General features: G+C 46.8%; 3 protein-coding genes across 4 annotated transcripts; 2 read left to right on the forward strand and 1 right to left on the reverse strand.

Moving 5' to 3' along the window:
* Window positions 1–1,935: 1,935 nt before the first annotated feature.
* SEC11C (SEC11 homolog C, signal peptidase complex subunit) lies at window positions 1,936–24,954 on the forward strand. The gene is made up of 7 exons (XM_053299916.1): window positions 1,936–2,321; window positions 3,803–3,874; window positions 9,934–10,043; window positions 12,601–12,750; window positions 17,669–17,788; window positions 19,845–19,902; window positions 22,560–24,954. Exons 2-7 carry the CDS (start codon window positions 3,833–3,835, stop codon window positions 22,611–22,613), a joined length of 534 nt encoding a protein of 177 aa, XP_053155891.1. The 5' UTR covers window positions 1,936–2,321; window positions 3,803–3,832; the 3' UTR covers window positions 22,614–24,954.
* A 3,960-nt stretch (window positions 24,955–28,914) lies between these two features.
* On the reverse strand, window positions 28,915–35,490 carry LOC128347184 (uncharacterized PE-PGRS family protein PE_PGRS46-like). Of its 2 annotated transcripts, XM_053301437.1 has the most exons (3): window positions 35,087–35,490; window positions 29,424–29,482; window positions 28,968–29,021 (listed from the first exon to the last, which is right to left on the reverse strand). In XM_053301437.1, the coding sequence occupies exons 1-2, from the start codon at window positions 35,472–35,474 to the stop codon at window positions 29,460–29,462; spliced, it is 411 nt and encodes a 136-aa protein (XP_053157412.1). In that variant the 5' UTR covers window positions 35,475–35,490; the 3' UTR covers window positions 28,968–29,021; window positions 29,424–29,459. The 2 variants fall into 2 exon arrangements, with proteins under 2 accessions (XP_053157411.1, XP_053157412.1); XM_053301436.1 differs by having other exon boundaries at window positions 28,915–29,482.
* Window positions 35,491–52,837: 17,347 nt separating this feature from the next.
* On the forward strand, window positions 52,838–68,004 carry GRP (gastrin releasing peptide). The gene is made up of 3 exons (XM_053299614.1): window positions 52,838–53,281; window positions 62,091–62,341; window positions 67,595–68,004. Exons 1-3 carry the CDS (start codon window positions 53,101–53,103, stop codon window positions 67,646–67,648), a joined length of 486 nt encoding a protein of 161 aa, XP_053155589.1. The 5' UTR covers window positions 52,838–53,100; the 3' UTR covers window positions 67,649–68,004.
* Window positions 68,005–70,853: the final 2,849 nt, after the last annotated feature.

Here is a 70,853-nt window from a genome sequence, read left to right on the forward strand (position 1 = left end):
TCCCTGATTTGAATCCTATCGAACATCTATGGAAAGAACTGAAACATGCAGTCTGGAGAAGGTACCCTTCAACCCTGACACAGTTGGAGCAGTATGCTCAGGAAGTGAGGGCCAAACTACCTGTTGACAGGTGCAGAAGTCTCATGGAGAGCTACAGGAATCGCTTGTTTGCAGTGATTGCCTCTAAAGGTTGTGCAACAAAATATTAGGTTAAGGGTCCCATCATTTTTGTCCATGCCATTTTCATTTGTTATTATTTGAAATATTCTGTTGCATCCAAACTCTAAAGCAAAGTCTGATTTTTGTTAAATGTGGAATAAACAATGATGGGTGCCAATTACGTTTGTCAGTTTCAAGTTATTTCAGAGACAATTGTGGGTTCTTTTTTTGTGGAGGGGTACCAACGTGTCCACGTGTGTACCTACCTTGAATTTTGTCATTTTAGTGACTCCTAGATTCCCAGTTTATCTGGCCTGTTCTGCTAAGGCTGGGAACATAGGTGCTGCCATCATGAAATCTGCAAATATATGGTTGCTGAAAATGTCTGGCTTGCAGTACATTATTTTAGAATAATACAGTTGGAAAGGAGTAAATGTTGCAATGAAGGTCTTGGAAATGATATTAAGATGCCGTGACGTGTCTACTCCTACAAAGATTATAATAGTTCAGACAATGGTTTTCCCCGTGACACTCTATGGATGCGAAAGCTGGACTTGGAAGAAGCAAGACAGAAAAAGCATTGACGTTTTTGAACTTTGGTGCTGGAGGATCCCATGGACAGCCAGGAAAACAAACAAATGGATCCTAGAACAAATCAATCCAGAATTTTCACTCGAGGCACACATGACCAGGCTCAAACTATCATACTTCGGACACATTATGCCAAGACCCAGCTCCCTTGAGAAGTCTATAATGCTGGGGAAAATTGAAGAGAAGAGGATGACCAGCAGCAAGGTGGATGTACTCGATTACGACAGCAACAAATGCACCACTGCAAGACCTGAAAGGCCAAGTTGAAGACAGATCATCCTGGAGAGAATCTATGTGGTCGCTAAGAGTCGACATCAACTTGACGGCACTTAATCAATCAAATGTCTATTTAAATCAGGCCTGCTCAACTTTGGCCCCCCTGCAGATGTTGGCCTACAACTTCCCATAATCCCTGGCTATTGGCCACTGTGGCAGGGGTTGATGGGAATTGTAGTCCAAAAACACCGGGGGGTAGAGACAGGCCTGATTTAAATCCATCCAGGTTATCCACCCATCATGTTCTCTACATATTTATGCCATCCACATCCTAGTGTGCTGCAGGCAGAAAGGACACCTGTGCTTCAGAAAGCTGCTTTAAAAATGACACAAAACGACTCATGCAAGCAAGCCAAGCTGCATATGGTTTTTTTAAAGTGTTTCAGGTCGTAGCTTCCAGATGTACTTGAGGACTAGCACCTCACTTTTTACAATAATTATCTATCTCCTGAAACCTTCTCAGTATGCCCCACCCCCACCTTTAATAATAATAATTCTCCATTTCGGTGACTTTTGTCTGCTCTAACCAACCGCACCCTCTTCCTCTTCGCCCCATCTCAAAGGCACGCATCTGCTCCCATTGCCCCGCCCCCTCACCGCTTCCTTACCCCTCTAAGCCCCGCCCCCTTTCCCCTCTCGCCAATGAATTATGTACACGGTTTACGAAAACCTATCCAATACTTAGTGGACTCCCACATTGCCTGATCCAAACACCCGCGATTTTCCCCCTTTAACGGTTGTAGAACTGACACAGCACCGTGTTTTCATTAGAAGCTGCCTGAACCGCTGTTTTTAAGAACCACACCCCGCCTCGTATCGCTGAAGCCATTTCCCTCCTTGAAAAACAGTTAATAGTTCAGGGCAGGCAACCGTCACGCCACCGCCGTCGGATCACGACAGGGCCCCCTTTCCGCCCAGCTGCATCTCGGGAGATGTAGTTTGCGAGGGACGGCTCTCGGGGCTCAGATTAGCGCGAGGAGGGGCGAGCGGGACTAAAATTCCCAGATGCCTTTGCCCATAGGTGTGTGCCTGTGCCTGTCCCACCTGGGCAGCCAGCCCCGAGGAGTGCTGTGAATGGTCTTCTGGTGGCAGCAGGGAAGGCAAAGAAGGGGAGCTCCTGCTGACGGTGGCTCCAGCTCTGGCAGCTCCTTAGCTGGCACCCCCTTGTGCTAGGGGGCTCTAGCCGCCCCTGGGCCACCCCTGCCTCCGTTTGTGGTGTGAGGGGTCTCCTGGTCTTGGGCTGGAGCTCTGCCCCTTCCCTTGTCTGCTGGTAGGAGGCGGCAAAATAAAGATTGGTGGGTAATGCGTGCATTCCTTATTGAACTCTGCTTCTTTTGTGTTTATGTTGCTTTGTTTTGTACTTTTTAAAAACCCAAAACCTCTATATTTTGTGTTGTACGCCGCCTTGAGGTCTATGGTGAAAGGTGATCTATAAATTTAAGCAAAAGCTCCTCTGCTGGGTTGGGAGTCTGCAGTCCAGGGAAGCTGGCTGGCTCACTGGAGAGGGAGGGAAGGTGATCTTCTTCTCTGTGTGCCGGGAGGGCATGGGGACGGAGATCGCTTTCTCTGCCTACTTGGAGAGAAATAAAGATGTTTCTCCGTAGTCTTCCCGCTTAGGGGCCGTCGGTTTAGTGAGTGTTTAGTGCTGACGTGCCTCAATGGAAGGGGAAGAAACCTTGCCAGCATGGTGGACGAGTGGGTTCTGTTTGACACGTGTGACGTGTCACATATTTCCTGTGATGGTTTGTTGGGATGTGCAGGCTCAGGGATGCCTAGCATGGTTTGGCAACCTTAAGTGGAAAGATTAGACAGGCATCAGCTGGGCATCCTTTAGATCAGGAGTTCCCAACCTAGAGTGCCCAGATGTCGCTGGACTGCACCTCCCATCCTCCCCAGACACAGTGGCCGTCTGTTGCAGGGAATAATGGGAGTTGTCGTCTAGCAATGTCTGGGGACCCTGCTTAGATAAGGTTAACTTGCTTTAGGGCTTGAATTGGGGGTTAAATCGGAGGTCTTACTATCTCCTTGCGGACTATGATTTAATGCCTGATAAGAAGCAGCTTTGGCAGCTGCCCTCTGTCCTTAGGTTATGTGTCAGAAAGTGGTTGCTATTATATAAGAGTTTAGGGCTAGGAAATAACATAGTTTAATGGAGAAGTGTGTGCTTTGCACACAGGAGGGTCTCAAGTTCAATCCCTGGAGTCTGTAGGAAAAGGGTTTCATGTAGCTGGTCTAGATGATCTCTGCCTGAGACCTTGGAAAACTGTTTTCAGAAGAACAAATAATACTGGGCTAGCTGGACCTATGATCTGACTCAATACAAGGCAACTTCATATGTTTATAGCAGATAAACAGTCTCGGGGCTGAATGCTGGACTTAATCTGTTAGGCCTAGTATGAGCTATACAGAATGATAGTATCATTTCTGAGGGATCTTTTAAAAAAGGCGATAATAGAGTGATTTATATTTTCTTGTGCATAAATGTGGTCTGTGGTAATTTGTCTTGTTCATCTCTGTTGGAACACTCTCTAAAAGGTAGACTGCAGACTTTACAGATGAGTCGCTGAAGCTGAGAGTGTGAATGTCCATCCATCCATTTTAAAGTTGAGCTCAGATATGCACTGAGATCTTAATTTTGTTCTCTTTTCACGCCCCACCATAGCTTTTGCCCATATCCTTTGGCTGATGGATAACCCTGGTAGAATTGGTGCTCTCTCCACCTTACCCTAGTCTAGGAATAACATTTTCTCTCTCTTTGTGTCTCCTTTATTTCCAGTTGTGACGGACTCCTCAGAAAACTCTGGCCATGGATATATTTGGGGACTTGCGGCGAATGAACAAGCGCCAGGTAAAGCAGCAGCATGACCTGGGTGTGCCTAGCTATATATTCGCAAGCATATTTTAATGAGTGGCTTAGTTTGTTCTTCAGCTGGCACAGAATTCTGCAGCCAGCTACAGAATTATCAGAGCTGGTGCATGAAGACCACAGAAGTCCCATGCTAGCAATTAATTTTAACATAGCCCAGTCTGGGGTCTAGCATGCCTAGATGGGGCGGGGGGAGGGTGTGACAGCTTAAAAGCTATGCAACCCCCCCCCCTAAAAGCTATGTGAGCAGTGGAAATTATGCAAATTAGCAAATAGATTTGCTTACTGTATGCCTAGTGTGTGTAATTCTGCTAGTAATGAGATGTAGGGATGTGCATGAAATGGATTTTGTGTTTTGTTTTTGAGCTGAAATAACATGGTGTTTCGCCAGCTGTCTGAACGAAACAAAATTCAAAACATTTTGAGTGTTCTGGCCATAAGGAACAATGGGAAAACCCGAAAGACCCCATTGGTAGCTCCTAGGGACACCAGTGGGTTGGGTGCTAGGGCATGATGTGTGCTACCTACCACCTAACCCACACAAGAAATGGGCAAGTGGGTGACTTTCTCTCTCTTCAAATTTTTAACCTTTCCCCAGAACCCCTATAGGATCCTATGGGGGTTCTGGGGAAAGGTTAAAAATTGCCTGCTTGCCCATTTATTTTGTGGGTTGGGTGGTATGTAACACCCAATCATGCCTTGCCACAAAGCCCATTGGTGTCTCTAGGAGCTACTCATGGGGAACAATAGGGTGTTCTGAGTTTCCACATTGTTCCCTGTGGCTGGAACAAGCTGCACTCACAGAGTGCACTGTATTCAAGTTTTTGCATTGTAATTTGCAGTGCATTTTGCAACCTTGCCTTGAAAAACACTGCAGAAGCACAGAGTACAAGGGAATCTGTCCCTCCCAACATAGAACATACATTTCAAACAAAGTCCCAAAATGGCCAAAAACAAATCACTGACCCAGAATTCACTGCCAGCCAGAGTGCCTATACTGCAGTGCAATGTTCCCTCTAAGAGAGATTCCCAGATGTTGTTGACTACAACTCCCATAATCCCCAAGCAAAAGCTGCTGTAGCTGGGGATTCTGGGAGTTGTAGTCAACAACATCTGAGAATCCCTCTTAGAAGGAACAGTGCTGCAGTAACATTATTGCCACAAGTTCTCTCATGCACAATTATGATTCTTTAGTTCCTAGCATTGCAACAGCTGCCACATCAGCACCCTTAGCAGCAAGCATAGCCATAAGTTCAACTAGAGCAACTTCAGCCACATTTTAACTGAGTACACCTTGCAGTGCAGATTGCAGAGCAGACCACAGCAGTGAGTGAGGCTATTCTCATCCGCAGACTAACCCGGGCTAGGGATGCCCTGCCTAGGTTAGGCTGTGCATGGGCCCGATCCTGGCAGGCCAGTACCACCTAGCCCGGCTTTTTAGCCCTGTTGTTAGCCAAGGACTCCCTTAAACCAGGCTACTTGCTTGTGTGCAAGTCGGGCTGCTTCCAGCATCACATGGTGCATTGTGGGATCTCTGGAGGCTGGGATGACGAGTCCCAGCCTATGTTTATCTGCACTGCTCCCAGCAGCGCTGGTCGTATGGGTGCGCCTTTGGAGATGTGAGTGGACATCTGGGGGATGGTAAGTTGAAGCCTGCCTTCCCTGCCTGCACATGATTGTGTGAACAGCCCCAGGGAAGCACAAGTTCAGACATGGAGCTCATTACAGCATATTTTTAATATAATATTATTAATATTAATAAAAAATATAACACACACACATATACATATACACACACATGCACACAGCTGCCATTTCCACTTCTCGCCATTACGTTATCTTACAAACAAGCCAAATTACTACAAACATCAATCTGAGATCCAGCAAAACCAGATAGTTATAGCAGCCATAGCACAGCATATTATACTCGATGCTGAGAAAACGAACCTTCCTTCCTTCTCCTGGTCGAAATCGACTTGACGACACACTTTACCTTTACCTTTTTCAAGAGAGGCACAGTATAAGCGGTCTGTCTGCCTCCCAGTCCCTTTTGAATGTATTTTGAAACTCCCGCATTTTCTTTTCCCTCCTCCATCACCCCAGCCAATGGTGGTACAGTTGCCCATGACAACACTTGATTTGTATGATAAGCCAAGCAAGGAGATTACAAGTCAATTGGAGCCCAGTGCCAGAAAAGAAAAATCAAGGGGAAAGCTGGCCTCCAAAATAGCGCTTGAAATGTTTTGAATCAAAAGAGATTGCTTTATTCCGAGTGTGAAATAGTCCCTTTATTTAAAGGGTGTCTTGTTTCGAACTCAAAACAATTGAAATGGCCCATTTTGAAATGAAACATTTCGATGTTGAAACATTTTGCACCTCCCTAATGAGATGGGACAAGGAACTATGTGTGGTAACGTGACTGTATGGCTTAATTTCTGCAAATCCTGTTCAGCTTTCATTCTGGCACTTCACTGAGCATTGTTCTTTGCCTTTTAAGCCCATCTTTTGTCTGGAGATCTAGAAACTTTGCTTTTTAAAGCAAATAAAATTAAAGCTCTGATTCTCAATGCTGTATTTGGGGCCCTGTATACCATTTCTTGTATTGGCCTGGTGTAGATGCAACAGACGCATGGCCCTGGTGCCCTGGCTAATTCACGCAGCCTTAAAAACAGATGCATGAATTAGCCTGGTAGTGCCAATTATGTGCTAGATGTTATCTATTCGGGAAGGAAACCAGTTAATTGAGCAATTGCTCTTGGCCATGTTCTGCTTGCAAGCAGCAAGAGGACTTTCCACATTGTGTCATGAATTTTTTAAATATGGTTTTTGCAGACACTGTGGATGCTGAACTCAGGCAGCTTTGTTTTTTGGGCCATTTTCATTCCCATAAGTAGGGTGGCAGAGGGTGAGAAGCAGTGCCCTTAAAACATCTTGATGTCTGGATAGGAATGCTAAGAAAAGGCTTATTTTCATTGGTTCTACTCCCCCCCCCGGTTTTTTCTATCCCCTCCCCCCCCCCCACCGGGTGCTAGAGAGTTTTTACAGTGATTCCTACCCCTTGCACCCAGGGCTGCCCAAAATTGCCTTGGGGCAATTTTGTAGAGGTTACATAATGTAACCTCTACATCTAGAGCATCAAAAGATTAAAAAGGGAAGCTTGAAATTGCTTAAGGCGGAAACTACTCTTGACAAGAGGGAGGCAGGTTATGGAGCATATCTTATTTTAAGTTCTCAGTCTCCCTTCTCTTGTTGGATGGTACCTACTACTACCCATGTCTTTTCAGTGCCAGGCAAAAACCATTTTATTTCCCCCCATCTTTTACAAACTTCAGCTGATCTGTCTTCAATGAGCCCCTGTTAATGTTGTGTTTTGTTCTGCTGCTCTTTTATTGTTTGATGACTTTACTGTGTTTTGTTGACTCATTTTTATATGCTCTAATGCTGACCTGCGATTCTTTTTACTGAAGGTGTGGGGCATATATTAAATGAATGATGGCAAGATTCAAGAAGGGCCGAGGGGTAGAGGAAAGATGTGGATGATTCACATAGCTGAACTGGTGTCTTAAGAACTGAAGTCAAGGGTATCCGTGCAGAGGTTTGCTTCTGGTGAAGCAGGCACAGAATTTGCCCAGCTCACAATTCAAATGTCTATGTGAATCGAAAAAGGAGATAGAGCATATCTTATCTTTATATCCATGTGTGAATTGACCCAAAGAAAGCAAAAATGGACAGGAGCTGCTATGGAATAGTCTGGTCTTTCAATATTATTATTTCCCTGTGGACCCCTGCCTCCCTCTGGCTTGGATGCCCACTGGCTTGGATGGCTTTAAAAGGGCCTTAGACAAATTCATGGAGGACGGGGTCTATCAACAGCTCCCAGTCTGATGGCTGTAGGCCACATCCAGCCTCAAGAGGCATGATGCCTCTAAATACCAGTTGCAGGGGAGCAACAGCAGGTGAGAGGCATGCGCTCAGCTCTTGTCTTTGGGCTTCTCAGAGACATCTGGTGGGTCATTGTGGGAACGGGATGTTGGACTAGATAGCCCTTGGGCCTGATCCAGCAGGGCTGTTTTCATGTTCTGTTGTGTGACTGTGCCAGATTTTGGGGTAGAAGCTCCTCAGAATGGGGGATTTTCTTCTTTTATAGCATCTTGATGATTCTATAAAAGTAATTAAAGTAGTACTTGGATACATTAACTTAATTACATATTCTATCCATCCATTCATTCCCACCGCTACCACATGCCCCTTGCTGGCCTGCTACCCATTTCATGGTTTCAGTCTTATAGTGGGCCAAAGCACGGAGAGGGTTTAAGAAACCAAGCCAGGGGTGGGATCTGTGTGTGTTTCCCTTCTGAAATATTTACCTGGCCTAAAAGAAGCCTGTAAAGTAGGCCATTCTTAGGTTTGGGCTTGGTACACTCACTCTTTGCAGGCAGAGAAACAGAATGTCCTACTTTCCCCACATGCTGATCTACTTTGTGCCTCTCTGATGGCGGCTCGGCCAGTGTGCCCACCCCCTACCCCGGTGATCTGTTTTTGACAGCCCTACATTGTGAGTTCCCCGCTATGCTGCTGCCCTCATTATAAAAATATGGCACCCTGGGAAGGTGCAAGTGCTGGATAAGCGATCATGCATCTATTGAATAGAAAGACTAAAATATCTGCATCCTCAAAATTTGGGCAGCTGTTTATGTTTCTTTTCTGCCTGTAACTAATAACCAACACCTAGTAGGATTCTCTGTGGCTGCATTGCTTGGTTCTGTCAAGACAGTCCGGAGTATCCATGTAAAAAATCTTCTGATCCAACATTTTCCTTTGGTCAGTTGTGATTACTCTAAATGCAAATGCAGACGGTAGAAACTTGCGGAGCTGTAAAAGGGCAAGTTAAGCTGTACAACAGGGTGCCACAGAATGTGTCTGTGGGGGGGGAGATCACTGGGGTGAATCCTTGACTGTAAGGGATCTGCAGTAGGCTGCCACCATCCACTTTATTTTGATGTGGGGGAAACCCACTCTCTTCACATGAGATTCCTTATGTGGCAAAACCCTCCCTAGAAGGGGCTGAGCATTCCTAGGCCTCCAGAGGCATGTGACTAAGGCAGGCCCCAAAGGAAGAGTAGCACACTTCACTCACAAAGGTTTATTGGTGGCGATGGTTGTTATAGAATAGTTTTAGTTAACCTGGTTTAAATGTTTGATTTTAATTGTGTGACTTTAATGTAAACTGCCCTTCCTAAAGTGACTCAGGGCCGTATATAAATTGAATGACTGAATAAGTTATTAGATTAAAAGAAAAACCAGAGTATGTGATAAGAACAATGGTCTCTTCATAAAGCAGATTGTAAGAGAGAGTTTTCATTAACCAGGAAACTCGGATTCAAGCAGTACAATAAAGGAAAATAACTTGCCTCGCATGTCTACCTGAACTAGTCCCAATCTTATTACTCACAGGCAGGGATCTTCCTGCTGTCTCCAGCCTCTGGGCTGTGGCCTTCCCATTTCCGCAGCAGGTTCTTATCCAGCTGCTTCCTCTGGGCACTTTTGGGACACAACAAAGCTTTCTCTTCTCCTGCTGGTGGCTGTGGGTGTCGTTCCCACCCAGTCCTCTAGATTGATCCTTCTATTTGGATTTTCCTGGGTTTTCCCCCTTCGTAGGAAAGGTCCACCCTCCCCTGCTGTAGAGCATTCTGGGAGCTCAGCTGTCCAAGGAGGTTCCCATGCCCTCTCACAAGCCTGTACCCACTCAAAAAAAGAGAAAGAAATTGAGATCTACAGTTCACATACAGAAATCAGGAAAAAGAAATCGGTATCTGCATCTCAACGGGCATTGAGATGTCTGTGTTTTCATTATTTGAGCTGGAGCAGTCGCATTTATGCAGGTGCAATATCTTGTGCACCAGATATTGGTTGGGGAAGGTGTGGAATATTTGTAGATATTCATGATTTAAAGATACATCAGAAAATGAGTACAGTGGATTTTTTAAAAAACTATTTTAACCAGCTGTTTTTTTCTGTTTCATCTCTTTGCTTCCTTGCAGCTATATTACCAAGTCTTAAATTTTGCCATGATTGTATCTTCAGCCCTCATGATATGGAAAGGCCTCATCGTTATCACTGGAAGCGAAAGTCCTATTGTGGTCGTACTCAGGTACGCCTTTCTATATGGCTAACTCTGTGATTGGGACAGCCTGTGTGTCATGAACCTGTAGCCCCATTCAGCCAGGCACCCAGCTTGTGCCCAATGTTCCCTCTAACAGAGATTCCCAGATGTTGGTGAATACAACTCCCAGCATCCCTAGCTACAATGGCCTTTGGCTGGGGATTATGGGAGTTGTTCTGGGAATCCCTGTTACAGAGGACACTGCTTGTCCCCACTCTTGCCCTCTCAGTGTCACATTCTGGAGCCTCTCGTGCCCCAGACAGGGGTCTGCTAACCTTGTCCTTCTCCTCCACATGCTCAGGCCATTTAGCCTGCTTCCTTCCTGGGCAGCCCAGGTTGTCTCCTTTAAAGCACGTCTGTCACCTTCTCAACACAGCCCTGAAACATAGGAACTGAAGAAGCTGCCTTAGACCATTGGTCCATCTAGCTCAGTATTGTCTACGCAGACTGATAGCGGCTTCTCCAAGGTTACAGGCAGGAGTCTCTCTCAGTCCTGTCTTGGAGATGCCAGGGAGGGAACTAGGAACCTTCTGAACGCAAACATGTACATGCTTTTTAGGGATGTGCAAAGAGGTTCGACGTCAAACTTGTTCGACATTGAACCGCTTCGGTTTGACAGTTCGGGGTCAAACTGAACCACTCCATTTTTGGACTGGTCCTGGACTGACATCCCCCCCCCCCCCCCGCCGCAGGCTGTTTGGGGGGTTTGCTGGTCAATTTAAAAAATAATCTTTTTTTTTAGTACTTGCCCCCTCCAAGACAATCGGGTGTGTGTGTGTGTGTGTGTGTGTGTGTGTGTGTGTGTGTGTGTGTGTGTGTCCCGTGGAAAAAATTGCCTTCCTCGTGGCAAAAATTGCCTGGTTCAGGCATTTTTTGGCATTTTCTGGGCCTTCCCCCCTTGCGGCGGCCATTTTGGAGGCTGCCGCGCATGTGCAATGGGCCTCTGCGTGTCCTGGGTCACCTGGCCACGCAGGGGCCCATTATACATGTGCGGTGGCCTCCAAAATGGCCAATGCGACGAGGGAAGGGCCAAAGAATGCCTGACCTGTCGAGGGACACTCAAACACAAACATTGACTCAGAATAATTAACCAGATTGTATCAGCTTGCCACATACTTCGATGGCAGAAGCTAAAAGGCTGGCCACGTTTCTTGTAACATAGGCCCTGGTATTGGTACAGTTGACTATAAAATCAGAACTCTGAATTTAATAAAACACCATCTTTTGCTATGTTTAAGTACTAGATACATCTGATAGTCAGTACAAGTCAGTAAATTCTAGTGTGGGGAACAGGTATTGGTTATATTACATTTTAATCCTACCCTCCCTCCAAGGAACTCTAATGAGCAGTGTACATGGGGCAGTGTGTTATCCCATTTAATCCTCGCAACAATCCTGCAAGTAGATTATAAACTGAGAGAGTATCATTAGCCCAAGGTCACCCAGTGAGCCTCATGACTGAGCAGGGACTTAAACCAGAGAGACCCAGGTGTAAGTACACCACCCTGTCAACACACCACATTACCAGCTTAAAATATTTGCTTAAGAATGTGCTTACACACTTTGCTAGTAGGCTTGGGTTTTGACAGGCCCCATTGGAAACATATTCCATTAGGTTGTGGGGCCACAGTTAAGAAGGCCCTGCACCCATGGCCTGATGGATCTTGTTTCCTATAGTAAAGGCGATTTAGTGCGTCTCTGCCAGCAGACCTTAACATGTGACAGGGCTTCTGTAGTCAAAGACTACTGGTTTTTATACATGGCCAAGTGGAACGGGGTGTGTGCATCCACCTTCTGCAGAATTATTTGCTGCATCAACCTTTTTCTTAAAACCACCATTCAGTCTTCATGTATAAAATGCTATTTTAGTGTTCTCCATTGCAGGGCCTTGGAGCCCATGGTGGTGGCCATCAACCCCTGTGTGGATCCCTGAGCAATTGTTCACTAGTCTGTGCAAAGCTTCATCTGAAGCCGAATATGTCACACACAGGTGACAGTTCCCACTATGTATGCTGCACCTGGCTCACCACTGTGGGTTCTTCTAAGGGAAACTGCTCCCGTGCATCCGCTTCCCCCATATGGGGCAAGTGCTGGGAAGGACTACATTTCCCAGGGTTCCATGGGCACCTTCCAAGATGGCGCTGGGGCTAAAGAGGGCTCCGTTTATCTTAAAGGGTGGGGAACCATGCTGAGGAAAGCCAGGCACAGCGCAGAGATCAACACAATAGGAAATGACTCTCACACTGAACTTATTTTGCCAAAGTGGTTCCTGTTTGTAAAATAATGATGTTCACTCTGCGATTGGCTTCATTGCTGCAACATAGCATTGATTTAAATTGATTTTGTGAGATCTGGTTGATTGCATCATGGATTGTGAAATGCAGTTCTTGTGCTATCTCTGTTATCCTGTAACTTTTTTTAAATTCTGTAACTATAGTTGGTGAAGTAATTTAAAGTTTTTACAATTTAAAAAAGTATGAGCAAACAAAAACATAATGTCAGTGGTGTAATCCAGATTTCTCCCCCTCCCTCCTTTCATTTGTAGTGGCAGCATGGAACCAGCCTTTCACAGAGGAGACCTGTTATTCTTAACGAATTTCCGAGATGATCCCATCAGAGCTGGGGAAATAGTGGTTTTTAAAGTCGAAGGCAGAGATATTCCCATTGTGCACAGAGTAATCAAGGTTCACGAAAAGTAATGGCAAAAAATTTAATTGTTTTCACTGCTTGGCTATTTTGCTATAGCCTTTTGGAAGCAAAATGAGGAGAGTGGACACAGCAAACCATTGGTATTCTCAGTAGCTCATTGGGCATTAAAACTCAATTTATGCTCTTTAACCATGAGAGAGCTTTTGGCTGCAGTTCAGGAAGCTCATTTATGTGTGTGCAACAGGTGTCCTCAGTGCATCATGTTGACCGAACAGTGCATTAAGCCCCACTTCATTATGTTGACCCACTTGTACATTTTCCTAGGGGGCATCTATTTTGTATGTCTCTCAGTTTAGTCCATGAGTCTAGCCCACAAACATTGGCTATTGGTAACATCTCGGGGGCGAATGCTCTTAGTGATTTTTTTGTTAACGTCTACCTCCATAGAGATGGAAAATAGGTGATAGCATTGTTGCACTTCCAGCTTTCTCTGTATTATTTCCTCCTCTTTATCCCTACCCCAACTGATTAGGGTAAACTTATGGTCCCTTTTGCACGGAGGAAAGGGTTAGGGTTGGGCAACAATGAACAAATTGTTGTCCTTTCTCCATGAAGTAATCTTTGGAGAACATGCCTGCCAATTTTCATATCCGTTGCTCTGACGTAACGTAAAATGTTATGGTTGTTTGTTTGTTTTGTTTGTTTTATCCTGCCTGACTCCACAGGCTCTAGATAGTTTACAAAAAACCCACTATTAAAAAAAAATTTATTAAAAACATAATAAAACCAATTATTAAATAGTTACAATTGTAAACAGTCAAAGATTACCACAATTTTAAAAAAATTAAACAGCAATTAAAAACTTAAAACATTCAGAGTTTATTAAAAGCCTGGTTGAAAACCATTTTAAATGATTTTAATTGTAAACCGCCCAGAGATGGAAGTTTTGGGCGGTATAGAAATGTTTTAAAAATAAATAGATAGATAGAAAAAGTGTGTCTTAAGGGCTCTGTTAAAGGCTGGTAAAGATGTTAAGCCACGAATATCTATAGGGAGTGCCTTCCACAGCCCAGGAGCGGCTACAGAGAAAGCCCGTTCCCCAGTCACCACCAGACGAGCTGGCTGTGTATGGAAATGGACCTCTCTAGATTATCTTAATGTGTGGTAGGGATCATGCAGAAGAAGGTGCTCTCCCAGTTCTTGTGTGTTTAAAATGTTTAAAAGTTTTTAAAAAGCCATTGTGGATTGAGCTGCTACCAGCTCAATAACCGCATGATAACACACTGAACGCATGGCAATGCTGTCGCCCATTTTCCATCTCTAGGGGTCAAAAGGCACCTTGTCAGAAATCACAATGAGCATTCATCTCCCCCCACCCACCACCAAATGACACCCACCACCCCAGCTGGCTTGTAGTCAATGATGTTGTGCTCTTGTGAAGGAGACTTGTGTGGTAAAGTATCCAGTTAACAATGCTAGAAAACATGTCTGTATACTCATTTTCAGTGGCTGACATCCTGGCTAACCAAGTTGTGCAAGTGTGAGAAGATTGCATAGTTGTGCTAAGAGAGTGTGATTCTCAGAATTGCGTTATAGGGCTGCTGTGCGAAGGTTCCTTTTAAAACAGATGTGGTGTGATGCATGTTACACAACTGTTGCACAAGCATGCATGCAGTTGCAGCAGCACAACACTAGCCTGGAGAGCAAGTTCCAATCTTCACACAGTAGCGTTGCCATAGTACATTACCCTTCTGCAAGGACTTTGCTAGTCAGGATGTCAGCCAGTACTCTTTCCCTGCTCTTTTGGTCCCCAAGGACCCCCATGGTGATTGACATGATAGAAAACGATAATGCAGTAATAGGAACATAGAAGGCTGCTTTATACTGAGTCAGACCATTGGTCCCTCTAGCTCAGTATTGTCTACACTGACTGGCAGCGGCTCTCCAAGGTTTCCCCTGCTCACTGAGCAAAGAGGCACCTTTAAAAGTGGTGATTCTCTTTATTTAGCTGGGGGAGAGCAACTGGCCCCCTCCATCCCCTGCACAGCATCCCTCTGGTGGCTGTCTTAGGTTTCTTTCTAGATTTTGAGCCCTTTGGGGATGGGGATCCATCTTTATTTTTATTTCTTTATGTAAACCGCTTTAGGGACTTGTATTGAAAGGCAGTATATAAATATTTGTTGCCGCCACTGCCAAGCAGGAGTCTCTCCCAGCCCTACCTGGAGATGCCAGGGATTGAACTTGGGACCTTCTGCATGGAGGCATGCAGATGCCCTTCCAATGAGCTATGGCCCATCCCCTAAGGGGAATATCTAACAAGCAGAAGGTTGCCGGTTCGAATCCCCGCTAGTACTATATCAGGCAGCAGCGATATAGGAAGATGCTGAAAGGCATCATCTCATACTGCGTGGTAGGAGGCAATGGCAAACCCCTCCTTTATTCTACTAAAGAAAACTACAGGGCTCTGTGGGTGCCAGGCGTCGAAATCGACTTGACGGTGTGCTTTACCCTTACCACAAGACCAGCTCTCCTCCACTAATTACAGCAATAAAACAACTTGTAACCATATCCCACAGCAGCTAATACCTTGGCTCAAAGGTTTGCCTAGGGAGTCATGTCTACCATACATTGGAAGGTGGGCAGAGATGAGGCCATCCTCCAAAAGACATCCCAAAGGTGCCTGAAATTCATGAAAGCATTAATTTTCTAGGGTACGATTTGTCACAGTCATCCCATGCAAATGCAATGTCATAAACCCTCCTTTTGATATGCGAGTATTGAAACATCAGTTTTATCGCTTGACTTGACCACCTCAACAATGGTGGTGTGAATTTGGCACAAAAATGCATGGATGCACATTCTGCCCCCTAAAGTTACCTTTAGCAGTGTGTAAACCGTTGCAGTCCGACTCATCCTCGTGCTGTTTAATAACATTGGGTGCCTGAGGTCGTGTGAGTGAAGTTCGTGCCAGCATCGCCCCACCGGGATTCAGGCATCTCATTGGATCAGTGCTAGTGGGAGAAGGAGCTGTAGTGTGGATTTCTTCCATGCTATAGATGAGAGAGAGGGGGGGGAGAGATTGAGAGAGAGAGAGCGCATCTCCTCTGCATGCAGGAAGTCCCAGGTTCACGCTCTGGCATCTCCAGGGAGGGCTGGGAGAGACTCCTGCCTGAAAGAGACCTCCAGAGGACTCCTGCTTGGGAGCAACCTCCAGCCTCAGAGGCAAGATGCCTCCGAATACCAGTTGCAAGGGAGCAATCGCAAGAAAGAGGGCATGCCCCGCCCCCTGCCTGTGGGCTCCCCAAAGGCATCTAGTGGGCCACTGTGTGTAGCAGGGTGCTGGGCTAGATAAGCCTTGGGCCTGATCCAGCAGGGCTCTTATGAAACCTTGGAGAGCTGCTGCCAGTCCGTGTAGGCAATACCGAGCTCGGTGGATCAGTGGACTGACTCTGTAATGAGGCGCCTTCCTATGTGACTTGGCCACACAAGATGATGCAGCTGTTATGTGATGTGGGCCTGCATGCTTGATTTTTCCAATGTAAAGAGTAGCCGTGCGTGGGGGGCTTTAACGTCCCCCTCTCCTGGCCAGTTACCCAAATTGTCTCCACTCCACTCACAGCTTTTGCCCCAAGAGGAAAATCTCCAGTGACACCAATGGAAGCTTCCCTTGTCAGATTGCCACAGGGAAGCGGGGGCAGGAGGCCGGGGTGAGGAATGGCACCATGCAAAGCCTCCTTGTGCTGCTGGCCTGGTCTGGGTTGGCTGCTACTTCGGTGTGGCTACTACTTGCCCTTGAAAAATCAAGCCTGCAAGCCCCCGTTGTGTGATCGGTGGATCGCCTCGTTGGCCCTTGATGGCCCCGCGGCATGTGAAGGAGTCCCTCCACAGCAGCTCTCATGCCACTAAAGGCAACCTGGGAAGGGGCCCTGCCATTGCAACCATCTGTGTCTGCCTGAGGGACCCAAGTAGAGATGCATTCCTGGCATCCATACTGTTGCAAAAGTGGAGCCACTCTGCTTCTGGCATCTCTCCACGCCTGAGTCCTACCTCTGGTCCACAGAACTGGATAAATTCACGGGTTCTGAAACAGGATGTGTTCAGTACTTGCTGTCGGAATGGGATAAAGCTGGCACTTCCTTATGTTAGTTATCAAGCGGCCATTTCTGTTGGCTTTATTCTCTTTTAAAATTAGGAAGAGAACTGTGTCTGCTAGCCCGGCTACATACCTGGCTACACTGTAGTCCCAGGACTAGTGCTCTTATCCGAGTTGTACCCATCAGAGTTGTAACTGCAGTTAGGTATTTAGGATTTTCTCTCTTTTTTTCATTTTTATGCATGTTGCTGAGCTAGCTGTAATGTTTTTTTTACTGGCTTATTATGTTGTCTGTTTTTCTTTAAGCATGATGCATTAGCTATTATGTTTTTATGTTTTATTATGCCTTAATGTGTGCATTGACCTGTGGTTACAACAATAAACTTACAGAGAATTGTTGTTAGATTTTCAACACCTCCATCTGCTTTCCATCCCACCAAAATGTTGTTAAACTTAAATGGCCACTTTTTTCTTTCTTTTTTTGCTAGCAGAACTCCTGTTAAGTAATTTGGTCTTTTTCATATCTGTAGATGCCAGTTTTCCAGGTTAAGAAGCACACTCTTTCCTCTTAATAACAAGAGGGCAGGTATCTGCTTAATAAGTCTAGTGCTAAGCAGGCATTCTTTATTGTGACTGCTTGGCTGAGGTAGATTTATTAACACACTGGGTGGTGGGGAGGAAATGGTAGTTTAGATCTGTCAGTAAGAGTCACAGCACGGATACCCTGATATTTATTAAAAACAGAGGAAGGGCAGGTTGGACGCATTGCTATCTAATCTTGAAATCCTCCCTGTTCGTGTTTTGCAAACATGTTCTAATTCATGGTTTTCAAATGAGGTGCTAATGAATTTGCCATCTTGTTGGCTTGCAGAGAAAATGGCAACATCAAATTTCTGACTAAGGGCGATAATAATGAAGTTGACGACAGAGGCTTGTACAAAGAAGGCCAGAATTGGCTAGAAAAGAAGGATGTCGTCGGTCGAGCGCGAGGGTAAGTCCTGCAGCAGGATGTGCTTTTTGGTGACTTTTGGTAGTCTTGTTGTGAGCCACTCTGAGCAGTAGTGTACTGGAGGGGTGGGGGATAAATATCTTTATTATTAATAATAGGATTGTGAGAAACTTTGGAAGGAGCTCTGCCTTCCCTGTGCATAATTGTAGATTTCTCTCAGTAATCTGTCTTCTCATGCTTTGATCCTGCTAGTGCTGCTCTACTTGTGTATTTGTGGCTGCTCTCTTCAGATTATTGTATCACTTATGTTTATATTCCGCTCTTCCTCCAAGGAGACCAGAGCCATGTACATGGTTACGTTTATCCTCACAACAACCCTGTGAGGTAGATTAGGTTGAAAGATAAGTGACTGGCCCAAGCCCGATTCAGACAGCATGCTGCATGAGTGTACAAATGTCTGTACACTTGTACATGAGTTTGTGTGAATGACTGTACCTGTGTTCATTTTAAAAGTGAACCTGGAGAAGGGCCATTCAAATGCTTGGTACAGATAAGAAGTGCCCTTCTGTACCTTTTTTTCAGCAAAACATGTGAATGACTGTATCTGTGTATAGATCTGTACCTGTGCACACGGTACACCCGTTCTATGAATGTTGAACCTAACATGTAAATAGGCCTTCGGAGTCATCCAGTACATTTCATGGCTGAATGGGGATTTGAACTCGGGCCTCCCCTGCTCTACTCCAACACTCTCACCACTACAGCACTGGGTGTGTGTGTATGCATGCTCTCAGTTGGATTGCATCATGGATTATGTAGCTGCTGTTGAAATGTCACTGTTGTGTGTATTTGTTTCACTCAGATTCACATTCTGTTTCTCAGTAGGGAGCATAGGGCAGGATTGTCACTCTGATCAATTGACTGTGGTCAGTTTTTTTTGTAAATGTAAGCTCCCTCTGATGTTCCAGGATAAAAGCCAAAGAGAAGAACTGTTCAATGAATTGTTCACATTTATGGAGACCTTACTTAAGTTATAATAATTCATTTCAATTACTTTTAAAAAATTAATCTTGACTAAGCAATGTTGAGGAATTTGATTCTGTAATTAACGTGTGTTGAATCTGATGATGACTAATGGAATCAATCATTTAAAAATACTTTACCATTATGTTGGTCAATTGACCAAATCTTTTTTTGATCAGTCAAATGCCCAGCATTACATGGAGTCCCACAGTGAGCCTCTCTGCCTGACCTGCCTAGCCTAGACATCCAAAGCGGACTCTTTAATGTTGGCTTTTATTTCTTCTTCTTGAGTGTTTTTTTTTTTTTTTAACCATCTGGTTCTCAAACTTAGCCATGAGGGCTAGAAACCCTTTTTAATGAAAGCTGTCAGGGACACTGCAACAGAGTCCTGAACTGAGCAGAGATCGAGAACAGCAGACCTCCGAGGTCCCTTCCTACTCTAGCATTCTGTGACAATCATCTTCACTGTAAGGCCCAGGGGGCAGTGGTGGCCTCCATCAACCTTAAGTGTGGTCCTAATTGATTATTGAGCCTGTACAATGCTTCAGTTGAAGCTGAATACTCTGCACAATCCCCCTGGCACCGTACAGAGATGACTGTTCTCACCGTGAAGTGCTATGCTTTGCCCAGTGCCAGAGGTCGGGGCTCCTTTACGGGAAACTGAGCCCTCTTGAATCCCTGTGCCATCTTGGAAGGCCTACACAGAGTGCTGGGAAGGGTAGCCCCCCCCAGTGTTTTTCTCCTAGAGCTCTTAAAAGAGGGCTCCATCTCTCTTATAGCCCCTCGCCCCAGCACTGCGAAAAGCGCAGTATCCTGCAGAGGTCAGCATAGTGGGACATGGCTCTTGCGTTGAAGGTCTTTTGCCATGTAGACCCCGCCCGAAAAATAGTGAAGATCACTGTTCTATGATACTTTAAACAAAATCTACTCAGGCTGCATTAAGATGCCTCAAGAACTTTGTATTAGCTTTATATTACCCACACCTGACCTGGCTAAATGTTGTATAAACACAAACACTACTTTAAACTGGGCTTAAACTTACTTAATGCTGTTCTGTTCAACTTCTGTCAATCAGGTTTTTGCCGTACGTTGGGATGGTCACCATAATCATGAATGACTATCCAAAATTTAAGGTAAGTTGAGGTTGAACACTGGGACTAAGAACTCTCTAAATTAAGAATCCATTCTTGAACTGCAGAGTGGTCTCTAGTTTGTATTAACAAATTTCCTTATACAAGGTGGAGAGAGATCCATTCCTAGCAAACTTGTCCTATTGGGTACCCTTTGCTATTTCCCGTGTGGGATTGCTTGTGTTTTGGATATTAAATTGTGTTGACATGCATATGATGGGTTCAGTCCCTTGGCTGCTTCTCTTGTATTTAGTGTAATTGAAATGAATGAGACTTGTGCGAGAACCTGCATATGTCATACTTTTGCATAGCTTCTTTTAATTTCAGTGGAGCTTGTGCAAGACAAGTTGAATGGATTGCGCTCCATGTGCAAACTTAACAATGTATTGGTCCAAAATATATTCAAGGGCATTGAGGTTTTCACGCAACTGTTGTACCATGTTGATATTTCTGCACTAAGGTGGATAACCTTGTTCAGCATTGAAAATCATATTGGGGCCTTTTTCCCCATCATACATCCAAACTGGTTGGAAAGTTACTTTGGTTTAAAATAAATTGAAGGATTGGATTTGTCAGAATTCCACCAACCAGCAGGCTGCACAAGAGATCTCCAGAAGCCATTAGTGGTCTTGGGCAAAACAGCAACTCAGACTAATAAATGATTGTGAAGACAGGGCAGAACTGTGAACTGAGCATGGATTGTCCTTTGTTAAGCATGGTCCACCCTGGTTTGCTTTTGGATGGGTGACCACATGAGCACTGCTTACTGTAAGATATTCCCCTTAGGGGTGTGTGGCTGTAGCTCATTGGAAGAGCATCTGCTTTGCATGCAGAACGTCCCAGATTCAAACCCTGATATCTCCCTGGGAGAGACCTTGGCCTGAAACTTTGGAGAGCTGCTGCCAGTCATTGTAGACAAGACTGAGCCAGATGGAGCAGTGGCCCTATGCTTGTATGCATTTTGAGTAGGAACATAGGAAACTGCCATATACTGAGTCAGACCATTGGTCTATCTCACTCAGTATTGTCTTCACAGACTGGCAGCAGCTTCTCCAAGGTTGCAGGCAGGACTCTCTCTCAGCCCTATCTTGGAGAAGCCAGGGAGGGAACTTGAAACCTTCTGCTCTTCCCAGAGTGGCTTCATCCCCTGAGGGGAATATCTTGCAGTGCTCACACATCAAGTCTCCCATTCAGATGCAACCAGCACAGACCCTGCTTAGCTATGGGGACAAGTCATGCTTGCTACCACAAGACCAGCTCTCCTCTCCTGTACAACTTGCTTACCACTGAACAGTGGTACAACTTGCTTACCACTGAAGTTGTTGTCAAAATGCCTACTAGTGCTGAATAATATTGCTCCCTGTGTTTTCAAATATTTGCTTATAGATTTCAGTGAGAACTAGACACTTAAAAGCAAAGAACAGCAATTCCTTGAATTATTACAACATGCCACGGGTCTTCAGCTGTATTCCTAGGAACCTTGGCTCCTTAGAGCAGGATTTGACCACTTCCAAATGCCAACTTGCCATGATGTCTGCAAATTTAAACCTGGTGCCTAAACCAAGCTATGAACAGACATGACCCCAGGATTGGAGTGCGCTTCCCCCAAATTTTGGGGCTGGCTCTTAGAGCCAAAAAAGATTATCACAGCCTGCCTTAGAGGCTCAGGGAGGCGATAAATAATGGAGGGTGTTCTCTGTGTTGCCCTGAGAAAGGTTTTGCATCATTATCAGCCTTCTCCTCACCAAGTGCAACAGCAAGGAAGTGTTGGCCACATTCCTAGGTTATGATCTCTGTTTACAAGAGGCCAAACAGGCCTGATGGGCACTCTGTGTGAACCAAAGTGCACTGCAACACTTGCCCAGAATCCTTTGCAAAGTGCAGAAGTTCCTTGGCAGACAAAGCAAAGGTGAGAGAGGTTCTTTGAGAGTAGGGAGTTTGAAATCCACTCTAGGATTCCGTGGGCTACAAGTTCCCCATCCCTGACTTCAGTGGTGCTGGATGGGCTTTATCCTATTAAAGTCAAATGATTAAGTAAGTGCTTCCGAAAAACCAATATGCAGTTAAATGTTACCGGGAAAGCTAGCCAGTTATATTTTCAAACAGGCTCCCACGCTCCCCCCGGCGCCTTGGTTTTGTTCCATAGAATTCTAAATTCTGATTAAGGTTGCTGTTGGCAGCACCACAAGGCCTCCTGCAGGGCATAGTTTCCACATGTAACTAATCATGCATTACAACCCATGTTCTGTGGTACTCTTGAGATTTCGATTTAAAAGCTATTGGAAACAAAGCAAGAATCAAATACTGGATCTCCAAGTGAAAACATATTTAGAAAGATTAGTAAACACACTCCAGACCAGGGCCTAATAGGTCCTCCAGCACACACCCAGAATGGCACTTGGTTTTGTCCCCATCAAATCAAGGGTGCAGTTCTATGTGTACAAAGGGGCACACAAAGTTAATTTCTCCATGGGAAGAAATGTACCCACGTTTGTGTAATTCACATGTTACTTTTTGTAAATTAATACTTTAATGTCTAGTTAAACAAAGATGTATTTGAAGTGGTATCCATTTTCTGAAGTCTGATACTGTGTGTGTGTGTGTGTGTGTGTGTGTGTATAGACACACAGAAGTAATCGAAAATTATTTTGTTTTCACAGTATGCTCTCCTGGCTGTAATGGGCGCATATGTACTTCTGAAACGAGAATCATAAAAGAACATGGAATTGCCTTGCACGACTCTAGAGCATAGATATACAAAGAGATACTAATATATTTGAAATGTACCCTTTGTCTGTAAATAATACTATGTGGTGTGCAAAACAACATTGTATTGTCCAAATGAATTGTCCTGTTCATGATGCAGTTCTAAAAACCTTCTTGTGAGCAAATCCTACGGGTTACATTAGGACTGGGCTGCAAAACTTCGGACCTCCAGCTGTTGGACTACAACTCCCATCATCCCTGATCATTGACCACTGGGGATGATGGGAGTTGTAGTTGGAAAACACCTGGAGGGTCAAAGATGAGCAACCCTGTTTTGGGACAAGCTCATAAAGTGTTCTTAGGACTGCAGCTGTATATGGATAAAAGCGACATTTCATATTTTCTTTAACAATATTGTTGTGAGTTCCTCCATGTTGTGAGTTTCTCTCCCCCTCCCCCACCCCATGGAGAGGGTCAGTTAAAATATCCCAGAAGTGGAATATCCATTCAGTGAAATGAATCCACAGTGTATTGGCACAATCGTTTTGAAAGTAATGGCTTAACAGCTTTGAATCTTGCTAGAAATCAAAAGGTTCCTTTTGCTGGAGAGAACCAAAGGAACCTGCTCACATAATTCCTGGCCCCCACCATGTGGCTCAAGTAGACAGAGGCTTGGTTCACACAGTCATTTGAATCTCGATTTAATGTAGGTTACCAACACTAAGGCGGTTGTGTGAACCTGCGCCAAGGTGGTTTGTGACTGGATATGAATCTGAGATTTCTGTCCTGGCTGGGTTCACACAATTGCACCAATGTGGGTAACCCTACATTAAACCAAAATTAGAATGGTTGTGTGAACCAGGTACAATATTTTGTCAGACTACATGCAGTCTATTCTTGTGACCGAATTCACCATGTATCTCTGCTTCTATCCTACTTTCCTCCTACCATTCTTAATGGTCGAAAGAAGACAGTGAGGACTGTTAGGTGAAGGTTGCAAGGTGAACACTTCTTTTTTTGCAAGTCTGGTATTACCAATTTAGGCTTTTTTGAGCAAAGCACTTTGTTGATCTTGGCCTGTAGCAACATTATCTGAGACAGGTTGTTTGTGTTTTGCCTTGGCACAGGGCTGCACAGCTTCAGCCTTCCTGCAGATGTTGGACTACAAATCCCATCTTCCCTGACCATTGGCCACTGTGGCTGGGGATGATGGGAGTTGTAGTCCAAAAATAGCTAGCAGCCTGAAGTTGTGCAGCCTTGCGTTAGCAAATGTGGAAGAGCCCATGTAGGTGATCAGACTAGGTTGGGCGAGCCTGTTCACCCCCAGGTAACTTGGTGTTGGCTGTTGCTGGACCGAGGCTCCTGTCATCCCCGCTTGGTATCACTTGCCAAGTGCTCAGGAGAATTTTACCCAACTGAAGTAAAATTGGTCATATACCCCCAGTTGCAAGTAATCCCATATCTAAACGCACAGGGAAATGTTTTGCGATGGCTGACACGTGAGGTTCTGAACTTTTGGAGATGGTTGAGTTGCAACCAAGCACGTTTGGGCATCTTCCCAGATTACAGTTTGTGTCCTTGGGTGTTTCTCCAAGGAATGCAAAATGTGGATTACGGTTAAAACACCTGCTTGTTGAGAAAGCAAGAAATGAATATTCAGAGCAGTTTGTGGATTCTTGGTACAGATGCTTGACATTACAAATCGGCAGATCTTCCCATCTTACAATTTCACACCTGAGAGTGATATTGGGGAGGCGGGATATGAGAACCATCTCATTAAGTAAAAACAATAGTGTAGGAAGTGGCCCTGAGGCATGAATATTACTGGTTGTCCCAGGATACAGTTGCAAAAGCTGTTGAATCTGTAAACATGTGGCGCTGTCTGGGTAGCAGTGGGAGGGCAAAAGGTTCGGATCCTGAAACCTTGGGCACATCTAAGCTGCAAACATACCTGTCTAATTGCTGTAGTTTGTCCCAAATATCCTTGGGAAAGGTATTTCTGTAATGGTGCTGAAAATTCTCTGCCAAATTGCTTTCCATCTGAAGCAGGGACCTGCCCTTAGAGCCTCTTTCTTGGCTTTTCACACTTCCTTTGTGGCCTTAGACAAGTCACTTGAACAATGTGGGAAAAGAAACCCTTTGCTTTCTTCTTCAGCAATACTTTTGCCTTTTCGCATAATAAAATGTGTGTATAAGTGTGTCAATTTCATTCATCCCTCTGCCTTTACAAAAAATTAAAAATAAACTGCTATACAAGAAGTGCTAGATCTGAGAGGACCTATGAAATGTGTTAATGGGAAAAGTTCTCTTGAATATTTTCTAATAAATGTGATACCCCTCCCCCCCCAATATCTCTTTGCTTTCCTGATCATTCAATCCCGTAATATCATTAAAAGATTTGTCCTGTAGTCAGTCAGTCAGTCAGTCAGTCAATCAATCTCTATTATGATCTTAGACCAGCATTAGGTAAAAGGAGCATGTAATATTAAAACCAGATAAAAAATGATAGTCTGTGCCTGTTAGCCTAGAGACTGTAAGGTCACTATAGGATTACTGAAACGCTAAGAACTGCGAGTATCTGTAAAATGGCGAAAACAGTAGCCTGTGTGTATGAAGTCACAGTAGGGCTAAAATCTATGATATGCTCTTAAAGGTTACATGCTATAAAACTGCAAAGCTAAAATCAGTAAGACAGTGTCCATAAAATATTGAAGATGAACAGATGCATTAAAAGCAGTAGGGCTGAATAGTTGCGGGGGGATTAGTTCTTTCTGGTGGCCAGAACCTGCCCTGGCAAATTCTGCATGCTGCCGCTCAGAACTTGGCCCCATTATATGTTATAGATGGATTACAGTCAGAGTAATAGGAAGATGTCATATTGGCCTGAGTGTCAAGTAGCAGAAGTATATGGGCATTTTGTACATCTCTGTAGAACAGGCTGTGGAGGAGGGCATGCTCAAGAGTTTCAACTTGCCCGAGGCACAGATGTTCCAGGAAAGAAATATTCCTGTATCTTCCTTCGAGGACAGCCAAGGGACGGGTGTTGCAGCAAGTCCAGGTAAAAGCACTTCTGTGATTTGGTACTTCTAGCTGTGTGAGGTATATCCAGCAGTTGTAGTTATGTACCTTAGACTCAGAGAGAAGAAAGTTTGGGGACTTATGTCGGTTGGTTTGGCAGTCTCTGTCATTTATGTGCTGTTTGATAAGTGCTCTGGCCCACTCGTAACCCATGGGAAGAAGGTGCTGGAGAGGGGAGAGTACCAAGTAAGGATAGTTCCTCAGATGGAGATCGCTTCCATGTGGATTGGAAACCATCCGTCAGTGTTGAGGGGGCTAGGCCCATTGGGAGGAGGGATAATTTTGGCCAGTTTTTATTTTTTATTTATTTGACGCATTTTTATACTGCCCCAACCCAAGGTCTCAGGGTGGTTCGCAACAAATTAAAAAACAAACATTAAATATTAATGTAATTGAATAAGGACAGCCAGACTCTGGCCTCCAGCTTCACCAGGCCTGCTTCCAATTGTAGAGTGGCATTAGAGACACTAGCAGGGACTTGCAATACTGCTCTTAGGAATTAGGGGTGTGCACGGAACCGCCGAACTGCGGTCCGGCACTGGGGTGGGGAGTTGCTTTAAGAGCGGGGGGAGGGTTTACTCACCCCTCCTGCCGCTTTCCCCCTCCAGCGCCCGTAATTCCTTTAGTAATTGGGGCGGCAGGATACCTTCCTGCCGCCCCTTCGCCCGTTTCATTTCTAAAGGCTCCCAGGACCCAGAAGTCTTCTGCATGTGCATGCATGTCATGGAGACGTGAAGCACACGCACAATGTGCGCGTGCACAGAAGACTTCTGGGTCCTGGGAGCCTTTAGAAGTGAAACGGGCAAAGGGGTGGCAGGGAGGTATCCTGCCGCCCCAATTACTGCAGCTGCCACCACAATACCACCTTAGGTATTAGGTATTATGCCACAAACCACCACCACCACCCGCCTTAGGGGATATTTTTAAAGAAGTGAAGCGCGCGTGCGATGTGCACGTGTGCAGAAGACTTCTGGGTCCTGGGCTGGGAGCCTTGAGCAGTGAAACGGGGGAAGAGGCAGCAGGGAGGTATCCTGCCGCCCCAATTACTAAAGGAACTATGAGCACCGGAGGGGGAAAGCGGTGGGAGGGGTAAGTAAACCCTCCCCCAGCTCTTAAAGCAACCCCCTAACCCTAACCGCCCAGGTCCGGACCAGTCTGGAGGCCTTTAGAATGGCCTCCGGACCGGTCTGGGCACATCACTATTAGGAATTTGGATGCTCTAGTGGGGCATAGTTGGAGCTGGACACCATATAGAAGTTATGCCATTGACTTGGCTTCAAATAGCTTAAGGGCTGTGGGTATTGGCCCCCTTTTGGTTGGAAGAATTTCAGAATGGCAGCAGTGCTTCTCTGGGTGTTTTGGGCAACAACTAGGGCCTTCCTAGTCCCAGAAGCATAGAAAACCACCTCCAGGTATTTGAATCAAGAGACCTGGTCAATGTCATTCCCTTTTATATGTCAGGAGTGTGTCCTGGGTCTCTTAGTGAAGACCATGATTTTGGTTTTATGGTAATTGGTTTCCAGTAGGTCTTCCCTGCAATAATGGGCGAGGGCCCTCCATGCTCTTTTAAGTCCTATGCGGGGGGGGGGGGCTTGAGAGGATTGTCGCGTCGCCAGTATAAAGCAGGGTGGAGAGATGTTTCTCTGCCAGCTTCTGAGGGTAGAAGTCTGGGTTGTTGAGGTGGCCCACCATGTCATTAATAGAGAAGTTGAGCAGGAAAGGAGCAAGTATGCAACCTTGCTCGACACTCTTGTGTGTCAGGAAGGTCCTGTTTTATATGACTTACATTTCCCCCTCTTTGGCTCCCACCCCTTCCACCCTCTCACCTATGTGCACCTTTAGGCACTTGCAGGTGTAGTTCTCCAGGAACAGCAGGGCTGCTGACAGGGATGGAGAAGTCGCAGGGGATGATGTGCCAGCCTCGATCATCCTCCTGGACAGGAGTGGCCAATCTGAGACCTTCCAGCTGGTGATGGGCTACAGTCCCCATATCCTCAGCTACAATAAATTGCAGTTCAGGGTTATGGGAGTTGTCATCCAAGAGCTGGAGAGCCCCTGGCTGGCCCTCCCTGCTCCTGGATTTTCCTTGGCTTTTTAGTGTGTGTGTTTTGGTTTGATGCCTTGATGGCAGGGGCATAGCGAGGGGAGAGGGGGCCTGTGTCCACCCCTCTCGCCAGCAGCCCCTAGGAGTGAGGGAGATAATGAAGAAAATATGGAGGAGTGGAGCTGTATCTGGGGGCCCCCTCAGGAGCTAGGGGCCCACATTCTTTGAACCCATCTGCTCAATTATAGCTACATCCCTGCTTCTTAGCTGTTTCTTAATTGGGACATTTTCTTTCTAAAATGTAGTGAACACACACTCTTTACGTCTTGACAGTCACAAGCACTTTCATGTTAATCAGCGAACCCTTCAAGCAACTGGCTGGGGGGGGGGGATTTATTTATTTATTTATTTATAATTTATTTTTTACATTTTATATCCCGCTCTTCCTCCAAGGAGCCCAGTACTACATACTTAAGTTTCTCCTCACAACAACCCTATGAAGTAGGTTAGGCTGAGAGAGATGTGACTGGCCCCGAGTCACCCAGCAAGTATCATGGCTGAATGGGGATTTGAATTCGGGTCTCCCCGGTTCTAGTCCAGCACTCTAACCACTATACCATGCTGAAATTGCACCCACACTACCCATTTACCCCTTTTCTCTTTGTCGTAAGCAAAAGAAAAAACACGGTTTTCAAATTATGAGCACTGTGGGTATTCTGCATATGAACGTTGCATCTCTTTGTCTATAGGAAGGAGCTGTAGCTCAGTGGAAAAGCATCTGCGTGCTTGCATGCAGAAGGTCCCAGTTTCAATCCCTGGCAGCATCTCCAGGTAGGGCTGGGAGAGACCCCTGCATGACCTTGGAGAGCCACTGCCAGGCAGTGTAGACAACACTGAACTAGATGGACCAATGGTTTGACTTGGTATAAGCAGCATCCTGTGTCATCTCACGCAGTGATGTGTAATGCTGTGCTAGAAATCCTTACTGATTGATGGCACCGTCTTTCTTAATGAGCCTGGCCAGACGAGGCCTGTTGATGTGGCAAAATACACGTCTGGCCCCAGCCCTGCTCCCTGGAGAATATAGTGGCACCTGAGAATAAGGAAGGCCCTGATCAATTTTTTTTTAAAAAAATTACATTTAATACTTACAAATACATGGAGCGAAAAATCTACCCATGGCTACCAGTTAGAAAACTTTCATGTCCAGAAGCAATACCACAAGATACCAGTTGCTGGGGTGCAATGGTTGGAGAGGGTGCTTGTCGGCTTCCTGGAAGTGTCTGGTTGGTGACTGTAGGGTGTAGAAGCAGATAGATCATTGGCCTGACCCAGCAGGGGCTTTCTGATTAATACAGAACACAGGGGCCCTCTTGAAATGATGCCTGGGGACCAAGCAATGTGGTAACACAATTCCAGTGAATCTCTAGAACTTATGTTGGCACTGGAGAAAAACCATGTTCTGTTTCTTCCGATTGCATTGTTGAATAAATTATCCTTTATGTCCTTCTCTTCCTGATATTGGGGGCGAAATAGCAGCTGGTGTTGGGCAGGATGCTTTTAATGGAGTGGGTAGATTGCCTTCCCAAAGGCTGCTTCCATGTGATGCAGCTTCTCCAAAGAGTATGGAAAGAGCCCTTTGCTCAAACCAACAGCCTTGAGAATCCCCGCAGAATAAGAAGCGAGCCAGCAATACCTGGGTTGTGGGAGAACTCCAGGGAAAATGCCTCCTTCAGCAGCATGACCCAGCCGAAACTGCCCAAAGGGGAAAAAAGACAGCAAGGTTATAACCTGACTGACATTTACTGCTGCAAGCAGAGTTATCGGTTCTGTACCCTCCACTGACAAAACTCTGGCATCAAAACAAGTTTGATGAAGGCATCGGTGGTGGTTTTAACTCAATGTTTCATTTTGTTCCAGTAGAGCTTGGGATTGGCCAGGCCAATGAATTTCAAACGAGTGGCAGAGGCCCAGTGCTGGTCCAGGATTTGGGGGCAAGGGGCTGAGCCCCTTAACCTGGAAGAAGTAGAGCATTCAGAGTGAGCATGTTTTGCCTCTGGATTCCATGGGTGCCCCGTGTAGAGTGAGAATGGCAGCACTTTGACAGGCAGAGTCCTTTGCAGGAACATAGGAATCTGCATTCTACCGAGTCAGACCCTTGGTCCATCTAGCTCAGTATTGTCTTCACAGACGGGCAGTGGCTTCTCCAAGGTTGCAGGCAGGAATCTCTCTCAGCCCTATCTTGGAGATGCCAGGAAGGGAACGTGAAACCTTCTGCTCTTCCCAGAGTGGCTCCATCCCCTGAGGGGAATAGTTTATGGTGCTCACACTTCTAGCTCTCATTCATATGCAACCGGGGTGGACCATGCTTAGCTAAGGGTATAAGTCATGCTTGCTACCACAAGACCAGCTCTCCTGAGGAACACAAGTTTGTGGTGGGTCGGAGGTGTATGCAGTGGCAATCAAGAGCCTGAGTATTAATGATGTATATGTTATTGAATTATATGCTATTGAATAATGCCAGCATTATTATTTAGAACAGGGTTTCTTAACATTGGGCCCCCAGATGTTGTTGGACTACAACTCGCATCATCCTCAGCCATAAAGGCCAAGTCTGGGGATGATGGGAGTTGTAGTCCAAAAGCATCTGGGGGCCCAAGGTTAAGAAACCCTGATTTAGAACATATTCAAGTTATACCACTTTTCAACCAAAACTTCTCAAAATAGTTTACATAGCAAAAGGAATTAAATGCTCCCCAATGCTAGTATTTTACACTGCCACTATGTGCCCTGCCACCCAAATGTGGGACAAATGCTGTCCCTATAGGGGCCAACATTCCATCCCTGAAATGAGGGACGTTCCATGTAATGCGGGACAGTTGGCAGCCCTACCATGGGTCCATCTAGCTCAGTATTGTCTACACAGACTGGCAGCAGCTTTTCCAAGGAGTTGCTCTCAGCCCTATCTTGGAGATGCTGTCAGGGAGGGAACATGGAACCTTCTGCTCTCCCAGAGAAGCCCTATCCCCTAAGGGGAATATCTTACACTGTGCTCACATATGTAGTGTCCCATTCAAATGCAAAGGGGAGGATTCATGCTTGTTACTACAATTGTCATTATTGGGGCTGTGGCACCTGACCCTCCTCACTGTAGCATTGGCCTTGCACAAGCAAAGCCAGTGCTTGTTCCAAGAAAGAGGATGGCTGTTGCTCAGTAGAGTAAAGCAGGGATCAGCAGACTGAAGGCTTCCAGGAACCACTCCCCCACCCCCACACCACCCACCAGAGCCTTGGGAGCTACCAGCATGAAATTGCACCTTGGGGAGGAGCAATTAGGAATGTGCACAAAACCACCTGGCCTGGTTTGGTTCGAATTCGAACCAAATTTGAACCACACTGGGCCAGTTTGGTTTTGAACCCTTTGAACCCTGCCCTTGGTTTGGTTTGGTCTGTGGGGTGGTGGTTGACAAGCCATAACTTACTCCCTCCGGGAAGTTAGGGAATATTCCCGCCAGGTAATAGGCCCAGAAAGGGCCAAAAACACCTGAACCGGGTGGGTTTTAAAGGAAAAAAGGCTGGTGGGGGGGAAGGGGAGCCTCTGTGGACCACCACCAAAAGAATATAGGAACATAGGAAGCTGCCATATACTGAGTCAGACCATTGAGCTCAGTATTGTCCTCACAGACTGGCAGCGGCTTCTCCAAGGTTGCAGGCGGGAATCTCTCTCAGCCCTATCTTGGAGATGCCGGGTAGGGAACTTGGAACCTTCTGCTCTTCCCAGAGCGGCTCCATCCCCAAGGGGAACATCTTACAGTGCTCACACATCAGCCCCCCACCACCTTGGAGAAGCCCCCTAGAAGGGGTAAGTTGTTTGTTTGTTTTTGTAAAGGCTTGTCAAACCCCTGAACTGGGGTGTGTGTGTTTGGTTTGGGGTCGAGCCGAACCTGGGGTGGGGTGGGGTGCGGTTGGCTCGACCCTGAATCTTCTAATCGAACCAGTTCGACATTGAACCAGTTTGGTTTCAAGCCTGTTTGCACACCCCTAGGAGCTGGGAAAAGTGGGAGGAAAGAGAAGAAGACGACCAGCAGCAAGGTGGATGGACTCGGTTACAACAGCAATGAATGCACCACTGAGAGACCTTAAAGGCCAAGTTGAAGACAGATCATCCTGGAAAGAATCTATCTATGTGGTTGCTAAGAGTCGACACTGACTTGATGGCACTTAATCAATCAATCAATCAGGAGGAATTTGAAGGGTAGCAGAATCAGGCATGTTAAACCCCCCCACACCGCCCAATGACTGGAGCCATAAGCAAACTTTTAAGCTGATATGTATACCTTTTGGCAAGAGAACACCTCCTACTATAAGGGTTTTTGGTGATTTGTTTTTTTTTTTTTTTTTTTTACAAAACTCTTACATTTTATATATAGCAATAGCACTTACATTTATATACCGCTCTATAGCCAGAGCTGTCTAAGTGGTTTACAATGATTTTAGCATATTGCCCCCCAACATTCTGGGTACTCATTTTACCAACCTCGGAAGGATGGAAGGCTGAGTCAACCTTGAGCCCCTGGTCAGGATCGAACTTGTAACCTTCTGGTTACAGGGTGGCAGTTTTACCACTGTACCACCAGGGGCTCTTAGTATATATAGTGTCTGAAATGAGCAAAATACATTAATAGAATCAAAAGTGATGTCCAAAGTATCCTGATTCCATCACTGCCATATTTTGCATGTTTCAGACACTAAAATATGTAAGGGTTTTGTAAAAATATGGCCTTATAGTAGGAGACGTTGTTGGAAGTTAAAGGACTTTGCGCTGTCTCTTGTCTCAGACAATGGAGGACAGACTAGTGAGTCAGAGGGCTAGAGGGTCAAGACATTGGTCACCCCTTCTCCACTGCTCTGACACTATCCCTTTGCATATGTAGATTGCTAATCTCAGGGATGAACTTCCTTCCTCTCTCTCTTCCCTACCTGCCCTTCTACCTTGCAATATGGCAAGCTCCTCTCCCTGCACCATGTGTGCAGAGAAGATGCAGAATCCATCTGCATCCAGCTAGATAGACAGATTAGAGATCCTAACTCCTCACTTTCCTATCTAGAATGGAGTTCCTTAATAAATGCCTTATATATTGATTTGAAACTATGAATTGGCTCCAAGTTACATTACTCTCAGCATACACGCATGCCTAACTAAATTCCGCTGTGTTGTGCCTCTGTGCACTCTGCTATAATGAGAAAAGTATTCTCTCACCACAGAGAATTTCCAATGCTTATAGTAGGAGACGTTCTCTTGCCAGTAGGTACATACAAGTATTATCAATTTGAAAATGGGCTTATGGCTACAGTCACGTGGTATAGTGGTTAGAGTGCTGGACTAGGACCGGGAGACCCGAGTTTAAATCCCCATTCAGCCATGAAACTAGCTGGGTGACTCTGGGCCAGTCACCTCTCTCTCAGCCTAACCTGCTTCACAGGGTTGTGGTGACGAGAAACTTAAGTACCTAGTACACTGCTCTGAGCTCCTTGGAGGAAGAGCAGGATATAAAATGTAAATAATAAATAATTCAGATTTGCAGTATTGCCCGGAAAGGACAGGAGAGAGAAGCAAGCTGGAATGTTTGGAAAGCTACTTCAGATAAGCCCAGGTGCAAACTAACTCCCATGCCTGGAGCATCTGCTTGATGGTCAAAGGCCCCAGGTTCAAGAGCAATTATGGAGACCATCGCTGTGGTTGTGCACATGCTGCAATTCCATGGGAAAGTGAAAGGGGCAGAATTCACCTTCGTGATAGCGTTCTCTCTCTCTCTCTCTCTCTCTCTCTCTCTCTCTCTCTCTCTCATGCTGCACCTGAGGAGTGGTCTACCAGATGCTGCCTTCTTTGCCCCAGCTGCATGGCAGAACTGGCCTTGTCTGTTACTCTAAGTGACATAATGAGGGTGGATCACTGGTTGGGGCAGAAAAGAGACCTTCTGAGCAGAAGATGATATCCACTGATGCCCAGCCTAGACTTTCTCTTATATTGATTACAATGGATGTCTTTTATGGGCAAAAGCACTCCTCCGTGTGAAAAATCAGCTGCTAAGGATAGTGTGCCAGTTTAGGTGAATGAGAGGGAGCCTAATCATAATTGCGGTAAGGGCAACTAGAAGCACACAGAGCAGATTAGATAGTGTATACATCTGACTCAGTCCTTACAGAAGGTATGGAGATATGTCTTGTTAATCATCCTTATTATACCTTGTGCTGAAAGAGACTGTCGTCTTCTTATAGGCAATAACTTGGTGTTCCATGATGTCCCTCATGTTTTGTGATGCTGGGCAAACAATACTTATTATTTCCTTTTTGCATTTCCAGTATGATGATAAGTGACAGTTTTCCTGTGTGCTGATATCATTTGGACACTCATTACAGGCTATGCCATGATGCCTGCCATCCACTTCCAATCTGCCCACATTTCCACTATGTCCCAATATGCTGGGAGCCCTCAGCTTTGTAGGACCCTGGGACAGCTTGCCTCTCTCTCTGTACCCCTAATTAGGGGTCGGCTTTGCTGGGCAGAGCCCTCAGAAGAGCCCTATACACTCTCTGTGCTCTTCGTCTTTGTGTGATGGTGATGGAGCGACTGTCTTGGAACTCACCTAGGTAGGAGGGGGCCCAAAGTGTTTGTCAAAACAACAACCCTAAAACCTAGATCAGGCTCTGCACATCTCACAATACTATCCTTGACAATGTAAGTCCAATTAAGACATTATGCTATACAAGTGTAAAGATGTCTGTACGCTTGTACATGTGTGTGTGAATGACTGTACCTGTGTTCGTTTTCAAAGTGAATCCAGATACAGGCCTTTCAAATGCACTAGCCAACCCACACAGAGCATCTGTGTGCTCTTTGGGGCTGGCTGTTCCCTTCTCTCTCCTGCCCCACTCTCCCTCCCTCCCTTCTGCCACACACTCTTGCCTCTCTTCCCTTCCCTCCCACTCCACTCTCTCTTGCTCTCCCTCCCCCTCCCACCCCTCTCTCTCACCCTCCCCTCCCTCTCACCCTCCCCTCCCTCTCACCCTCCTGCCCCAGTCTCTCCTGCCCTCCCCCCTCCCCCTGCTCCTTTCTCCTGCCCTCCCCCTGCCCCACTCCCTCTTGCCCTCCCCTCTCCCCCCTGCCCCACTCCTTCTTGCCCTCCCCCCTGCTCCACTCCCTCTTGCCCTCCCCTCCTCCCTCCTTCTTGCTGTCCCCTCCCCCTCCCTCTTTCCCTTCCCCTCCACTCCCCCTCCCTCTTGCCCTCCCCCTCCCCCTCCCCTTTGCCCACCCCTCCCCCTCCCCTCTCCCCCTGCATTTTTAAAAGTTCTACTTACCCGGCCGCCACCACCGCTCCTCCTCGGCGGCGAACTGGAAAGTCCCACCACCTGGTTCCCTCCCACCCCAGTCTCCCACGGGCTCCTCCTGGCCTGGCCGGCGCGCCTGGCTGAGAGCCGCCTCTGCGGTCTGTCCCGCCGGCGGGCCCGCCACACCAAGTGCCGCCTCCACGGCCTGCTGTGCCCACTGCTGCTGCTTGCCAGTCCTTGCGGCCAGCAGCAGGCCAGCCACCTCTCCCCCACTCCCACCTTCTGCCCTGGTAACGGGGCCGGCCGCCGGCCATCTGCCGGCTGCCCGCCCGCCCGCCTCACCACCTTGGCCCTTCGCCGTGGCCAGGCTGGGCCCGCAGCCACCACCCGTTGCCAGGCCGGGCCCGCCAGCGGCCATGGCTCACAGCGGCCAATTCTCCTCCTCCTGGGTGTGCCAGCCAATCAGGCGCCTCCGCAGCCCAGCCAATCAGCGGGGACGCATTTTCCCTGGCACACCCAGGAGAAATATATATAGAGATGGTACAGATAGGAAGTGTACTTCTGTACCTGCGTTCAGCATCAGGGGCATAACTATCATAGGGCAAGGAGAGACAGTTGTCTGGGGGCCCACTGCCTTCCCCCCCCGAGGCAAGTCACATGACTGACTCCCCCAGTCGGGAAATGCATTAAATGACTTGCATCGTCCACAAAAGGGGGCAGCATTTTGAAATCTTGTCTCTGGGCCCACTCCAACCTTGCTACACCCCTGTTCAGCAAAATATGTGAATGGCTTTGCCTGTGTACAGATCTGTTCCTGTGTACCCTGTGCACTACAACAACAACAAATATTTATATATGCTTTTCAACAAAAGTTCCCAAAGTGGTTCCAAAACCCCATGCTAACTGAGCAAAGAGGCATCTTTTTAAAGTGGTGATTCTCTTTATTTAGCAGGGGGAGAGCCACTGGTCCTATCCAACCCCAGCACAGCATCCCTCCAGTGGCTGTTGCTGGTGTCAACCTTATGTTTCTTTTTAGATTGTGAGCCCTTGGAGGGCAGGGGACCATCCTATTTATGCATTATTTATTTTTCTATGTAAACCACTTTGAGAACTTTGGTCGAAGGGCGGTATATAAATATCAGTAGTAGTGGTAGTAGTAGTAGTTTACATAGATATTAATTAATTAATTAATTAATTAATTAAAATGGTGTCCTGTCTCCAAAGGCTCACAATCTAAAAAATAAACATGAGTTAGACACCAGCAACAGCCACTGGAGGAATGCTGTGCTGGGGCTGGATAGAGCCAGTTGCTCTCCTCCTGCTAAATACAGAGAATCGCCACTTTTAAAAGGTGCCTCTTTGCTCAGTCAGGAGGGAAACACTTGTACGAGTGTTGAATACAGCATATGAATGGGCCTTATAGTTGATGTCAGTCAACCATATTGTTCATCAAAGAATCCATGTCACAGTGAGGCAATGTTGAAGAAACCATCTAAAACCAATATTACAACAAAAAGGTTCCTTAGACTTAGAAGTGTTTCCTTCTGTCGATTTAGCTTTTTTGTTCATAACGTCTTGGCTTCAAGTATTCCCCCCCGCACCCCACATCATCACGTTCTTGATAGCTACAAGTCGCCATCATCATGATCACAGTTTCTGCTCCAGAGACTATCAGCTTCGTGAAACCTGCCTAAAACTCTCTCTGAAAACTCAGTCATCAAATGGTGAAATGTATGTCTTTGTCTATCCAACTGTTTCAAGTGACCTGTACTGACTTCGTAGTGGTTCTCTTTGGGATATTGGGCTTTTTATTAGCAGAAATGGTGAATGATTGATGGTAAATACTGAGTATGTCAGGTTTGTGGTTTTGCAGCCTGCCGTTTTAGAAAGCACTGAAATAGAGGCATGATTTCCCCCTAGAGAAACTAGTGCTAGTGCTACATTTACCTTCCTCTAATCATCAGGGTTCTCAAACTTGGATTCCAAGATGTTGTGGGAACTAAACTACCATCCTCAGTCACAATGGCCTTTTGGCTGCGGATGATGGGTGGGTGTTATAGTCCAACAGCATCTGGGGACACAAGTTTGAGAACCCCTAAGTGGCCCAGCAGGGAAATGCTTGACTAACAAGCAGAAGGTTGCCGGTTCAAATCCCTGCTGGTACTATATCAGGCAGCAGCGATACAGGAAGATGCTGAAAGGCATCATCTCATACTGCGCAGGAGGAGGCAATGGTAAACCCCTCCTGTATTCTACCAAAGTCAACCACAGAGCTCTGTGGGCGCCAGGAGTCGAAATCGACTTGACAGTACACTTTACCTTTTTACTCTACACTCTTGTATTATTTTCAGGAGTTTTTGCAATGGAAATATAGCCAGAAACTCTTTCCTGGCTGATTATTTGTATTGTATTGTATTGTATTGTATTTTTTTTTAAAAAAAATAGCCAACCATTATTCACAACTGCCTTTGTCCTCCATATCCTATTGCTTTGTTGCGTAAAGCATATGATACTGGAACATTATTGAAAGATTTCAAAAATACACACTGTGCACCATGAGGTTTGTCAGGATGGCTAGGCTAGGTCTTTTGTCTGATTGACTGTTTTCATTAGAAGCATGGGGTACACCTTCCGGAGTACTTTATAAGTTCAGGATTCTGAGTCATTTGCATGACACATGAATAATCCGATGACAATGTTGCTGGAAACTCCCCAGAGATGAAGGTTTGGGTCAGTGTACAAATATAATAAACACATAAAAAAATAAATAAAGCAGCATCCCAGTCTTGGAAATCACCACTGACAACCTTGACAACCTTGTCAAGCTTATTTGAGACCCTGTTTCCAAGAGCCACCTAATGGCACAGTGGGAAATGACTTGAGTAGCAAGCCAGAGGCTGCCAGTTTGAATCCCCACTGGTATGTTTTCCAGACTATGGGAAATGCCTATATCGGGCAGCAGCGATATAGGAAGATGCTGAAAGGCATCATCTCATACTGCGCGGGAGGAGGCAATGGTAAACCCCTCCTGTATTCTACCAAAGACAACCACAGGACTCTGTGCTTGCCAGGAGTTGACACCAACTTGATGGCACAACCTTACCTTTACTTTCCTGTCTTGGAAACAGCTGCCCTTTGAATTGCTTGCTCAAAAGTCATTTGAGCATTTTCAGCTAATCCAGGGACCCTCAAGCTTGGCTCCCCTGGTGGCGGCCAATGGCCGAAGTCCATTGTGGCTGGGGATGCTGGGATCTGTAGTCCAATAACAGCTGGGGACCCAAGGTTGAGAATGCCTGAGCTACCCAACCTTCCCAAGTGTGTGAATTAATTAACTCATTCATTAATGAACTCACTAACGCCTGTTAGTGGGTTCTGTGCATTCCAGAGTACACATTGAGCCTCGTGTTGGATGTGCGTCTCTAACTACAGGCCCTATGATACCTAGAATTAACTCCAGGGTGTCCTTCCTCTAGCAAGGTGTTGTAGTCTTCATGAGGATGATCCTTTGAGGAACTATTTGACTGACCTAGGCTCAGCTGACCACCGCTGTGGTCAGAACCATGAAAAAGGGAGTTGGGTCCTACTTTCGGCATCAGGTTCTATGGACCTTTGCTTGCTACTTTCACAGCATCCCACCATCCCAGGCAATACTGTGTCGGTTGTGGGACATTCTCTAAGAAACAGCTGCAGGTTACAGACACCCTGCCACATGGACACACGCACATCCCGGCATCATTTTGATGGTCATCAGACCTCTTTGCCTCTGATGTAATGTGGTAACATTAAGTTATGGAACATCTTGATCCAGAACTGCATCTATTGGGTTTTTATCAAATTGGTTCGCTCACTACACAAGTTTCTCTTCTGTAGACCTCTTGACCTTTTTACTTCTCTTCCAGATAGCACTTTTGCTATTTGTGGTGTACATGGAATTGAATCGTTACCAGTCTACAGCCCTAGAAGTGACTCTCCAAAACAGGCAGTTTTTCATCCTGAGGAGCAATATGATTAACAGTTTCTGAAGTTTCAACCATATATCCAATAACCATCAACTTCTTTCATTCACCGCGTAGCATACGTGTTACGTGCTGTTGGCAAGTAAGGACCCCAGAAGAGCTCTCGCTGTATGTCAGTTTTATTAGCCAGAGAGCTGTATGTCGGTCGGCATGCTCAGTGCTCTTTGAACTCTTCTGGAAACTTATTTCCTCCACATCTCCACTTGATGCAGGTATGTTCCCCCTAAAGGGAAATGAATCACTGTGGATAGGACATTCCTCACTGGGAAAGGGCATGGCTGGTGCTCCACCAGTGATTCCGTACAGGCTACTATCTCCTAGATAATTTCTCTCCCTTGTCAACTTTCCCAGAGTTCCTCTGTTCCACAGCTTTATCATCACAAAGCAAAGCTGCTTTCTCTAGCTTCCCTTTTCTCTCATCCAGAGGCTCTTAACCTGGGGTCCAGGGATCTCCTGAGGCCAGAGGCGCACCTGGGTAATTTTGGAGCCTGGCTCTAAGGCCTTTGGAGGCCCCCCCCCACCAACCCACTGCAAGTTAGTAATCATTTTTTAACACATAGGTTCTTGAGGGCACAAACCACACCACCCAGGACAGACTAAAGAGGATTCAGGGGGCCCCAAGGGGTGTGGAGGCCCTGGACTTCAGCCCCAAAGTCCAGGGGGTAAGAGCGCCTCTGCCTGAGGCTCCATGAACCTCAGCACAGTGTAATGGTTAGAGCAGGGGTGGAACCACCGTTGGGTGAACGGGTTCAAAGAACCCGGGCCGCCACCAATCAGGGGCCACGACTGCGGCCCCAGACACACACACCCACATCTGACGTCAGACGTGGGGGGCATTATTTCGGTCCCAAATGAGGCCGTGCAGCCCCATTTGGAGCCAAAATCGGCCTGGGCTGCGTTGGCAGCATGGCTGGAGTGACTCTCCCTGCCTTAAAGGCAGGGAGAGCCACTCCTGGTCTCGCTGCCAATGCTGCCAACTTTGCTGCCAACTTCATTGCCACAAAGTCCAGGGGTAAGAGCACCTCTGTTGATGGCCTTGCTGCCCGTACCCCAGCCACCATCCGGGCAGTGAGAATGCTGCTTACCGCTTGAGCCTGCCATGCCAGTCTGCCACGCCACATGCAGCCAGCTCCGGGGCAGTGGGAAAGGAGGAAATCACTGAATGGGGGCTTCTTCCTTCCGCCCAGTGTGCACATTCGTCAATTCCAGGCCGGGCAGAGAGAGGAAGCCCCCATCCAGGGATTTCCTCCTTTCCCACTGCCCAGGAACCAGCTGCACGTGGAGCGGTGAAGCAGCAGGGCAGGTGGCGATGATGAGCTGTGAGTGAGCCGCCAGAGGCAGGGGTGGGTAGCTGGCCGATGGCGGCAGCAGGGGAGGGAGGAGGCCAGAGGTGACTCCCGGATGCGGGGCAGCAGGGGCATAGCTAGGGGAGAGGGGGCCCGTGTTCATCCCTCTCCCTGGCAGCCCCTTGGACTGAGGGAGGTAGTGATGAAAATAGGGAGGGGTGATGCTGGGGGACCCCCAGGAACCGGGAGGCCCGGGTTCTTTGAACCCATCCGCTCAGTTATAGCTACATCCCTGTTGGGCAGCTCATGTTCTTGGAACACATCCGCCCAATTATAATCACAGGAAGAATCTCTCCCTGAATACAGCGTTAGTCTCTTCATTGCAGTCAGCGTAGGGGTGGGGCTATGGGATGCAGCAGGTGGGGAGCAGGGCTATGGGCTTCCCCCTATGTTCAAGGTGTACCCCTGAACAGGGCCACTGAACTGTTGGAGGAGAGCTGGTCTTGTGGCAGCAAGCATGAATTGTCCCCTTTGCGTAGCAGGGTCCACCCTGGTTTGCATTTGAATGGGAGACCGCATGTGAGCATTGTAAGGTATTCCACTTACGGGATGGGGCTGCTCTGGGAAGAGCATCTGCATGTTTGCATGCGGGAGGTTCCAGGTTCCCTCCCTGTCACCTCCAGATAGGGCTGAGAGAGATTCCTGCCTACAGCCTTGGAGAAGACACTGCCAGTTCTGTGCAGACAATATTGAGCTAGATGAACCAATGGTCTGAGTCGGTAGAAGGCAGCTTCCTATGTTCCTCACACATAGATAGAATATTGTCCTTTTCCTATCATAACTCCACCCCATTGTTCATTCAAGGAATGAGACAAAAGGAATAGCTCAATATCAGCCAACGAAGCCAAAGGAAAAGAATATGTGTGGGAGAAGCAATCAGTAAATCAAGTCCTGGGCTGTGTCCAAGCGGGGTGGGTGGGTGGGGGGCTGAGAGAGCCTGGTCCTCTTGAGGGCACCCTGGACCCTTGCCCTGAATGCTTATCTTTCCTTTTAAACAGAGGCTGCTCAAGGTCTACATGTACCTGAGGCATGATGCTAAATCCCACCCCCTCGTGTGCACCTGCCCCCCTTCTCCCCCCTTTTTAAAAAGCAGGGGGCTGGAGAGGGGGCATCTTGCCACCTTGCTGGGCCCCCCATAATCTGCCGCCTGAGGTGACTGTATCACCTTGCCTCAAATAGGGGGCCACACCAATTTTAAAAATACAGAGAAAGCCTCCAGCCCCGTTGTTTAGGGGAAATACACAGAGAAATCTCCAGCTGCTCACTAAGAGGTAACACAATTAAATAGCTTTCAACAGAATGGTGTGCATGATGCGCAGCGCTAGCAGGACCGGCAGACGTCGACGCCCCTGCTGCTGGGTACATGGAAGGCGCAGCGCCACTCCTCCAGTCAGCGGCCTCACAAGCTGTGCCCCTGCGGTTTCTCCCCTTGTGGCAAGCTGTGAGAAACAGCTTGTGCAGCTGCCGGGCAGGACAGCAGGGCCGCGGCTTCTGTGTACACAGCAGTGGCGGCGCGGATGCCTTCTGGCCCCATTAGCATTGCACGTCATGATGTCAGTAGTGGAGCTGCCTGGAGTCCTCTTCTAGCTGCTCTGCAAGGAGTCCCTGCCCTCTCCCTACAAAATACCGGACGATGTGTTTGATTCGGCCTTCTTTTACAAGGCTGCATGTTGCTCGTATTTACTAAATGCAGGAAGTGTTTGTTTCCCCGAGTTTCAAGTAATAAACGGGTAGATGGAGAGAATGCGCTACAAGGACACTCTTTGATGGAAAACCACTCTTCAAAATGAACACTGATTTGGAGTCGTGGCCCTCCTCTAAAGCCTTAATTGTCTTGCCGGCTTTTGCAAACACAGTTTGTTTGTTTGTTTGTTTGCATTCATGCTACCTGGTGAACTCTCTAGTATTTTAGTAATATCTCCTAGACTCATAGAATAGTAGAGTTGGAAGAGACCCTGAAGGTCGTCTGGTCCAACCTTCTGCTCAGTGCAGGGAACTACTAAACCATCCCTAACAGTCAGATGGTCATCCAACCTCTGTTTGATGACCTTTAGCAAAGGAGAACCCACCACTGTGCAAGCCATGGTGCAGAACTACAGTCCCCACAATCCAATGTGCCAGCTGAATGCTTTCTAGACTAGACCCTACAATGGAGTCGGGACGAATCTCGGAAGTGTGCTTCCACACTTCCTGTGTTGTGACACCGCAGTCCCTACGCCGACAGCAGGGTGCCATTCACATTTCCAATGCCTTGTTGCGAATTTTATCGCTGCGATATAGAGCTAGGACATCGTCTATCCGGTGTGAAAAAGTTGCTGTTTTTTCGGGTTGTTGGTTGCTGCGATACTGCTCCCCCTACTGTTCACAATCCGCATGTGACTTGCCCCAAAAGAGGCATTTTGCTGCTAAAGAGCAGCTAGTCTGGAAAGCGCCCTGGACTCCTAAGGACCTTAAAGGGGGTGGGGGGAGTACCTTTTAAGACTGAAGCTACCACAAGAGGCAAGGGGTTAGGTGGCTGGCTCCAGAAGAGGACATCATGTGGCTGTCTGCATCCAGGGCCAATTAAGGGAAGAAAATGGGCAGAGGGCAAGGGAAGGCAGGGTCCAGGAAAGGGTGGGGAGGGGCAGGAGGGGGAGGGGGTGAGGAGGGGGAGGGTCCAACAAAATGTTGGAGAATGTCAGCTCCTATCCGACCCCAACTTGACAGTTCTGGGAAGCCATGTCAGCCCTGCTGATATTTCCTTTGTTGGGTCAGATTAGATCTGACATTTTTCTCCTATGCGATACCAGATTTGGTGTTAAAAGTTTATGGGCTCAAGCTCTATGTCCCTCTTTTAGAGCAGCATTGTAGACTTCCTGGTCATTTACAGGAAAGAAATCCTATTTGGGTATAATGTAAGGAAAGGAATATAATATAATAATGAGAATGTGATTATGGAAATTAAAACCCATTAATGTCTTTCTGACACATGAAGCTTGGCTGTGTCACATTTAGCTTGAGGCTGGGCAGCAAAATCTTTGAAAAAGAGGGGAACTATCCTTTGGATTTGTACACAGGTGTGGTTAAAATTTACCCTATAACAGGGCTGCTCAACTTCAGCCCTCCTGCAGATGTTGGCCTACAACTCCCACAATCCCTGGCTATTGGCCACTGTGGCTGGGAATTATGGGAGTTGTAGTCCAAAAACAGCTGGGGGGGGGCAAAGTTGAGTAGGCCTGCCCTATAAGATGGTAAGGTTGTCTCAGAGGAAAATGGCTGAGTCACCAAAAGTGGATTCACTCACTCACTCACTCACTCACTCACTCACTCACTCTATCTATCTATCTATCTATCTATCTATCTATCTATCTATCTATCTATCTATACTTAGCAATAGGTAATAATGAGTATCACTGCAACATCAGAATGGAGTGAATGATGAATGATTTTAGCATAATTATAGCATAGAGAAAAATCAAATCTATCGTGTTTGTACAGATTTAAATTATAAACTATACTCTAATTTCTGATATATAATAGGGGGAAGTGATGAGCTGCATCCAAACTAGTGCTCACACAATGGTGCAAGGGCAAAGTAATTTTCCCTGCTCCTTCCTCCCCACTGCAAAAGCCACTCATCCGAGTCTGGGGATTCTAAGGAATGTCAGAGGATGTGGCATTGGGGTGGGGTGGGGCTACAGGGAGAGAGGGGAACCCCTGGAAAGCAAGAGGAGGCACTTCCCACGGGCGCCACATCCCACGTTGTTCTGAGGGCCAGGAGCAGCTTTTGGGGTGCTCAGGGCGGCAGCCGTGATGCGGAGGGGGGAGGTCCCTTAGACTTGCGCCATCATGTGAACACTAGTTCGAATGCAACTGAATGTCTTTAAAAAGTTTAGGAGCCATCTGTGCATGGAAACAGGCCTCCACATAGGTTTCTGTAGCTGGATGAGGCCATAGCCTGGGGGCAGATAATTAGTTTTGCCTGCAGCGGGTCCTGGGTTCGATCTCTGGCATCTCCAGGTCGGGCTGGGAATTAGGGGCTGACTAGAACAGACTGAAGGTCCATCTAGTCCAGCATCCTATTTCCCTCAGCAGTCAACCTCATGCCTCTGGGGAACCAAGAAGCCGGGCATGCAGTAGGGAAAGAGCCTTCTCTCACTGTTGCTTCCCAGGAAGTGGCAGCCGGAGGCGCTTTGCCTCTGAACGTAAGGTGTCAGTGACGAAGTCACACACCTCCAGGATCACGGGCATCTATTTATTACGAGGCAGGCAGACGACCATTAGCCCAGCTCCAGGAGTGCAGTACCGCTTTCTGCAACTGGCAGGGGCTCTCTGGGATTTCAGAAGAGATTTTCCCAATCCTACCTGGAAGTGCCGGCGTTTGAACTTGAGACCTTCTGCACACAGAGCATGTGGCCTACCGCTGAACTATGTCCAGGGCTGACCCAAAGATCAGGGGCACCCCAAGAGGAGCCTGGCTTTGGTGCCCCCCAACCACTTTGCCCACATGGGCGGGCACCTCCTGTAGGGCGGGCACTTCCCATTGCCTGCCCTGGCTGTCTGCCTGTGGCTGTCTGCCTGTGCGCACCCGTCCATGTCCACCCAGCACTAAAGATGTGCACACTGGCTCAGCGGCGGGGTGGTGGTGGTGGTGTCCTGTGGAGGTTCCCTCTCCCCCCACCAGCCTTCATTATCATCCCCTCTGGCCAGTTTGGCTGGTTTGAGCCAGTTCGGGCCTCTGTAGATCAGCGTGGTGGCCATTTTGGACACCGCCGCGCAAACGCAAATGGCCTCAGGGAGGCCCTGGGTCATGCCAGGCCTCGCTGAAGCAATTTGCGCATGCGTGGAGACGTCCAAAATGGCCACTGCGCTGATCTGTGGAGGCCCAAACTGGCTGAACTGTCCGGAAGGGGTGATAACAGAGGCCGGTGGGGGGAGGGGGAACCTCCACGGACCCCCCTGCCTCCTCGAGGACCTTCGTCAAAGGGGTAAAGGTATTTTTTTTAAAATGGCAGCCAAGGCATTACCAGCCCCATTCTGCCAGTGCACAGGGCACAGAGCAGGCATTGCAGAGCCTGCAACACCTGCAGGACAGGATGAAGTTGCACTGTGGCCCTCCAGGAAAGAGAGGCCACCAGGCCATGGACCTGCACCCCAGGGTCAGGGCCTGATGGTGCTTCTGCCTATATCTGTAAGACTAGTAGCCATTGATAAACCTGTCCTCCATGAATTTGTCTAAGCCCCTTTAAAAGCCATCCAAGCTAGTGGCTATCACCACATCCTGTGGCAGAGAATTCCATAGACTAATTATGCACTGTGTGACAAAGTACTTCCTTTTGTTGGCCCTTAATTTCCTGGCCTTCAGTTTCATGAGATGACCACTGGTTCATCACACAGAGAGAAAAATTTATCTCTGCCCACTCTCTCTACTCCATGCATAATTTTATACACCTCTATCATGTCTCTCTGTAGTTACCTCTTTTCGAAACTAAAAAGTCCCAGATGCTGTAGCCTTGCCTCATATGGAAGTTGTAGCGGATTAAAGCCTTTGTCTCAGAGGGGAAAGGAAAATGCTGAATCATCTCTGCCGAGCTTTCTTTCAAAGGTACTCCTAAAACTTTCCTGTATTTTTGGTAGGTTCAAAAATGGCTGCCACCACCACCTCTCTCTGTTACAGAGCTTGAACCTCCCTGGGCTTGGGGTGGAATTCTCAGGGAAAAATCTCTTTTATTTTGCTATTGAAAAAGTACAAAAATATTCCAAGTGCAAGCCTACACGTGGTGTGATAACTGATAGCTGTTGACTGCCTGAGGAGACATGTTTGACCAGAGAAATCCCCCTTTTAGCCCCACCCCCACTTTCCTGAGTTGAAAACCCACTCCAAGAATTTTGTAAAAGCAAAGCACAAAAAACAATTGTTTTATTCAAATGCTACAGACTGCTTCTGTCTGAGGCTTTCTCAGCTTTTAGTTACAGGTAAAAATACTCAGCAGGTTACAAGAATACTTCAAAAAGCAGCCCAAATGATATTGGGGCAGCACACTTTAAAAATCGTGGTTACCCAGTTTCAAGGAACAGGTATGTAGGAAAATACAAAAGCACCTTTAAAAGCTTACAGAGTCTTTTTGCAATGCCCTGGCAGGATGGGCAAAGTTTAGTGTTTCTTAGTTTAGTTACATCACAGGTAAACAATCATAGCACAGTTTCAGGGATATACAAAGCACACACCAAAGAAATAGAAAGTCAAACGCAAAATCTGACTAAGCAAACTTTCCTTAGACTAAACTTCTCAAAGCCAAAGCCCAGGCTTCCTTTTTCTTGAACTCACCTAAACCCTGGTTGAGAATTTGAGCCCCTGCAGTTCTATCTTCCAAGAGCTGAAGTCATCTTCCTGCAGCCATCTTCCATGGCTGCATGTGTCCTCCTGTACCTCCAGCCCAGCTTCTTCTAACAAGGAAACTCACCTTTCTCCCAATGGCTCTCTAGGTTCCACCCCCCTGGTGTGCTGATTGGCTGAGTCCTGGAGTTCACCAGCCTGTCAGTCAGGACAGGGTTCACTTCCAGTTAGGGGAGAAGTGGCTGATCACTACAGATGGTGTTCCAGGTCCCTTATAATCTTGGTTGCCCTCTTCTGAGCTTTTCCAGTTCTACAATATCCTTCTTAAGATATGGTGACCAGAACTGCATGTAGTACTCCAAATGTGGTTGCACCATAGATTTATATAAGGGCATTATAATATTAGCATTTTCATTTTCAGTCCCTTTCCTAATGATCCCTAGCATGGAATTTGCCTTTTTCACAGCTGCCATGCACTGAGTTGACACTTTCAATGAGCTGTCTGCCACAACCCCAAGATCTCGCTCCTGGTCAGTCACTGACAGCTCAGACCTCATCAGTATATATATGAACTTGGGTTTGGGGTTTTTTTTGCCCCAAGATGCATCACTTCACACTTACTTACACTGAACCACATCTGCCATTTTGTCACCCACTCAGCCAGTTTGGAGAGATCCTTTTGGAGCTCCTCAAAATCTGTTGTGAATTTCACCACCCTAAATAGTTTAGTGCCATCTGCAAACATGGCCACTTAGCTGCTTACCCCAACTTCTAGATCACTTATGAACAAGTTAAAGAACACTGGTCCCAGTACAGACCCCTGGGGGATCCTGCTTCTTAGTTCCCTCCATTGTGAAAACTGTTCATTTATTCCTACCTTCTGTTTGTTGTCCTTCAACCAGTTACCGATCCACGCATGAACCTGTCCCCTTATCCCATGACTGCAAAGTTTACTCAAGAGCCTTTGGTGGGGAACTTTATCAAAAGCTGTTTGGAAGTCCAAGTATACTATGCCAACTGCATCACCTTTATCCACATGCCTATGGACACTCTCAAAGAACTCCAAAAGGTTAGTGAGGCAAGACTTGCCCTTGCAGAAGCCATGCTGGTTCTCCTTCAACAAAGCCTTTTCTTCTATATACGTAACAATTTTGTCCTTAAGTATGCTTACCATCAATTTACGCAGCACAGAAAAGCTAAATGGCCTGCAGTCACCTGGACACACGCGAGCGCGAGCGCGCACACACACACACACCATCTCTTTTTTAATCAGAGTTATATTAGCTATTTTCCAGTCAATCTCCTTCTTAATAATCCCTTTCACGCCCTCATCTCAGGGTCCAACCGCCTCCCTGGCAGATTTTTTGCTTGTGATATATTTTTAAAGGTTTTTGTTATTCCCCTGGACACTTCTAGCTAGATGTTCTTCAAACTCTCTTTTTGCATCCTTTATTGTCTCCTTGCATTTCCTTTGCCAGAGTTTGTGTTCCTTTCTGTTCTCTTCATTTGGGCAGAACTTCCTTTTTCTGAAGGAAGTCTTCTTCCCTTTTACAGCTTCCCTGTCTTTACTTGTTAGCCATGCTGGCGTCCCCCTGAACTTGGTGGTACCTTTCCTCCTCCTTGGTATACGTTCCAACTCAGTGGTGATCTGACCCCTGGACTTCAGGGCTGAAGTCCAGGGCCTCCACACCCCGGGGGCTCCCAAATCCTCTTTAGTTTGTCCCAGGTGGTATGTTCGCCACTGGCCCGCACTGTGCTGGGTGGCAGAGTGTGATTGTGACCTGTGCTGGGTGCTTTAGAGATAGAGGAGAAAGTGGAGAAAGAAATAGGTGGGATGGGAATATGTTAAAGGCCTTTGGGGGGACAGCCAAAGGCCTTTAGGTGATGATTTGCAGCGGGGGGGGGGGGGGGCCTCCAAAGGTCTTTAGGTCCAGACTCCAAAATTACCTAGGTGCACCTCTGTTCCAACTGAGCTTCTACTGTTGTGATTTTGAATAAGTTCGATGCTTTCGGTAGTGATTTGACCTTCCTGAATTTCCCTTTCAGCTTCCTTTTTACCATCCCCCTGCTTTTTGAGAAGTTTCCTCTTCTGAAGTCCAACACATCCATTGCCAATATTTTTCGCCAAGATTAAGTCCAAGGTCGCCTTCTCTCTGGTTGGTTCTGTGACCAACTGTTCCAAGACATCATCATGTAGCATGTCTAGAAATTTGGCCTATCTCTCAGTACCACCAGCACATGAATTTTCCCAGTCTATGTGAGGGCAATCGAAGTCACCCATTATTACAGGTCTGCCTCTCTTTGACACCTCTCTGATTTGCTTCTCCAGGTCACTCTCCATGTTTTGATCCAGAAGGTAATAACATGTCCCTAACAACACATTTCCTTTCAGTCCTCATATTGTCACCCATAATGATTCTGTGGAGGATTCCAGTCTTCCTAGATTTTATAGCTTGTTGGATTCTATCCCTTCTTATATACAGAGCTACACCCCTAATCCTCCTCTCCCTGCCCTTTCTGTAGAGTTTGTATCCAGGAATAAGCATGTCCCACTGGTTCTCACCCTTCCACAAGATTTCCGTTATGCCTACTATGAAGCTCTTCTCACAATCAGTGAGAAGAGCTTCTGGTGGGTCTGAGGGGAGAGAGCGGGCTCCATCACGCAGCCGGTGGAGGGGACCGGGGGCCACCAGAAGTTCCAGGATGCCATGTGTGAGCGCGCAGGGCATTTTGGAGAAATCCCCGAGGCCAGGAGGCTGGTGCAGCCTCCCAGTTGGGATTCTAATTGTGTGCCACCGCAAAAAAAATGAGGTAACCCCATTTAAGGGGAGGGGGAATTAGGCAGGCTAGCCGCCTTGGAACCACAAGGTTCCAACAATCAGTAGAAAGTGGGCTAGGTTCCCTTAGCCCGCTTTCTACTCATCGTGGGAATAGCTTCTATATCTAGGTTTTAATTAACAAGTGTGCTCCTGTATATCTGCTGAATGTAATGTGCGAATGGCTGTGTGTGTATACAGCTCCACTGTACACAGGTTGCACATGGGTGGAAAATAATGTGCAACTACAGCTATAGACTGACAAACAAAACAACACATTTTATGTGCCCAATGGAAGTTGCAGGTACAATGTATCAGGACTTGAACAGGTCAGATGTGTATTCCTTGGGCGACACCGTGACACAGATTAGGAGCTGGTGCAGATGTAATGAGAGAAGCAACGTGCAGAGAAAGATACTGTCAGAATCCCCTGCAGCAAGGCAGTGCGTGTTTGTGCGCAGAAGGAGGCATGTGTCAGTGGGGAGGAGCAGCACAGGATGAAGGATGCATCTAGAAAACCAGATAACGCCAGGCGCTAACAGACCAGGGCATATGGTGGGTGTTAGCAGAGGTGTTCCCCAGTATCTTTCAAAGGCTGCAGAAGTAACAATGCGTGAAAGGGACAAAAACCAAGTGTGCAGGGCTTCATCAATCAGAGGCAAGTGTGAACATCTCGGTGGTTATCAGCAGCAGTAACTCCACAAATAAAGAGCCCCTTCCCCTTGCTTTGATAAGGGACATAAAGGGGGTGGGAATCAAAGGCCTTATCGAGTCTCACCAAGCACAGGGGGAAACAAAGATGCCCCCTTCATGTATGGCTGGGGAGGGTCCTGAGATGGGGAGAGGGAGAGCTCTAGTTTGCTTTAGACAAGGTAAGCCATGCCTCTTTCTCAGTGATCGCTTCTTTGCATTGGGCTTGCTCAGTGAATTGGGGTGGGGGAGAGATGAACGGATGAATGACATGCAGCTCAGTGGTGTGGTGGTGGTGGGGCGGGCAGGAATACATGTATTAATCAGAAAACACCAGGGGCTTTCGACTGATGGTGAGCAAAGAGAGAGGAACCACAATGACATTCGGCTCACACTCTAAACTGCTCACACTTGGCTCACACTCAGAACGGTTGCAAAAATCAGTATCCATATCAAGAAGACACGAGCCCTATTCATATGTGATGATCAGCACTTATACAGTCTGGGTACAGTGAACAAGGGATGTGCACGGAACCGGCCAGGGGGCTTAGCCGAACTGGGTCCGGTCCAGTTTGGCCACTGAACCAGGACAAGCCAGTTTGTGGGCCGGTTTGTAGGTATACTTGTAAAGGGGGAATCCAGTGTGGATCCCCCCTTTACAAGTAAAGGGGAATTCCCTAGCCTAAGCGGCGGGGGTGTGTGTGGGGGGAAGCAAAAGGGGAATTTCTACCTTTAATTTCCAGGCGGTGGGGAAGGCAGGCAGGGATGGCGGGGACACAGTGGCAGCCGCCATGGCTGGGGCTCCTCCAAACCCCCCCTCCCCCGGCCTTCCAAATGACAGCCCAGGCCAGCTGCGGCCCAGTTTGGTCTTCTGTGCATGCGTGGAGGCCATTTTGGTGACTTCCGTGCATGCGTAGAGGCAATTTGCATCACTACGCAAATCATGTGGTGATGCAAATGGCCTCTGTTCCTTCCAGGAAAGGTGGAAAATGCCTTTATCTTAAAATGCCTTTATCATTCATTTTTAAATTTAGAATATTTATACCCTGCTCTTCCAGTACACTACTGCTCATGGCGGCTTACAGCGTTAATAAAATAGAAAGGGGGCGGGGGGAGTTAAAAGACTAGGCTTAAGCCACATTTAAAAGTTACATGTTTTAAAAGTTTCAAATTATAGGTTATAAAGAAAAAACTAAACACTAAGAAACCTACCAGATATAAGCAGCAGATAAAATATTAAAACTTCTATCTAGAAAGATGTCCTCAGTTGAGGATGGTGAAGCTCTTCCGGGTGGGTGTTCCACATTTGAGGGGCCACAATAACAAAGGCCCTGGCTGTAGTCCCGGTGCCAGCCGGATTTTCGTTAGTGGCGCGGCCATGAGCAGGGCCTGGGATGTTGAACGGAGAGCCCTGTCAGGTTCATATGGGCAAAAGTTACCACAGGGGATGCATAATGGACTGTTGAGGTCCCCCGCCACACTCCGATAAGCCAGATGATTCACCCAAATAGATGAGAGAGAAATTCACTTGATACATGCTCAGAGGCATCATTCCTTCTCCAACATATGGCATTGGAAATACTGGAATCGAGCCGCTGTGTCTCCCCAATTCTCTTCCTCATCCATTTCCAGCACCTGGAAACCAGACTGTCTAACCTCAAATCATTTCTCTTTTATCCCTTGTGTTTTACTCAAGGGGCACTCTGCTCAGGCTCAGAGGTACTCTCTTCTTTAGATGAGATTTCACAGATCTGACCCTTGGAGGTCCTGGGAACAGAATATGGGGCTGTCACTGGAACTGATGCCCCGTCCCCATCCTGTATGCTCCTTTGGGGTTCCTGCTTTCTCAACAGATGCATGAGAAATGTTTGGGCATTAATTCCGTCCCAGTCTCTCTCTGTGGCTGGTGAAAAGCTTCACCTGTTGGAATGAGTGGGTGGAACAGCGTATCTGGGTGGGGAGGGGAGTGGGGGAAAGAAACACACTGGGATGGGGAATTGAAGATACCGGTTAATAGGTTTGGTGGGGGTGGAGTTCAGTAATATATGCGGGGGGGGGGAACTCCGCAAATGCTTACGCGGGGGGGGGGAATCTGCACCCCTCTCACACATGTCAAATTCTGATCCCCCTTTCCCTGGAAGAGGTGAGCATTATTACTACTACTACGACTAATAATAATAATAATAATAATAATAATAATGATAATTAATTCGATTTCTATACCACCCTTCCAAAAATGTCTAAGGGTGGTTTACAGAGAGAAATAATAAAATAAATAAGATGGATCCCTGTCCCCAAAGGACTCACAATCTAAAAAGAAACATAAGATAGACCTCAGCAACAGTCACAGGAGTGGTCCTGTGCTGGGGGTGGACAGGGCCAGTTACTCTCCCCTGAGAATCACCACGGTAAAAGGCGCCTCTTTGCCCAGTTAGCAGGGGTTTAGATTAGGGGAACTTACTCCCGAGTAAACACGCCTAGGCTCGGGCTCTGCAAGGGAGATGAGGGAGCCACGGACCGGTGGAGGAGGAGGAGGAGGAGGGCGCGGGAGAGCTGCCTGCTTGGCTGCGCTTCCCCGTCGGGCGAGCCAGTCAGCCGAGCGGATGCGCGCTTCTCAGCCGCCCCGGAGCCCCCTCGAGGGGAGGCGCCAGCCAGGACCTGACCTTTGCCGCCACCTCGCCCAGGCAGCCTGTATATAAAGGCGGGTCAGCCGCGGAGGCAGCAGCAGCGGCAGCAGCAAGTGGCAGCGCGGACCGTCGGTAGCAGCAGCAGCAGGAGCCCCAGCCCCAGCCTGTCCTTGCCGGCTCAAGAAAGCGTCCCGTCGTCGAGGCAAAGCCACGCCACCCTCGCCACCCTCAGCATGGCGCGCCCCGAGCTCCCTCTGCTGCGGAAGCCCCGCGGCCTCTTCTGGCTGCTGGGTCTCTTCTTCGCCCTTGCGCTGATCCTGGACGGACGCGGCTCGGACGCGGCTCCCCTGGCGAACAGCGAGGGAGCGCCCCCGATGGCCAAGATTTATCCCCGGGGCAGTCACTGGGCAGTGGGTGAGTGAGCGATCTCGGTTACTCTTGTTGTGGTGTCCTTGCGGTGATAATACTTAAGAGCCAATAGGGACCTAGGAAGCTGCCTTATGCTGAGTCAAACCCTTGGTCCGTCTCGCTCAGTATGACCAGCACTGACTGGCAGCGACTCTCCAGGGTTTCGGGCAGGCAGGAATCTTTCCTGGAGATTTTGCCAGCAGGGACTGAACCTGGGCTGGGACCTTCTGCGGGCAAAGCAGATGCTCTACCACTGTGCTCTGTCCCCATCCCCATCCGTATAGATGGCACTCTAAAAGCAGCGCAAAATAGAAGTAATACAAATATAGGTCCCTGCCTCAAGAGGCTTACATGCTTTCATCTGTACAGGTTGAGTATCCCTTATCTGGACATCCGGAATGCTCCAAAATCCGGACACCACGCTGTAACAAAAACAAGAAACAAAACGCTTCAGCTCACTCCCTTGCAGATTCCTAGTTTTGCTGCTTTTAAACATGCAGTCAAAACTTATTCATTTCAGAAGGCTGTTAGTGACAGGGGTTTTTCTCTGTAATTCTCTGTAGTTGCAGCTCTGTTTTTATTGTGAAGCTTTTAAATGTTTTTGATGTTCTCACTTTGGCACTAGAGGGAAAAGGGAAAGGCCCCCCCTCCACCCCCTGCTCAGTTTGGTGCCTGCTCTGTTGGCGTCTGTTTTAATCTCATTATGCAAATATTCCAAAATCCGGAAAAATCTGAAATCCGGAACACTTCTGGTCCCAAGCAGTCTGGATAAGGGATCTTCAACCTGTATTTCGACAGAGGGAGGGAAAGGCGTGAAGGGACCAATGCATCAGGCTTAGCCAGGGTGGGTGCAGGGGAGGGACCATGAGATGGGACTCAAGTTTCAGAAAGCTTGTTCGGGTGCATCTCCGCCAAGTTCGAGAACAGTCCACTCCTGTTAGTTTGGACAGCATCCCTCACCAGCCTCCCTGTGCAAACAATTCACCCAACTTGACCCAACAGTAACTTTTAATCCTAGGTGGTTCATTTGGGAGGAGAGCTGGTCTTGTGGTAAAGGTAAAGTGGTGCTGTCCAGTTGACTCCTGGTGACCACAGAGCCATGTGGTTTTCTTGGGTAGAATACAGGAGGGGTTTGCCTCCTCAGCCACCTAATGGCACAGCAGGGAAGCAACCTGCCTAGAGAGCAGGAGGCTGCTGGTTCGAATCCCCGCTGGTGTGTTTCCCAGAATATGGGAAGCTCCCTATATCGGGCAACAGCAATAAAGGAAGGTGCTGAAAGGCATCATCTCATACTGTGTGGGAGAAGGCAATGGTAAACCCCTCCTGTATTCTACCAAGACAACCACAGGACTCTGACTCAACGGCACAATCTTTGCTTTCTTTACCATTCTTTGCCCTCTCCCGCGCAGTAGGAGATGATGCCTTTCAGGACATTCCTGTATCTTGGCTGCTGATATAGGAGTTTCACATATTCTGGGAAGCACACAAGTAGGGATTCGAACCAGCAGTCTCTGGCTCTCTAGGCAGGTTACTTCCCTGCTGCGCCAGTGTGGTATCAAGCATGAACTGCCCCCTTTGCTAAGCAGGATCTGCCTTGGTTTGCATTTGAATGGGAGACTACCTGTGTGGAGACAGTGAGATATTCATAGGAAGCTGCCATATACTGAGTCAGACCATTGGTCTATCTGACTCAATGTTGTCTACATAGACTGGCAGCAGCTTCTCCAAGGTTGCAGGCAGGAATCTCTCTCAGCCCTATCTTGGAGAAGCCAGGGAGGGGACTCGAAACCTTCTGCTGTTCCCAGAGTGGCTCCATCCCCTGAGGGGAATATCGTACAGTGCTCATACTTCTAGTCTCCCATTCATATGCAACCAGGGCAGACCCTGCCTAGCTAAGGGGACAAGTCATGCTTACTACCACAAAACCAGCTCTCCTCTCCATGCCCCTTAGGGGATGGATCCGCTCTGGGAAGAGCATCTGCATGCTTGCTTGCAGTAGGTCCCAGATTCTCTCCCTGGCATCTCCAAGTTAGGGCTGAGAGAGACTTCTGCTGGTAACCTTGGAGAAGCTGCTGCCAGACTGTGTAGACAGTACTGAGCTAGATGGACCAAGGGTCTGACTCAGTCTATGGCAGCTTCCTATGTTCCATTTAGCTGTCCATACCCTTCACTTTCTTCTTCTGCCCCTTCTGTTTGTATCGGACTGCTCAGTGTAGAGAAAAAAGCATATGGATCTATTTGTCTAGAGCTTCCTTGCTTTACAAAAGGAAGTACTGCCTCCCCCAACTTGGGGAATTCAGTCCTATAAGGTGCAATGCCAACTAGCTTGGAGAATGAAGCTGCCTTCCTGAGTCAGGCCCTCGGTCCACCTAGTTCAGTATTGTCTATACTGACTGGCAGCAGCTTTCCAGGGCTTCCGAGATGGGTCTTCCCCAGCCCTTAAAGTTTTTACGGAGTGAACTGAGGACCTTCTGCATGTAAACGGTGTGCTCTGCTAATAGCTATGGTTCAGTAGCAGAAAGAGACAGAAATTGGCAGGAGGCACAGAAGGGGCAAAGTGCATTTATGGGTGTGTGAGCTCTCTCTCACATGTTAGATCTCTGAAACATAAAGGTGTGGGGCAAATTACTTGTCTTAGGGGGCATTCCCCACCCTATAGCTATCCTTGTTATGGACGCTTCCCCTAAAAACAGATATAAGAAGAAGCTGCTTTCTAATGAGTCCAACCATTGGTCTGTCTAGGTCAGCATCACTGACACTGACTGGCAGCGGCTTGCCAGGATTTCAAACAAGGGTCTTTCCCAGTGGTACCTGGAAGTACCAGGGACCGAACCTGGGACCTTCTGCATGCAAAACAAGTGAGCAAACCAATGAGCTGCAGCCCCATCCTTGAGCTTAGGTGGGCTTAAAAATGAGAACCTGCCTATCAACAGGTATTCGCCATGATAACTGCATGACATTTTTGAGTAGCAGATATTTATTTATTTTATTTATTTGAAATATGTCTATCCTGCCCCAAACTTGAGTCTCTGGGCAGTTTACAATTAAAGTCATTAAAAACATCAAATCAATTAACAATCAAAACCGTTTAACGCATTAAAAACATTTAAAATCCAGTATTAAAAAATTTAAAACTATAGATCTCATTAAAAGCCTGGGTGAATAAATATGTCTTCAGTGCCTTTTAAAAAGTTGCCAGAGATGGGGAGGCTCTTATTTCAATAGGGGGCACATTCCAAAGTCCAAGGGCTGCAACGGAGAAGGCCCGTTCCCGAGTAGCCGTCAGACGGGTCGGCGGCAACCGCAGATGAACCTCTCTAGATTATCTGAATGGGCAATGGGGCTCATTCTCTTAAATACCCAGGGCCTAAGCTGTTTAGGGCTTTATAGGTAATAACCACCATGTTGGAAACAAAGAACAGGAGGACTTTGCTGCCTTCATGCCTTGACTGTAAGCTTTCTTAAAGCCTCCGGCTGGCAAATTTTGGAAATGAGATGCAGGTTTAGAGGGACCTTTGGGCTCATCTAAGAGAGCATTTCTTGTCTTCTTATTTCACAGTCACCTGTGAGGAAGACTTCAGTTACAGGGCATGCGGTTGATGGGAGGGAAGGCTGGATTAAAGGTGCAGTAAGGAGGAGCCCGTCTGGATTTATCACTTTGCAAAATGTATATCTTGGAGGAAGCCGGGTGGAGCCGTCGGAGGGAACAGGAGTCCTTGGGATAGCGATTCACAGTCTGGCGGATTGAAGATCCTAGGGCAGGAGGGAATAGGATTGCTGGAGGCTATCAGTCTGGAGAGCTGGTCTTGGAGTAGCAGGCATGAATGTCCCCCTTTGCTAAGCAGGATTGGCCTTACTATGCATTTGGATGGGCGGCCACATGTGAGCACTGTCTGCAGTAAAACACCTGAGGGGGTGAGTCTGTAGCTCAGTAGCAGAGCATCTGCTCTTCATTCGGAAGGACCCAGGTTCAGTCCCTGGCAGCATCTCCAGAAAGGGCTGGGAAAGACTCCTGCCTGGAACCTTGCAGAGCCATCGCCGGTCAGTGTCGGCAATACTGAGCTAGGTAGACCAATGGTTTGGCTCGGTATCAGGCAGCTTCCTGTGTTGGCCATATGTTCATAGGCTCCATGCAGAGGCGTATCTAGGGAAAATAGCGCCTAGGGCAAGCACTGAAATTGCGCCCCCTGTCCAAACATCTGACATCAATCTTTCAGATAATTTTACCATAATATCAACTGAAAAATACAAGTCAAGCTCATTAATCTTTTAATATTTCAAAAACTATTTAGCAGTGGACATAGCCGGACCAAAAAATGCTGGAAAATTACAAATTTCAGTGTGCTGGGGCTCATGAAATACCCAAATACTATGTGGAGGTGTACTTGGAAAACTAAACAGAAGTGCCTGTCTAATTCTCTACTATGTATTGTAGCATCACTATTATATAAGTTTTTAAAATAAATGGAGAATTTGACTTTTCCCAGATACTCTGAAAATAATTAAAGGATATGCAGAGTAAACTGTGTCACTGCTTGGGATATATTCTAGTATTTCAGAAAGACAGTTAAAATGAGAGAAAGAGAGCAAGAAACTCCCAGTGGCCTTAATACTAAGGATTTCACACTGATTCAAAGACAAACTCACCATTAATAGCCATATTATTAAGACATCACATTTAACTCACTTATCACAAGAAGCAAAATAAGAGCAAATGAATAAAATCCTAGCTCATAAGCTTCAGCTCAGTATTCACAAGCCCTGATTCTCTGTACATATTGCCAATCTGAATATATGTACAGTGACTTATAATATATTAATTTTTTAAAAAATTTTTTACCGGTAGCCCCTTTGGTGGGCTTCCTAAAGACGATGGGGGTGGGTGGGTCTGCAAAGGTAAGCCCTCCCCCTGCTGGCCTCTAGGGCCTCACAGAGGCCATTTGAGCATGCATGGTGGTTATTTTGTTTTCGGCAGCCATTTTTAAAATTTTAAAAAATGGCGCCCCCTTCAAGTGGCGCGTGGGGCACATGCCCTGCCTGCCCCACCCTAGATACTCCCCTGGCTCCATGCTAGGGGTTCTCAGCTGTGAGTCCTCAGAAACTGTTGGACTACAACTCCCATCTTCCCCAGCCACAATGGCCTTTGGAGTTGAAGTCCAACATCTTATTTCCTTATGCCATTCTCGGGGGCTTACAAAAACCATTTGCCTCTCCATGTCTCCATTCTCTCCTCTTTGCTAACTAACATCCATACATCTGTGATATCTGTAAACCGCCCTGAGCCGCGTTTTAATGTAAACTGCCCTGAGCCTTTTGGAAGGGCAGTATAAAAGTTATTATAATAATAGTAATAGTAATAGTAATAATATCTGCTAGTGCCTCTTTGCCTCTGCTCTTGGGACGGAAGCTCAACCATCCCTGAGTGGCACGTAGGAACAGGCATGTTGTGTGAACCAGGGAAACAGAGGACTGGCTCACACATGTGAATCTCCACCTTCCATACTGCAGAGGGGAACCTTCCTTGTCCAGGTCCCTGCATGGCAAAATCTCTTCAAGCACTGAGTTCTCTACGAAGACAGCCTGCAGGTGTTCCTGGGACTGCATTGCAGTTCCTCACAGCCTGGGTGCTTTCTAGATTACACACGCCACACTGTAGCGTAGGGAGGCCAGTGGCGGCCCCAGTTCAGCCCGCCGTCAGCGGCCACCCCTAGTCACACCCCCTGCATCTGATGTCAGCGCCTGACTTCAGATGCAGGGGGCATGATTTTGCTTGCAGATGAGGCCGTGTGCCCCATTTGCAAGCAAAATCTGTCTCACACCACATTCGCAGTGTGGTCAGGAGCTGCTCACGGCCCAGTTTGTGAGCAAAACTATGTCCCATGTGTCTGACGTCAGGCGCAGGTTGTGTGGCTGGGGCGGAAGGCGTGGCCCCTGAGCGGGGCGGCCGGGTTCTTTGAACCCATTTGTGCTATGGTGGCTCCATCCCTGATGGTACAACAGGAATATTGTGCTTCGGCTCGGCAGGATCGTATTGAAAACTATCCCCAGAATCTCAAACTCCTACAACAGGAAAATACAGCTACTTTTTTTTTTTTTTTTGGCAACACACATGCAACATTGTAGCACTATAATGCAAGGAGAACATCCGAAAGAAGGCAGCGGAAATGTGAATGGCACCTTGCTGTCAGCGCAGGAATGCAGGGCGTATGGAAGCACGCTTAGCAGATCCATAGTGACACTATTGTAGGGTTTAATCTGGAAAACGCCCTGGCTCAGTTAGGGTTGCCCCCGCACCCTGCCATCCCTCACGCTGGGGGAATAAATGAAGAGAGATTGCTATTCATGTGTGTGAACCAGCCCACAAATATTTTGACAGCAGCCCTTATGGATGTAGAGCCAAAGTAGATGCCTCTTCAAGAACAGGATTGGAGGCAGCATGCCTGTTTTTATTAAGTAAAAAATATAAATATAAATAGCTGCTGGATTGGGGCCCCATGGATCAAGTTATAAGGATATGGAGAAGGCTTATCCATTTCCCCCTACAATGGTCCTAATCCAGACTCCCTCCCTGCATCTGTCTAGGAAAAAAGGTCCCCATTTTCCAGGGAGCTTTTCTGTAAGGTAAAAAGCAGCTGGACAGTGACGGAGGGGGACAGGGAGGCATTGGATCACAGAATCACAGGTTCAACCCCCTCCATCCACACCAAGGTCCTGACCACGGTAGGCTCAATCAGACAGGTATTTAACGAATTAAAAAAACCTAAGCACTCTATCCCCAATCACATGCTTAAGGTAGGTATCTAGTCTGAATCATGCTACTGTTTTCCTCAACTGCTGACATAGAAATCAATCAAACAAACAAACAAACAATAAATAAATAAATTGCATGATCCCGACCCACGAGTGATGACAGTGTATTTCAGAAGGCTGAAGATGCTATGATAGGGACGCTCAGCTCTGCTTTTGAAACCTGCCATTCTCATTCAGTATTGCCAACACTGAGTGGCAGCTGCTTTTCAGGATTTCAGACCGGGAACTTTTGCAACCCTCCCTGGAGATGCCAGGGATTGAACTAGGTCTCTTGGCAGTGCAAACACTTGATGAAATCAGTAGTTATTCTAGATTAGTTGGCATGACATACAAGAGTGTGGTCTTGTGAACAGGGACATAGAAAACTATCTTATACTGAATCAGAGCATTGGTCCATCTAGCTCAGTTTTGTCTACACAGACTGGCAGCAGGTTCTCCAAGATTACAGGCAGGAGTCTCTCTCAGCCCTATCTGGAGGTGCCAGGGAGGGAACTTGGAGCCTTCTGCATGCAAGTAGGCAGGTGTTCTTCCCACAGCGCCCCCGACCCCTAAGGGGAATATCTTACAGTGCTCACACATAGCCTCCCATCCAAATGCAGACCAGGGTAGACCCTGCTTAGCAAAAGGGACAATTCATGCTCACTGCCACAAGACCAGCTTTCAGGATTACAGCCCAGTTTTGAGTGTGATAAGCCCTATGGAAATGAATGGTACTCACTGCCAAGTAGATCTGTACTTAGGATTTGGGTACAACCAACACCTATGTGGATGTACCAAATAACAAAGAAAGCTGCAGAATCCACAGGGAATATCAACCTCTGCCTTGAAGCACCCCAGATAGACATATTCTAGACCACAGCATGAAAGGAGAGTTGGGCACTGTGTGGAAGACCCTTGAGTTGTTTCAGAAAGAAACGTGGTGACAGCCAACAACCTGGATGGCTTTAAGAGGGGTTTGGATAACTTCATGGAGGAGAGGTCTATCAATGGCTACTAGTTGGAGGGCCACCTCCAGCCTCAAAGTCAGGATGCCTCTGAGTACCAGTTGCAGGGGAGTAACAGCAGGAGAGAGGGCATGCTCTCAACTCCTGCCTGTGGCTTCCAGTGGTATCTCGTGGGCCACTGTGCGAAACAGGATGCTGGACTAGATGGGCCTCCTTGGGCCTGATCCAGCAGGGCTGTTCTTATGTTCTTATATAAATGTCCATTCTTCCTGATTGCCAACTTTTGATTTATTTTTTTTTAAGGATAATTTTAAGGAAAGACAATGGGTGCATAGAGAGAGAAGGAGAAGGATGGTGCAGGAAGATGGAGCTATGGACTATAGAAATCCTACCTCTAACCACCAAGTCAGAAATAGCATACCTTTCTCTCTTGCTCTTGCTCACTCTCTCGTTCTCCATATGGTCTAGAAACTTGATTCTGCTGTCAACAGCGGTCTTATTTTCTGGCAATCTGTTAAGAGAAAGGGACATAAATATCAGGATCACACTCTACACAGTCCAGATCCCTCTCCAATATTTCATGCAACCCAAACTGTCTGCTGAGAAAAGCAGACAGGGAATTCAGTGGCCAGTATAAGTTATACACATTTGCATGTCTGCACAATTTATCCCACTTCTGCTTGTCATTGACAGCGGTAACACAAGAGGTGCAGAGCAGTAGACCTTGTCTCCATGACCACCTAAATCTCATTCAGCCACCCCTCTGGCTTCTGCCAGGCAGTGCCCATGCACTTCTAGGCCTGTCTTCACAACCACAGAGACTAGAAACTTGACCAGTGAAAGTGGAGGTTTTCTAGAGAATGTATCTCTGTGGCCAGTACAATTCTGTACGAGTGCCGAATCGGAGCCGGTACACAGCCCTGGCAGCTGCTACCACTGTGCTGGCATGTCCTGGAAAACAGCCATCACTAAGATGCAATGCTTCCAGTTTAGGAATCCCTTGGCAGATCAGTCTTGCAGCCCAAGGGACTCATTTTGTGGCATTCTGGTTACTCCTGCAGGGCATTTCATGGGGAAGAAAAGCACTGGAGATTTCCCTTATACGTATGAAGAACGAAACGAGCCGCCCTTCTCTTTGCTACCCGAGAACGTCAAGCAACTCGGAGACTATCTGCACTGGGAGGAGTCGTTCAAGCAGCTCCTCAGGCTACTGGAGGGGAATGAGAACAGAAGCGCCCAGGTTCTCAGGGAAGAGGTGCCATTTTCCGCCAAGGGCACCTGGGAAGCGGAGGACAACAGCAGTCTCAAAGACGTAAGTGCATCATTCGTCTCCAACGCTCCTTCCTTGAAGTTATGGACGCAAAACACTGTCTTATACTCTTTCAGTTTTGTGTGGTATTCAGACACAGTGGGACACCGCCAGCTGCCTTATACTGAATCAGACCCTTGGACTATGTTGGACAGGAATTCCCTGGACAGGAATTCCCATATGTGGTAGACTACAACTCCCAGCATCCTCACCTGCAATGGCCTTTGGCTGGGGATAATGGGAGTTGTAGTCACCAACATCTCTGGGAACACTTGTTACAGGGAACACTGCCCTAGGGGTCCATTTAGCTCAGTGTTGTTTACACTGATTGGCAGCGGCTCTCCAAGGTTTCAGGCAGGAGTCTCTCTCAGCCCTACCTGGAGGTGCCGGAGATTGAACCTGGGACCTTCTGCATGCAAAGCAAATGCTCTGCCACACGGCTATGGCCCCATCCTTATTCACATGTCACAGCAGCAAGTAAGTAGGAGGAAACTGCCGTGTCCTGGTGGGCGCACACTCCTGCCTCTTCCATGTTGTCTGAATCTGCCTGTGTCCAATGGACAATGCAGAGTCCCCTCCACCAGCCAACAGTCCCTGACATTTTAACCTACATTTGAAGTGGGATGGAGAATGCTGGGTGGAAGAAGGAACCCAACATTGTCCACCCAACATTGGCAGGTTCGGATGATAGGGATGTGCATGGAACCGGCTGGCCTGGTTCGGTTTGAGTCCAGATCAGACTCGAACCCGACTGGGCCAGTTCAGTCTGGCACCCCCTCAACCCCAACGCCTGGCTTGGCTCGGTCTGTGTGTGTGTGTGTTTGCGAATGGGTTGTTTTTTTAAAAGAATTTTTTTTAACCTTATCCCCCTCGGGGGAGTTCCTGGAAGCGGGGTGTGTGTGTGTGTGTGTTCCGTGGAGATCACCCCTCCCCCCACAGCTCTCCCTGTGGCCCCGTCCGGCTGGTTCGGCCGGCTCATCGGCCAGTTTTTGGTGGCGGCCATTTTGCACATCCCTATCAGATGACATAAAAGAGGCCAAAGCACTGGGAGTGTTTGCTTCCTGGGAACAGGTGGTTTTCTCCTCCTCACTTGCCACCATGATGTATGAAACCACCCAGTATATTAGCTGTGCACTGTCCCCTTAACCACAAGCCACCCTCCCCACTTCCTCTCACAGTCTAGGACACCTGATGCAGGTCTGTGTGGAGAGCTCTACCTGGTAGCCGTATATAAACTAAATAGCTGTTGGTAGGATGTTGGGCAAACAGCTCAGAAATGGAACATTTCCTGACATTTTCGTGGGCACCAGACTTGCCAATGGTCGTGGGAAGCTACCCAGTGGACTTTATTAAGTTAAGAGAACTATGGTGATATACTGCTAATAAAATTAGTGGCATAATCCTAAACTTTTGATAATCTAGTCCACATATCAGAGGCAGTTTGCCCACAAGGTGAGGATATAGTTTTAGGATATAGTTAGTGTTCTCTGCTCTTCAGGTATTAGTGAAGGAATCTACATGAAAGGACTTAACTATGTATCTGAGTTGAAACAGCAACAGATGAGTTTTCTATTAAGGGAGGATTAGAATGCTGACATATGACCGAGAGGAGAGCTGGTCTTGTGGTAGCAAGCATGAGTTGTCCCCTTTTCTAAGCAGAGTCTGCCCCGGGTTGCATTTGAATGGGAGACTACATGTAAGCACTGCAGGATATTCCCCATAGGGGATGGGGCTGCATGCTTGCATGCAGAAGATTCCAAGTTCCCTCCCTAGTATCTCCAGATAGGGCTGAGAGAGATTCCTGCCTGTAATCTTGGAGAAGCCGCTGCCAGTCTGGGTAGACAATACTGAGCTAGACAGACCAATGGTCTGATATATGGCAGTTTGCTATGTTCCTATGACAATGCTGGCATGAAAACATCTTGAAAAATGTTGAGTTTCAGGTGAAAGAGTTACAGGTAAGAAGGTCCAGGTGGACCTTGATCTATGTGGTACCACTATTTGCGGTTCTCTGTATCTGCATTCTGAAAAGAGGCACAGTATACATGGCACAGAAAGGGTTAATACCTACATATCCATGGTTCCTAGGTGGCCAGAAGTGACCTCTGAGATCATTTCCAGCCATCATTTTGATTAAAGGATTTTTGTTGGGGGGGAGGATCCCCCCCTGTGATTTTTCACAGAAAATTGACAGGTTTTTTTTTGCGGGGGGTGGGTATTGCCTGACAGCTAGAGACCCACAGAGCATGATATGGCATTTCAATTAATTTTTGCTGGGTTTCACCATTTTTCTGTCTCCTCCCCACTCCTGTGCAGGAACCTAACCCCCCGATTCCCATTGCCCCAATGCCTCATTATCTGTGGTTTTTTTACCCGCATATAATGCAGAAAATCTGCGGGATTACAAAAATCTGTGGGAATGGAACCCCTGCGGATAATGGTGTACACCTGTAATAACTTTTTAGGCCAGAATTTAAGTTTAGAATTGAATCAAATGACTAATTCACATGCTGCAGAGATATCTGGGGATCTAAGAGAGAGGTGTGTGCCCTGCTTGTGAGCTACTCTGCAGCCTGCTCAAGAAGCTTGCAGAGGTGAGGTTGCTTAGTGCCTACAAAGCAATGCATAATCACAATTGCCATGAGAGTAGCATCCCATGGGAGTAACATTGCAACTGCAACAATATACTGATTAGTACGTACAGAGCAGCTCCTCCTCCACAAGCAGCATGTAGGGCTCTCTCTTATATATGGATGGATGTTTGTGCCATATATGAGCCACGGGGTGATTTTATTCTCAGTGCCCAAAAATGTAACTGCAAGCCACAAAATGTAACAGCAAACTACCGTGAGCACATACTGTCATCTGCAAATCAGCCCCAAACCATGATTGGTTATTCTGGTTTGGAAAACCATGGTTTGTAAGCTAACATAAAAGTGGCTTGGCATGTGTAGTGGATTAAAGGCTTTGTCTCAGAGCAAGCTCACATGAGGGAAAGAAAATGCTGAATCATCCCTGCCGAGCTGTCTGGCTAGGCTTCTCCTAAGACTATTGTGTAATTATCGGTAGGTTCAAAGTGCTGCCACCAAGCACCCTAAAACATGCTGAAAACCAGACTGGTGGGTTGGGTGCTGTAATCCAAGGTCCCTCTCTGTAACTGGGTATTGGGCAATTACAAAAAAACCTTCCATGTGTAAGCTTACATGGGATGAGAAAACTGAGCTGCTGAACATTTAAGCTCGTGTTTGCAACAGATAAAATCTCCCTTCACCCCCCTGCTTTTCCTGAGTTAAAAATCAACTCGGAGGCTTGTAAAAAGAAAAGCCTTTAAAAACCAATTTTATTCAATTTCTGCAGACTGCTTCCATCAGCGGCTTTCTAGCTTTCTTAGATACAGTTAAGAATACTTAGTAGATTACAAAAATATGTTGTCTTAGGCATGTTTAAATGTTTATAAAGTCTTTTGCAACACCCTAGATAGGATGGGTGTAGGCTAGTGTTTCTTATTTCAGTTACGGTGCAGGTATACTATAATAAAACAGTATCAGGAATTTGCAAAAGCACCCCCTGCAAAATAAATCGAAATTCTAATGCAAAGTCTGACTAAACAAAGTTCCCTGTAGACTACATTTCCCTTTTCCTTGAACTTACCAGACTCCAGATAAGAATTCAGGCTTCATGTCCTCCTGTCTTTCAAGGATCTGCAGAGTTATTTCATGAGAGAAACCTCCATGCTGGCTTCGACCATGAGGGAGCAAATTCCATTGCCCCTCGCAAAGCCTTTCTGCACGCGCTTCTCTCCAGCAAAGGCTGCCCTTCTTGTTCCCAATTCCCCACAACCTCTCTCTAGGTCCTACCATCTGGTGTACTGAATGGCTGCCCTGAAGTTCACCAGCATGTCAGTCAAGACAAGGGTTCACTCCCTATTAACTCTTTAGAGGGAGGGGTGGCTGATCACTACAGCATGACATCTGAATACATTCCCAAAGACCCATGATGGTTGGATGATATGGTTATTATAATTTGCTGCAATAATAAATTAACTTAATGTATCAAGTTAATGTATCAAATTTAATGTTTGACCTTAGAAGTTAAATATGTTTCCCTTGGGCATCCCTGCCTCTCTTTCATATAGAAAAGCAGGCTTTAATTTAGTATGTTTGATACAGGGAATTCAATTTTAAGGCATAAGTATATAATATATAATTTAACATGGTTCTTTGTATTAAGATTTCATTTTAGATTGCCTTTTAAAAAGTGATACTTAATACTTGACACTTAATATAACACTCTGATTATTGCTGGAGGCAGAACACAATAACTGCTAGAACATATTTTCTGGACAATGTGGGGAAAGCAATGTTATTATTATTATTATTATTATTATTATTATTATTATTATTTTGCCCCTGTCACCCTGGGTGAACACAACTTTCTATGACAGATTTTCAGGAGCATCCAGATGCCATAGGAACAAAGAAAGCAGCCCTATACCTAGTCAGACCTTTAGTCAATCTAGCTCAGTATTATCTACACTGACTGGCAGCTGCTCTCCAAGGTTTCAGGCATCTCCTAGCCCTACCTGGAGATGCCAGGGATTGAACCTGGGACCTTCTGCATGCAAAGCGGATGCTCTAATTTTCATCATGGATTTCCTGCAAATGGCCAGCAGGTGGCACTGTGCAATAGTGCATGGAGGAAGTCAGCAGTGTGGCCAGCAAGTCAATAAATGCGAATATGTTGTGTGAAAGAGAGCTACGTAATCTGGACAGAGAGGCAATGAATATGAACATCTTCTGTTTGTAAATGGAATATTTCCCCATCTGGAAACACACTTTTACTCACCCTCCACACACACACACACACACACACACACACACACACACACACACACACCCCACAGCTGCCTCTCTCTCCTCCTCCCCTCACCCCAACTTTAACTTGAGCCGTGCAGGCTGGTCATTCACCGGGTGAACCAACCTGGCCAATGACCAGCCCACACAGCTTTTGCTAAAGCCAGGGTGAGAAGAGGAAGAAGCAGCCGTGGCGGAGCAGGAAGAGAAAAGCAGAGCGGCCAATGCAGCTGCGGCCAGTTCTGTGCCTGCCCGCCCCCCCCCCGCCAGATGCCTGGGATACTGGAACATGTTGGGCTTCTTCACTGAGGGAGACGATTATGTTGCAGGTTAATATGCATTCAAGTATCAGGTGGCTTTTACAGGACTGTTCAGAGACTATGCTCTCTTCCCTTTTCTTCAGATGATGGACTTCCTGCTGCAAGCGATGGATCGAAAAGAAAGCTCCCCTAGTTGAAGTGACTGTCTCCCCACATCAAAGGCATAGAATACTATCAAGAGACTATGGTTGCATAAGCATTTTACTGTATATGATAACTAATAAAATAACTTTTGTGTTAACAAGATTATCCTTTGGTGCAAAATAACCTGTTCACTTGTCTTTCCCTAACAATGACTACACTCTTTGGTTGCTTTTTCCTTCCGAGCAACATTTCTCTCTCCTCTGCACTGCTTCGTTGCACATAATTGTCAATGAAGGGTCTTCCACTTCTCTGGTGGCACTTGGCCATTTTCTCTCTCCAAGCACTTTGTCTTTTATGTTACAATCATTGAACATTTTGACATTCACAATAAATAAGTGGAAAAAAGGCATTGATGCTAGTATTTTTATTGGTCTGAACCCAGCTGGTGAGTCTTCAAAAGATCTCCGCTGACCAAGTAAACAGGCAGATCAAACTCTAGGCTATCCTTGTGTTAGGGATGTGTGTGAACAGAAAGCCCACATTGACAAGATGGGGTGTGACACATGAGCATACCCCTCGTGATGGTCTCCACAGATGTCCCAAAATCCTCCCATCCCTTAATCACATACGGGGACTGTTCATTCAAAGGGCCCCTAAACACATGTTCCAAATACACAAACATACAAGTATTTGGAGTGATGCTAAAGGGCTGTTTTATAGCTGCTTCCCTCACAAAATAATCTTATATAGATTTAACTTAGAGTTCAGAAACCACTCGGTTTTCTCCTTTCCCTTTCTGACTCCACCCCCTACACTCTCTACAGGAGCCCTCCTGGGACAAACTTCTCAACAATAAAACAGAAAAGATACTGGATAGAATACAACACATCCCTCCCCTTTATAACAACCAGAATTGACTGGATTTAAAATTCAGGTACAAAATCTTGACTTTTTAAGGTGTTCTCTTGTCATGCACATTTCTTCTAATGCTTGGATCTGGCACAGGAGCTGTTAGTGATGTTTTTTTTCTTTCTGGAAAAGAAGTCCTCTCCAGTTCCTCTCTCAAGACCAGACTCCCCTCTTTTCTCATAGTATGCATGCTGGAAAGCCTCAAACTCTTCAATTCCTTTCCATCATCCAATATAACAGAATCTCCTTGGATTCGATTATTTGTTTTGGTCCAGAATATTGGGAACATCCCTTTCTCACTTTATAAGGCAGTTGTACTCAAAGTTCTCCACCTGAAATGTTTGCTGTTTTGCACCCTGTTTCTGATCCTCATACAATTCATATTTTTGTTGCTTCACTTCACCCCTACCCAATCATGAATCTCTGCATCCTCAGGATGAGATGGCACGGAAAGCCCTATCAGTTGTTGCCATTGTGTAAGTTTGGTGGTAGCTTTGCATCCTCTCAGCAGTTCAAAAGGTGATTTTCCAGTAGTAGAGTGAGGATAGTTTGATAAGCAAGTAGAGTTTCATGGATTGCCTCTTCCCAGGATTGTTGTTGCATAGTAGCTAGTTGTAAATTTTCTTTCACCACCACCACCAATACCACTACTACTACTACTAAAAAGTGTGCCATTGAGTCAATGTCGACTCCTGGCGACCACAGAACCCTGTGTTTTTCTTTGGTAGAATATAGGAGGCGTTTACCATTGCCATCTCCCAAACAGTATGAGATTATGCCTTTCAGCATCTTCCTATATCGCTGCTGCCCGATATAGGTCTGGGGAACATACCAGCGGGGATTCGAACCGGCAACCTCTGGCTTGCTAATCAAGCCATTTCCCCGCTGCACCATTAGGTGACTACTACTACTAATTTCACTAATCCGTTCATTCTTTTCACTAAGCCATTCCCTTGAGGAAAGTACAAGGAAATAGTCTTGTGTTTTATCCCATGGTTATGCAAATATTGCACCATTTCAAATGAGGTAAGCTGTGTCCCATTGTCAGTCACTAGTTCTTTAGGAAGACCTTCCCTCACAAAAACTGTACCATATAATTGGATCACCTTGTTTGTAGTAATGTCAGCAAAGGAAACTTCTGGCCACCTGGAATAGTAATACACCATTGCTATAAAAAATCTTTGGTTTGTGGATTGGTTATTGAAAGGCCCCATTATATCCAGAGCAAGTTTTCCCCAGGGGCCATTGGGATACTCTACTGGAGTCAAGGCGCTGGCAAATGTCTTCTGCAACTTGTCAGATACAGCACACGCTATACAATGCCTGATCAGATTTTCAATATATTTTTCCATACCGGGCCACGATAAACTTTCTCTGATTTGCCTTTGAGTTAGTCAAGCTCATGCCCAGGTGACCTTCGTGGGCAATTTTGATCACTTTTCCTTGTAAGGAGGTTGGCATCACCAAACAATCAGTCCTCAGCACCAGCTCATTGAGCAGATACAGCTCACTCGCTACATGCATGTATGATTGAAGATGTTCAGGTATCTTGTTTTTTCATGACCATCCATTAGTTATGTAAGGTTTAAGTCCAGTAAGCACTTGAGCAACACTGAAGACTGCTTTCCATTCTGAAGACATGATCACTCCATGAGTGGATGAAGTTATTTGTGTAATTACAACTCCTTTATCCTCATCTGTTGGGATCTCCTCTTGGTCTGGAAGTGAAAGTCGAGATAAAGTAGTCTATCATCGGCTACTAGTTGGAGGGCCATAGGCCACCTCCAGCCTCAAAGGCAGGATGCCTCTGAGTACCAGGTGCAGGGGAGTAACAGCAGGAGAGGGGGAATGCCCTCGACTCCTGCCTGTGGCTTCCAGAGGCATCTGGTGGGCCACTGTGTGAAACAGGATGCTGGACTAGATGGGCCTTGAGCCTGATCCAGCAGGGCTGTTTTTATGGTCTTAATCTGCAGTTGTATTCTGAAGATCTGGAAAGTATTCTACCTGGAAATCAAAATCCATAAGTCTAGTGATCCATCTGGCTATTCTTGGGGTTACTCAACTTGGTCCCTCTCCAAGTAGTAAAAGAGCAAATAAGGCTTTATGGTCTGAACGTAAAGTGAATTTTCTGCCCCACTAATAAGAAATTAAGTGCCTCACTAATAAGAAATATGCTAGAGCTTCTTTTTCAATGACAAAATACATCTTCTCTGATGCAGTAAGCACTCTGGAAGCAAGAGCAACTGTAATTTCCCTGTCTTTTTTGCTGGGTCAAGACCGCACCCAAACCATATTCAGAAGCATCAATGGTTACAACTGTGTGCCTGTTGGTGTGGGACATGATCTATG

Source organism: Hemicordylus capensis, chromosome 2, assembly GCF_027244095.1.
Source record: "Hemicordylus capensis ecotype Gifberg chromosome 2, rHemCap1.1.pri, whole genome shotgun sequence".
Taxonomy (NCBI): domain Eukaryota; kingdom Metazoa; phylum Chordata; class Lepidosauria; order Squamata; family Cordylidae; genus Hemicordylus; species Hemicordylus capensis.

Coding starts and splice junctions, on each gene's coding strand:
- GRP (XM_053299614.1), top strand. CDS start 53,101: ATGGCGCGCCCCGAGCTCCCTCTGCTGCGGAAGCCCCGCGGCCTCTTC. Junction 53,282..62,090: donor GGGCAGTCACTGGGCAGTGG/GTGAGTGAGCGA, acceptor TTACTCCTGCAG/GGCATTTCATGGGGAAGAAA. Junction 62,342..67,594: donor ACAACAGCAGTCTCAAAGAC/GTAAGTGCATCA, acceptor CCTTTTCTTCAG/ATGATGGACTTCCTGCTGCA.
- SEC11C (XM_053299916.1), top strand. CDS start 3,833: ATGGATATATTTGGGGACTTGCGGCGAATGAACAAGCGCCAG. Junction 10,044..12,600: donor CCTATTGTGGTCGTACTCAG/GTACGCCTTTCT, acceptor TTTCATTTGTAG/TGGCAGCATGGAACCAGCCT. Junction 17,789..19,844: donor GTCGTCGGTCGAGCGCGAGG/GTAAGTCCTGCA, acceptor TCTGTCAATCAG/GTTTTTGCCGTACGTTGGGA.
- LOC128347184 (XM_053301436.1), bottom strand. CDS start 35,474: ATGGCCGCTGGCGGGCCCGGCCTGGCAACGGGTGGTGGCTGCGGGCCC. Junction 29,483..35,086: donor GGAGCGGTGGTGGCGGCCGG/GTAAGTAGAACT, acceptor CCCTTTGGGCAG/TTTCGGCTGGGTCATGCTGC.